We start from the raw sequence: 72,089 nt of genomic DNA, 5'->3' as shown, positions 1-72,089 counted from the left end.
TCACATGTGATTGACATGCATAATCACATATGAATTTTTTTTTTTTAAATTCGAAAAAAATAAATTTCGGAAAAAAATTCGAAAAAAAAAAATTTTCAAAAAAAAAAAATTATAAAAAAAAAATTTTCGATTTTTTTTTTTTTAATCACATGTGATTTTTCGCGCCACATGTCGCGTTCTCATTGGTCCCTTTGTTTTCAAGCAAATTTATGGATGCAAGTGATTACAACTCCAATCAACTAAGCTCAAAAACAAACCAAGTTTGACTGCTGGTGGCTGAAAACAGTGAAGCCTTTAATCTTCCTTGCCAAGTTTTTAATTCTCGTTTTATATTTCAAGACAAGATAGGTTGGAAAGTTGTAAGATTTTTACTAAAACTTGTACTTTTTTTTGCAGAGAATTTGATTGAAAATTGTGGTTTTTGAAAATTAAGCTTGTATTAAACTAGTAATTTTGAGGTCAGGAAATTAAGTTTTTGGATCTCAAATTAAGGTTTTGAAGACGAAGAAAACAAAAATGAAGAAGAAGAAACACTTGAAATTACATATTTACTCTCACGTGCACATTATGTGAGGGTACTTGACAGAAATTATAATGTCAGTTAGCGAATTGGATCCCTCGTGAAACAACTGCATACCATAGTAACCTTATAACAAAAAAAAAAAAAGTTTGAACTTCGGCTATAGTTTTGAACATACCATAGTACCCCATGTAATTTTATCTTATTAATATTGTAGTGGATATGTTACAACAACCTTATAAATTAAGCTTCTAAATTCTAAATTAATTAAATTAAATATAAGTATAAAATAATAATTGTAACATCCTAATACTAATATTAACATTAGTGAACATTGAATTGATAAATGAGCCTGTTTCAAGTATACGGAGTCTTATAATCAATAATCAATAAATATATAAGTTATGGTATAAATCTGTAAGCCTAGAAGAAGTCAAAGCATTTAAAATACATAAGTCAAAACTTACGTATATATGATAAGCGTATTATTTTATTTTATTTTGAAATGCAAGATAGGATTAATCAACCAAGAAGATACATGAGAGTTTATACAGACGGCCATACAGGAGCGAACAAGCCATCTACAACAGACATGAAATACAAACATATACAAATGGTGAGTTTGCGAGATGGCAAACAAAATAAACACGAAAACAGTACACGACCTATGATAGACAAAGATAAACTTTAGGATTGCTTATCCACGTTAGCCACTCGAGTTTCTTCCCTTTGATTCGTTGAAATATCCACTCAAATGACTTGATTTGGATTTCATTAAGCGCCATCGGAGCGTTCAAAGATTTCCCTCGGAAAACTTTGTTGTTCCGATTTTTTCAAATAAAGTAAACACAAACCCAATGTATAGCCTGCCATATTTTCCTACTAAGTGGAGACGTATTACCCGAAGCGATACCTGAGATGACTTCATTGATGCTAAAGTTTGTGAAATTGCCGAAACCCCACCACCCGAATACCCGATTCCAAACCTCAAGAGCATGCGGACAAAAGATGATAGTATGATCAACCGTTTCGATGTCCTCATCACACAAGGGGCACCTAACGGAGTGCAAGTCAATACCCCTTTTATCAAGCTCCTCCCTAACCGGAACCCTCTTTTTTCGAACCCTCCAAGCAAGAACCTCCAATTTTTTCGGCACGAGGTTGTTTCTTAGCGTGCCAACCGAAGAGAAGTGACACCCCAGTAGATGTTCATCAATAATAGTAGAGAGTTGCTTAACCGAAAACCTCCCGTTAGAAGCAAGAGACCGCCGCCATTCATCGTTCTTGTTGATGTCGAACCTGTACCCAGCTATCAAGTCTTCAAGAGCAGTTAATTCAGACCTTGTGCGTCCTGTAGGAACCCTTTGCCACATAAAATTTGAAGAAGCCGAACCCGTAGTGCTGTTAACGTTTACCCGATCCATAACCCGAGCCTCTTTCTCACTTTCAAGCATGAAAAGTCTTGGAAATAGCTGCTGAAAGTTGCTGTCTCCCAACCATTTCTCTGACCAAAACGCTGTAGAAGAACCATTCCGAACAGTTTTGCACATAGAACCTGAAAAAGGCATGCCCAAGCCATCGAGGCAACTTCCTGCTAAAATAATATTAACCCAAGTGCCCGCAAAATGAGAACAAGAAATATCACCCCCCGAACCGAGCCCCCCGTTTGACCCGTAGATGCTACGAATAATTTTAACCCAAAGAGAGTTGGTTTCGGTTTTGAACCTCCACCACCATTTACCCAATAAAGCCAAGTTTTTACTTTTTAAAGACCCAAAATTTAACCCCCCATGCCCGTAAGGTGAGATCACACATTCCCATTTAACCCAAGGGATTTTGCATCCCGAATCCGACCCGCCCCAAAAAAACACACGCCTCACACTCTCAAGAAGTTTAAGAACACAATGAGGTGCACGAAAAAGCGAGAAGTAGTACAAAGGTAGACTATTGAGGACCGATTTAATAAGGGTTACCCGTCCCCCAAATGACAACGTTCTCATTTTCCAATTCGACAACCTCGATTTAATTTTATCAATCACAACCTCCCAATCCTTTAGTTTTTTCATCTTGGATCCGATTGGGATCCCAAGATAAGTAAAAGGGAATTTCCCGATCTTGCAACCCAAATTGTTAACAACCGACCCAAGTTCATCATCTTTAACTCCAATACCATAGATAAAACTCTTTTGGAAATTCACTTTCAAGCCGGATGCGAGTTCAAAACATTTAAGGAGATTATGAAGATTAATCATGTTTTCTTTACTCCAATCCCCGATAAAAATCGTGTCATCCGCGTATTGTAAATGCGACACCACCACCTTGTCATTACCAATTTCAACCCCTTTGAAGCACCCCCTTTCCAATGCCGCCTTAGTCAAAATATAAGCCCCTTGGCCGTCAAAATAAAAAGAAAAGGGGAAAGGGGGTCCCCTTGGCGGATACCTCTTCCAAGAGAAAATTCCTTAGTCGGTGACCCGTTGACCAAGACCGAGATAGAAGCCGATTTAAGGCATGCAAGAATCCAATCCCTCCATTTATCCCGGAACCCCATGCTTTTCATAACTTCCCACAAAAAATCCCAATTGAGACTATCGAATGCGTTCTCGAAGTCAATCTTAAACACAACACCTTTATGTTTTTTAGCTTTCATATAATCAATAGATTCGTTAACAATTAGAGCACCATCCAATATGAACCTACCTTTAAGGAACGCACTTTGCTCATGTCCAACAAGGGACGGGACAACCTTCCTAAGCCTATTCGATAAAAGTTTAGCAATTATCTTGTAAAAGCTCCCAATAAGGCTAATCGGCCAAAAATCACCAAGATTCAAAGCAACGCTTTTCTTCGGGACAAGCTTGACAAACGAAGAATTGCACCCTTTAGAGAATTGCGCCTTTTCCCAAAACCTCATTATGGCATCGATAAGTTCCGATTTGATGAGGTCCCAATACTTTTTGAAAAAATTCAAGTTAAAACCGTCTGGACCCGGAGCTTTTGAGCCACCGCAATCAAGAATGGCCTCGTGTAACGACCCGGATTTTTTCGATCATTTTATACCTATGAGATTAATATTTACATAAATTAAACCTTACCAACATGATAAGTAATCTAAATTGTTGAGATTTATGTTTTTAAAAAGAGTTTTACACAACGTTTGACCGTCCAATTTGACCGATGATATCACGAACTATATAACAAACGATAATTATACGTTTGTGTATATATATGTATTTATATATATTTAACATGATCTAAGAATGGTTTAACATCTTATTGTGTACTAATAACAATAAGTTATAAGTATACTTTGAGACTACTAACTTAAGTTTTCAAAATGATAACTATACGTAACGTTATTTGACATATATACCTTTAACCTATAATACTTATACAAGTATCGTATAAATATGTATTTAATCACTTTTAAAGGGCTTATATACATAAAACAATATAAGTATATTTACAAAAGATAGCTATATTTGAATTCTCGTTCCGTTTCCTCAAAATTTCTACATGTATACCTAGAGTATATGTACTCGTATCATACCCAGCTCCTATACGTATTTACTATTAGTATATACACATCACAATCACTTTATTAGCAGCCATGAGTCAGCCAATTTTGGATCTTAGCATGCATGATTAATCAATTTGGCATATTACAAGACTTTTGCACAATATTACAAATTTATACATCTTTTCACCACCATTTATACTCCATTCCAATTTCATTTTTACTACACATTTTCTCTAACCAAAAACACACTCTTAGGAACCTTAAGTGTTCTTCACAATCTCAGCAAATAACCATGAAGATCTAGCTTCAAAAACAAGCCTTAATCATCATAATAAATTCCTTACAAGAAAACTTCAATAATCCTTCCAAAAATACAAGTTTACTTCCAACCTTTTGATCCAACTCCACCACTCTTTTGGTTCTAAGATTTTTCTCATCTTTTACAGTAACTTTTTCCAAGTAACTTGAGGTAGTAACCTTGTTCATAATCTTATTCGATTCATATTTATATAGTTATCTTATTTTGTGTTGTAAAATTTTAACAACAAGAACATAGTTTGAATGATTTCAAACTTGTTTGCAAACTAAATAGATCCTTCTAACTTAACTTTTAAAACACTTCAAGACCTGTAATATATCATAATGATATGCTAACTTAACAAGATATAACTTGGTTTTACAAAGAACATCTTAAAAACTGAATCTACGTCGTCGGAGTGCAACCGGGGGCTGTTTTGGGTTGGATAATTAAAAACATCTTAAGCTTTGAATTGGAAGTTCATGTTCTGGAAAAATGATATTTCTTATAAATATGTTAACACATAAAAATTTCATGGTTTAACTCAAAGTGTAAGTATTTTTAGAAAAATGATCATTAAATGTTGTTTTTATGATGGAAAATGATCACTTTCATAAGTTTCACCAAAGTTTGACCTATAACCTGTGATTTCGAACACAACCTAAGGTATTTTCAGTTCATATTCTTAAAATTTGACTCGATCCAAGGAAGTGGCAAGTTGAACCAACAAAAACGGAGTTGTAATGAAGAAACTACGACTAAAACAAGATCGGGTATCCGAAGCTAGTTTAGCTACGAAAATATTTGGAGAAAAATTAAATTAATCATATATTTCTAATTAATATCATATTTCATATATATTTACTTATGATTTGATTTTATATATTTCAAGACCACCCGTAAACAACACGAGAAGATTAATCATAAGACCTCATGATTGTACGCAACACATCATTTGACAACACGGTACTTTATGTACGCAACACGTCACTTGACAACATGGTACCATGGGTCGAGATTAATTCTGATCAATACGAATACGATGGGGTCTTTATTTATTTTATTTAAGCAACTAATTGTGGACCACTAACATCGGACTGCTAACTACGGACTAAGAAAATATTAAAAGTATATATATATATATATATATATATATATATATATATATATATATATATATATATATATATATATAACGATTACTTAAAAAGAAAATATGTTGATATATTATATATATGGTTAGGTTCGTGATATCTATCGGAGACCAAGTCGTGATAAATACCTTCAAGGCAAAAGTGAGTATATAGTCCCACTTTTAAACTCTAAATATTTCGGGATGAGAATACATGCATTTTATGATTTACGTTATGGACACAAGTGATTAAAAATATATATTCTACGTTGAGTTGTACCACTGGCATACTTCCCTGTAACTTGGTAACTATTATTTACATGAGGTATTGTAAACGCGAATCCTGTTGATAGATCTATCGGGCCTGACAACCCCAACCGGACTGGACGACCAGTATTCAACGGTTGCACAGTACTTCGTTTCGGTAACTACACTTGGTACGGTGTAGTAAGATTTCATAATAAAGGGAATATGCGACGTTGATTAAATGTTAAGTATGGTTATCAAGTGCTCAACAACTTAGAATATTTTTATTAAAACGTTTATATATGAAATCTTGTGGTCTATATTTATAACGCTGCCGACATTAAACCTATATCTCACCAACTTTATGTTGACGTTTTAAGCATGTTTATTCTCATGTGATAACTAAAAGCTTCCGCTGCAACATGTTGAATTTAAGCAAGATCTTGAGTATGCATATTTGTGTCAAAAATAAAACTGCATATCGGAGGATTTGTAATGTAAAATATGTTGGAAGTCGTATTGTTATTATCACATGTAAAGTTTGTAAGTCTAAGATTATCGCTAAATGATAATCATTATTAAGTTGTTTAAACCTTGTATTTGTAATAAAAGCTATGGTTTGTATTGTAAAAACGAATGCAGTTTTTGAAAAATGTCGCATATAGAGGTCAATACCTCGCGATGAAATCATATGTTATTATAATCGTCCTTATGGTTAAGGTCGGGTTATGACATGTGGTATCAGAGCGTTGGTCTTAGAGAACCAGAAAATTTGCATTAGTGTGTCTTATCGAGTTTGTTAGGATGCATTAGTGAGTCTGGACTTTGACCGTGTTTGATTTAGAAAACTATTGCTTATCTCTGTTGGTTAAAAAAATTAATATGTAAATATTATGTGATACTAACATGCTAGTTGTTATGTGATAGATGTCTAGCTTAGAACTTGTTATCACATTCAGCGACTCCGAACCAGAATCTTCAGATGGTGTTCCAGTCATTAACCTATCCGATGATGAAAACGACACCTTTGGGGAAGACTCACAAGTTCCGGATGAATCAATTGAAGAGGAACCGGAAAGTGATCCCGAGGAGGAAGAAATACAGGAAATTACGAAAGACAAGTTCGAACGAGGAAAGATACTTCCACACCTATTCCTGCTATTCCTATTAGTTCTATCCCGACATCCAGTTCTTCGGTTCCTCAGCCAAAACGCAGGGAGACAACCAAGATAACCTTTAAGCGATTTCTTTGAACACAAACGCTTTGGGTTAAATGATGCGCTGTTGTTTTAAACCATGAGATCATATAATGTTTTGTATAATATTACTAGTGTGGTTTGCTTAATGTTTGATGTAAGATAAGCATATGTAAAATAGTGAAGTGTGAAATGCAATAATTTTCCATGGTTGAGTATTATTTGGGTGATAGTAATTGGTTTTCGTACTAAGCTATTAAGTATGAACTTTAACGGGTAGGTACTACCCTAGGTATAATTATAAAACGCTAATAAGAAGAAAAAGCTTTTATAATAATAACTGGTTCATATTATTAATAAGCTACGATGTACTGTAAATACATACTACATCTATAATATTCCATGTGAATAATTATTTTTTCCCATTTTTATTGAAGATTATGGCGCGATTGAACCGAATGACGGAACAAGAAATCCAGGAACTCATCAATCAGCGAGTGAATGACAGAATGTTATGGGTCGAGGCTACAAGAGGTGCTGCAGTTAACCCAAATCCTCTTGTGGGATGCACTTACAAAACTTTTCAAGGTTGCAAGCCCTCATCATTCAGTGGAACAGAAGGACCGGTCGGTTTAACCCGGTGGATCGAAAAGATTGAGTCTGTGTTTAAAATCAGTGGTTGTATTGAGAAGGACATGACCAAGTATGCATCGTGCACCTTACAAGATAGTGCACTCACGTGGTGGAAAAATTATGTGAAGGCCGTAGGAGGAGATGTAGCTTATGATACTCCCTGGAAAGAATTCAAAACAACGCTAATCAACGAGTATTGTCCAAGGAACGAGGTTAGGAAGTTGGAAGCTGAATTACGAAGCCTGAAAGTTGTTGGTACTGAACTCACCAACTACAATCAGTGATTCATGGAATTAGCTTTGCTATGTCCCGAATTATTACCAACCGAAGAACGGAAGATTGAACTGTACAAAGACGGTTTGCCTAAAAAGGTCAAGGCAAATGTTACAACATCTAAACCCAAGACTATTCATGAAGCTATCACCATGGCGAATGAGTTGATGGACCAGATTATACTAGATAAGAACACCGATGTCAAGACATCGGGAAACAAAAGAAAGTGGGAAGGTAATCATCAACAATCCAACAAGAAACCACGCAAGGTGCGGGTAGCGGTTCGAACTCAGGTTACAAGGGACGAAATCCTTTATGTAACAGATGCCACAAACATCACTCTGGTTATTATAATGTGGTGTGCAACAATTGTAATCGAAAAGGTCATCTTGCTAAAGATTGTAGGGTTCCCGCTACAAATATAAACGGTACCAAGACTCCTGCCACCAATGCAAATAGAACTGCCTTGGCCACTGTTACTTGTTATGGGTGTGGGAAACAGGGTCATTATAAGAGTCAGTGCCCGAATCCAGAGAAGAATAACGGATCTGCACGTGGAAGAGCATTTGTTATTAATGCTAGAGAGGCGTGCGAAGACCCAGAGCTTGTTACGGGTACGTTTACCATTAATAACTTATCCGCATCTATTATATTTGATACTGGTGCCGATAGAAGTTACGTGTGTAGAGACTTTCACGCTAAATTGAATTGTTCATCATTACCTCTAGATGCTAAGTACATGATTGAGTTAGCTAATGGTAAACTAATTAAAGCCGATAAAATTTGCCGTGATTGTAAAATAAATTTAGCCGGAGAAACATTTAAGATTGATTTGATACCCGTAGAATTAGGAAGTTTTGATGTAATAGTCGACATGGACTGGATGTCCAAAATAGGAGCTGAAGTTGTGTGCGCCAAGAAGGCAATTCGCATTCCTCGTAAGGATAAAACGCCAGTAATGATTTATGGAGAGAAGGGTAACTCAAAGCTAAAACTCATTAGTTGTTTGAAAGCTCAAAAGTGCTTGAAGAAAGGGTGCTATGCTATCTTAGCATATGTTAATAAAGTCGAAATGAAGGAAAAAGTGAAGAGCATCAACGACGTGCCTGTGGCAAGAGACTTTCCTGAAGTATTTCCGGAAGAGTTACCAGGATTACCTCCATTTAGATCTATAGAATTTCAAATAGATCTAGTACCGGGAGCTGCACCAGTGGCTCGTGCTCCATATAGACTTGCACCATCTGAGATGAAAGAGTTACAAAGCCAGTTACAAGAATTACTGGACCGTGGTTTCATTCGACCGAGAACTTCACCGTGGGGAGCTCCGATTTTATTCGTCAAGAAGAAAGACGGATCTTTCCGAATGTATATAGATTATCGTGAATTAAATAAGTTAACTATCAAGAATCGGTATCCACTATCGAGAATTGATGACTTATTTGATCAATTGCAAGGATCATGTGTTTACTCGAAAATCGACCTAAGATCGGGCTATCATCAACTACGCGTCAAAGAAGAAGATATTCCGAAAACTGCTTTTCGGACACGCTACGGTCATTATGAATTTTTGGTCATGACGTTTGGATTAACGAATGCGCCAGCTGTATTCATGGACCTCATGAATCGAGTTTGTAGTCCGTATTTAGATAAGTTTGTTATCGTTTTCATTGATGATATTCTTATCTATTCCAATAGTGAGCAAGAGCATGAACAACATTTAAGATTGGTATTAGAATTGTTAAGAAAGAACAATTATACGCCAAATTTTCTAAGTGTGCGTTTTGGTTGAAAGAAGTGCAATTTCTTGGCCATGTTGTTAGTAGCAAAGGAATTCAGGTTGACCCAGCTAAAATTGAGGCCATTGAAAAATGGGAGACTCCTAAGATACCAACGCAGATACGCCAATTTTTGGGTTTAGCTGGTTATTATAGAAGTTTTATTCAAGATTTTTCCCGAATAGCTAAACCATTAACAGCGTTAACACAAAAAGGGAAGAAGTACGAATGGACTTCTGAGCAGGAGAGTGCATTTCAATTACTGAAGAAGAAGTTGACTACAGCACCTATTTTATCGTTACCTGAAGGGAACGATGATTTTGAGATATATTGTGACGCTTCGCGACAAGGTTTTGGTTGCGTCCTTATGCAATGGAAGAAAGTTATAGCATACGCATCCCGACAATTGAAGATTCATGAGCGGAATTATACGACGTATGATTTAGAATTGGGAGCAGTAGTGTTTGCATTGAAGATATGGAGACACTACTTATATGGGGTTAAATGCACTGTGTTTACCGATCATAAAAGCCTTCAACATATCTTCGATCAGAAACAGCTGAACATGAGGCAACGTAGGTGGGTCGAGCTGATAAACGACTATGATTGTGAGATTCGCTATCATCCCGGGAAAGCGAATGTAGTGGCCGCTGCTCTAAGCAGAAAGGAACGGGAACCAATTCGAGTACGAGCAATGAACATAAAAATTCGCATGAATCTCAACTCACAAATCAAAGAGGCTCAACGAGAAGCTCTTACTAAAGAAAACATAGGAAATGAAATAATGAAGAAGTATGAGGAGCAACTCGTTATGCGGGAAGACGAAATTCGATATTTTGTAAACCGTATTTGGGTACCGAAGTTGGATGGATTAAGGAATTTGATATTGAATGAGGCACATAAGACAAGATACTCGATACATCCTGGAGTTGAAAAGATGTATCAAGATCTTAAGACTCATTATTGGTGGCCTAATTTGAAGACAGACGTTGCAACATATGTTGGGGAATGTTTAACTTGTTCCAAAGTCAAAGCAGAACACCAGAAGCCGTCAGGGTTACTTCAACAACCAGAAATCCCAGAATGGAAATGAGACGGTATTACCATAGATTTCATCACAAAGTTACCTAAGACTGCCTGGGGTTATGACACCATTTGGGTAATAGTTGATCATCTCACTAAATCTGCACATTTCTTGCCTATAAAGGAAACGGATAGAATGGAGAAACTATTACGATTATACATAAAGGAAATTGTTTCAAGGTATGGAATACCTATTTCCATTATATCCGATCGTGATAGTAGATTTACATTAAAGTTTTGGCAATCACTACAGGAGGCCCTGGGAACTCGTTTGGATATGAGCACCGCATATCATCCACAAACTGACGGGCAGAGTGAAAGAACAATTCAGACTCTTGAAGACATGCTCAGGGCATGTGTGATCGATTTTGGAAACGGATGGGATAAATATCTACCATTAGCAGAATTCTCATATAATAACAGTTATCATACGAGCATTAAAGCTGCACCATTCGAAGCACTGTATGGAAGGAAGTGTAGATCCCCTATCTGTTGGAATGAAGTAGGAGATCGACAATTAACTGGTCCCGAGATCATACACGAAATGACTGAGAAGATAGTACAAATCAAGGAGAGATTGAAAACAGCCCGTAGTCGCCAAAAGAGCTACGCCGATGTCCGAAGGAAACCATTAGAGTTTCAGATCGGTGACATGGTTATGTTAAAGGTGTCACCTTGGAAAGGTGTAATACGTTTCAGTAAAAGGGGTAAACTGAACCCAAGGTATGTAGGCCCGTTCAAGATCATCGAACGCATTGGACCGGTAGCTTATCGACTCGAGTTACCGCAACAACTCGCCGGAGTACATAATACATTTCACGTATCAAACCTTAAGAAATGTCTTGCAAAGGAAGATCTCACCATTCCTCTTGAAGAAATCCAAGTCGATGAGAAACTACAATTCATAGAAGAACCAGTCGAAATCATGGACCGTGAAGTTAAACAACTCAAGCAGAGCAACATACCGATCGTTAAGGTTCGTTGGAATGCTCGAAGGGGTCCCGAGTTTACTTGGAAACGAGAGGATTAGATGAAACGAAAGTACCCACATTTGTTTCCCGAGAACGCAAAATAGGTACAATTTTAAAATTTCGGGACGAAATTTATTTAACGGGTAGGTGCTGTAACGACCCGGATTTTTCCGATCATTTTATACCTATGAGATTAATATTTACATAAATTAAACCTTACCAACATGATAAGTAATCTAAATTGTTGAGATTTATGTTTTTAAAAAGAGTTTTACACAACGTTTGACCGTCCAATTTGACCGATGATATCACGAACTATATAACAAACGATAATTATACGTTTGTGTATATATATGCATTTATATATATTTAACATGATCTAAGAATGTTTTAACATCTTATTGTGTACTAATAACAATAAGTTATAAGTATACTTTGAGACTACTAACTTAAGTTTTCAAAATGATAACTATACGTAACGTTATTTGACATATATACCTTTAACCTATAATACTTATACAAGTATCGTATAAATATGTATTTAATCACTTTTAAAGGGCTTATATACATAAAACAATATAAGTATATTTACAAAAGATAGCTATATTTGAATTCTCGTTCCGTTTCCTCAAAATTTCTACATGTATACCTAGAGTATATGTACTCGTATCATACCCAGCTCCTATACGTATTTACTATTAGTATATACACATCACAATCACTTTATTAGCAGCCATGAGTCAGCCAATTTTGGATCTTAGCATGCATGATTAATCAATTTGGCATATTACAAGACTTTTGCACAATATTACAAATTTATACATCTTTTCACCACCATTTATACTCCATTCCAATTTCATTTTTACTACACATTTTCTCTAACCAAAAACACACTCTTAGGAACCTTAAGTGTTCTTCACAATCTCAGCAAATAACCATGAAGATCTAGCTTCAAAAACAAGCCTTAATCATCATAATAAATTCCTTAAAAGAAAACTTCAATAATCCTTCCAAAAATACAAGTTTACTTCCAACCTTTTGATCCAACTCCACCACTCTTTTGGTTCTAAGATTTTTCTCATCTTTTACAGTAACTTTGTCTAAGTAACTTGAGGTAGTAACCTTGTTCATAACCTTATTCGATTCATATTTATATAGTTATCTTATTTTGTGTTGTAAAATTTTAACAACAAGAACATAGTTTGAATGATTTCAAACTTGTTTGCAAACTAAATAGATCCTTCTAACTTAACTTTTAAAACACTTCAAGACCTGTAATATATCATAATTATATGCTAACTTAACAAGATATAACTTGGTTTTACAAAGAACATCTTAAAAACTGAATCTACGTCGTCGGAGTGCAACCGGAGGCTGTTTTGGGTTGGATAATTAAAAACCATCTTAAGCTTTGAATTGGAAGTTCATGTTCTGGAAAAATGATATTTCTTATGAATATGTTAACACATAAAAATTTCATGGTTTAACTCAAAGTGTAAGTATTTTTAGAAAAATGATCATTAAATGTTGTTTTTATGATGGAAAATGATCACTTTCATAAGTTTCACCAAAGTTTGACCTATAACCTGTGATTTCGAATACAACCTAATGTATTTTCAGTTCATATTCTTAAAATTTGACTCGATCCAAGGAAGTGGCAAGTTGAACCAACAAAAACGGAGTTGTAATGAAGAAAATACAACTAAAACAAGATCGGGTATCCGAAGCTAGTTTAGCTACGAAAATATTTGGAGAAAAATTAAATTAATCATATATTTCTAATTAATATGATATTTCATATATATTTACTTATGATTTAATTTTATATATTTCAGGACCACCCGTAAACAACACGAGAAGATTAATCATAAGACCTCATGATTGTACGCAACACGTCACTTGACAACATGGTACCATGGGTCGAGATTAATTCTGATCAATACGAATACGATGGGGTCTTTATTTATTTTATTTAAGCAACTAATTGTGGACCACTAACATCGGACTGCTAACTACGGACTAAGAAAATATTAAAAGTATATATATATATATATATATATATATATATATATATATATATATATATATATATATATATATAACGATTACTTAAAAAGAAAATATGTTGATATATTATATATATGGTTAGGTTCGTGATATCTATCGGAGACCAAGTCGTGATAAATACCTTCAAGGCAAAAGTGAGTATATAGTCCCACTTTTAAACTCTAAATATTTCGGGATGAGAATACATGCATTTTATGATTTACGTTATGGACACAAGTGATTAAAAATATATATTCTACGTTGAGTTGTACCACTGGCATACTTCCCTGTAACTTGGTAACTATTATTTACATGAGGTATTGTAAACGCGAATCCTGTTGATAGATCTATCGGGCCTGACAACCCCAACCGGACTGGACGACCAGTATTCAACGGTTGCACAGTACTTCATTTCGGTAACTACACTTGGTACGGTGTAGTAAGATTTCATAATAAAGGGAATATGCGACGTTGATTAAATGTTAAGTATGGTTATCAAGTGCTCAACAACTTAGAATATTTTTATTAAAACGTTTATATATGAAATCTTGTGGTCTATATTTATAACGCTGCCGGCATTAAACCTATATCTCACCAACTTTATGTTGACGTTTTAAGCATGTTTATTCTCAGGTGATAACTAAAAGCTTCCGCTGCAACATGTTGAATTTAAGCAAGATCTTGAGTATGCATATTTGTGTCAAAAATAAAACTGCATATCGGAGGATTTGTAATGTAAAATATGTTGGAAGTCGTATTGTTATTATCACATGTAAAGTTTGTAAGTCTAAGATTATCGCTAAACGATAATCATTATTAAGTTGTTTAAACCTTGTATTTGTAATAAAAGCTATGGTTTGTATTGTAAAAACGAATGCAATTTTTGAAAAATGTCGCATATAGAGGTCAATACCTCGCGATGAAATCATATGTTATTGTAATCGTCCTTATGGTTAAGGTCGGGTTATGACACCTCGTGAATTTCATGTTCGGTAAAAGGTAGCTCAAGAGTACACGCATCAGTAGTCGAGAGGCAGGGATAGATTAGGTCCTCTAGGCTTGGTCTGTCAGCACATGGTTCTTCAAAAATACGCCTAAAATGATTATAAACCTCAAGCTTAACATCCGTCGGATTTTCATTCCAAATACCCCCAATGTGCAGCCCCCGAATATTACTTTTGTTGTTTTTTTTCCTAATGATGGAATGAAAAAATTTGGTGTTCTCGTCCCCTTCAAGTGCCCACCTAACCCTCGCTTTCTGTTTTAGCATTTTAGTTTTCGTAGCTTCCTTTTGTAGCCATAAACGGCGTGACTCGTACCACATGTTTCTCTCACAGTCATCTAGAGTGCCTAGCTCCGCTTTCAATTCAAGGTTAAAAGCAGTGCATTTCAAAACATCGATCTCACCATCAATTTGCCCGAACTTCTTATTGCTCCAAACTTTTAACGCTTCTTTGACCTTTTTGAGTTTGTTCCTAAAAACACAATCTCTCCTTCGATGTAATGGCACAGCCTCCTTCCAAGCATTTATTACTATCGAGTCAATATCCTCATCATCTAACCACACATCAAAGAATTTAAATGGTTTCGGCCCATAGTTTTTTTCGTCATCACTTAGCATTATCGGGCAGTGATCAGAATCTTTTCTATCAAGTGCAACAGGCGAAATATTGCCCCATATTTCCAATAAAGCTCCCGAAACAATGAATCTATCCAATTTACTGAACTTTAACCCGTCATCGCTTACGCGAGTGAATAGCCTACCCCCTAAAGGCACATCAACCAAATTATTATTCGTAATAAAGTCGTTGAAACGTTTTGCCCTAGTCCCATTGAATTCACAGTTCAATCTTTCATCTATCGATCTCACCTCGTTAAAATCACCACAAAACAAACACGCCTCTTCACATTTGGCACTAGCAAAGCATGATAATCTATCCCACAGCAAAAGTTTCTTATTATCCTCATGAGGGCCATAAATATTCAGAATATTTAAAATCGACCCATCTTGCTTCCATTTACCACGCACCCCTATCACACAATCGAAAGTAATCACCTCTAGAGCCTCAAACCTATTGGAATCCCACAACAACAGTTGACCACCCGATAACCCAACTTTTTCTTTTTGTACAAACCCGCAATCAGAGTTACCCCATAACGAAAAAACCCAACGATCAGTAACACAGTTCAATTTAGTTTCCTGAATAGCAAAAAAACATGGCTTCTCTTTGAAGACTAAACTTTTAACCCACCCGAATTTTGATTTACCATTCGCGAGCCTAAACCCCCTAATATTTAAAGAAATCGCCTTCATTAAGAACAAATAAAAACGAGAATTAGATTGGGAGCTTACTAATTGGTAGGATGTTTATCCTTCCACTTGATTCCGATTTTCTCCCCGTAAGCCCGTACATCAGCAGATTGATAAGGATTACATGAATTTTCCTCAGAATGACATGAGCTCGACGAATTGCACGAAGAGCACTTAGATCTAAGTGGTCTGGTATCGTGTCCTCCTTTTCTGGCCACACTCTTGATACTCATCATTCTTGACGACGCTTTCCACCTACGAATACCAGCCCAGCAACACTGTTTTCTTTGTTGAGAGCGATCAGATGAACCAGCCTTCTGATTTTGGCTTGCCTTATGGTTGGACTTCGGTTTTGTCTTTAATTTCTTTTTTGGAACATAGTTTCTCACGCCAGAAGGGATATCAGAAGAAGGGATGGGATCACAAAGGGGATGTGTTGGGCTCCCCTCTTCATGGCCCGAATTAGTGGCAACTTCAGTTGGGCCCAACGGAATATCACACTTTAAGTTCACATCATATTTAGCTGGGCTCATAGTTGGGCCCAAATTAACCGAACAGGCTGGATTACAGTTGGGGTATGACCCACCATTCCTACCCATGTCCGTATCAATATCGTTATCTGGGGATTTGTGAAAAAACTCGTCGTGATTGGAATTAGGGTTCTCGAGTCCCACAAACGAATTCTCGTGCACATTGCAATTATTATACTTGTCTTGGGAATAAACATCTTCACCAGACACTTTACACCCCAACCTTTCATCTTCAACCTTCTCTTGACTATTGGACTGGTCACCGTTGATATCCCCAAGACCATCGGATTTAATCTTATCGCCGGAATCTGCAACCTTACTCCCTTCGCTACCTCATAAGCAAGCAATTTTAAATATAGAAAAATTTGATGTTGCTAAGTTCATGTCACACACCCCATTTTTTCTCTCTCACACTTGATGTATTGCATTTTCTCTCCCACACCCCCATTTTTAACGACAATATTAACTTAGAATGTATACATCCAAAATATAAATCTTAAATATAGAAAAATTTGATGTTGCTAAGTTCATGTCGAGAGTGATACAAGACAAAACTTAAATATAGAAAATTTTAATGCTGCTCCGTCCGTATTGTGAGTAATAGCATTTATTAGACATCGATATTGACCACGGTGTGTGGTAAACTTTCATCTCCGTGTTCCGCTTCCAAGTTTGATAAGTTGTCTTTCGTATTAAATAACATCTCGACCTGCTTTTTGAATGGTTCCCAAGTCGAATAAATCTTTTGTACAAAACCAAATTTAAATGCAACCGTGACTACAAAAAGTACAAGTATGATTGGACATATAATCCAATCAAACTTTTGAGAGGAGGAGCAACATGAGCACTAGAGAAAGAGGTGCCAGAATACCAAGGTTGCAAAAGTCGCGAGTCGGGGACGCATCGGTCGATACCTAAAAAGGACTCGTCGGCCGAGTCAGGGGACGCGTCGTGGACGCATCGGTCGTTGACCAACGTTGACTTTATTAATAATTTCTTAAATATATATTTATAAATATATAAAATAGTTGATTATGTATCATAAATTTCTTAAATAGGAACTTGAATTTAAAAACAATCAAACTTAAAACTCAATTAATGATACCGAGTACATAATCAGTAAGGATACAGAGAAACGAGCGGCTCAAAAAATGAAAACAAATCCTAATTTTAAAATATATTAGATCTTGACGAAAATTTGATTGACTTTGACCGTTTTTGACCAATTTTGACCGTCTTTGACAGACTTTGATCGAACTTTTAGCTTTGACCGTCTTTTGAGTCGTTTTTAGAAAAAACGGGACGAAAAACCCAAAAAAACGACGCATCGGCCAAGTCGGCCGACTTTTACAACACTGCAGAATACTGAAAAAGTGTAAAAGACTTTTAACGATCATATTGAATAGTTCCTTGATCGGGGTATTTGAGTTATTGCTCTCATAAAAGGATAATAAAATAGAAGTCGCAAATGCAACAACGGTCACATGTGCTAAGAAAACATGAGTTTCGAAAGGTGATTTTTTATCTTGAAATTTGAGTTAGAGAGACTTATCAGTGCACTACATATCCCCATAATCTTTACTAAGTCCACCACCCCTTGCCCTGTTCCTCGTTGATTGACAATCGCTAAAGCGTACTTTGTTTCACATATCCTCGTTGTTATATAGTTGCAGGTTTTACTCAAAACACGCGTCTATTGATTCTTTTGCCGTATTGGTCACACTACCATTCATAAACTATATATCTCTAAGGCAATGTATCACATAAAAGAACAATACCAATAGTTTAAGTATAAAAGTGACTATTTAAAAACTTAGTTACGTTTATATTTAGTTACAATTAGAATTAGAATTAGAATTAGAATTAGAATGACTATAAATATAAATGGTTAATTAGTTACCATAGAATGATATTTAGTTACCTAAAAACGGTTAGTTAATTACCATTATAACTATAATGATTGCTTATAATTAAACAATAGGTACAATGATGTCAAGTCTAATACCATTTGTACTTGGAAATTATTTTAAGGTAATATGTCAACCGTCTTAAGTTAATTATATATCTTTTGAAGGTAATTAATCAATAGTACAAACCGTGTTAGACCTGATATTATTGTATTTATTAATAATTTATAAACGGTTGTCATTTTTTCATTTTAAGGTAACTACTAAACCGTTTGAGGTAATTAAAAATTGTTCGATGATAATTAATTAACAAATTTTTTTATTTTTTTTGAAAGGCCAACAAAATATATATAACCAACCACGAAACAAATACAAGGGATGGGGATCAACCCCAAAAGTTAAAGAAAACCAATACAGACTTGGGTTGCGAGGTGAACAACCCCATAAGTACAAAAGTAAAATCGATCCTATACTAATTTTAAATACACGCTAGGATCGTTCAACCATGTCAACCAATCGAGTTTTGTTCCTTTCAACCTATTGGATATCCATTCGAATGATTTAACCTTTATTTCATTTAACGCCAACGGAATATTCCATTTTTTCCTTTTAAACACCATGTTGTTGCGATTCGCCCAAATGAGATAGGCGCTAACCCATTTGACCGCTTGCCATATTTTCTTCCCTAGAGTTGTTGTAGAGCTTGGACCATTACCACGAAGAATCTCATTCAAACTAAGGTTGGACATGTTGCCCAACCCCCACCAAGAGAACACACGATCCCAAATAGCCAACGTGTCTTTGCAAAAAATTAACGAATGTTCCACGGATTCGACATCATCATCACAAATCGGACAACGAACACTATGAAAGTCTATACCCTTCTTATCAAGTTCAATCATAACGGGCAAACGTTTTTGAAGGCATCTCCACACAAAAATTTCAATTTTACGAGGAATAAGATTGTTGCGTAAGGTAACAAGTGGAGAAGAAATACCCGAGTATAATTGTTCTTGGATAATAGAGGATAGGACCTTAACAGTGAATTTTCCGTTTGCACATAATGACCACGAGTAATTATCACGAACATCTGTATGCATATCAGTAGCAGCAGCATTCAGACCTTCACGAACACTTGTATGGATAAAATCACGAACCTGAGCACCATTTTGGACAGTATCAGCAGCGACTTCCATGCGAGAATGAACATAAACAGTAGCGTGATCAGCAGCATTGATTGGATTGCGAGCAACAGGAGCATTATTGAATTTGTAACGAAAATTGGACAGCAGATTGGTGAGGTTGTTCAGCTCACCGAGAACCCTTCCACATGGATTTTGTGACCATTCCCATTGAAACTCTTGAGTATCATCATTAGCCTGCCAATCCGGTTTTTGATGAGCACATCCTTGTATTTTCGAGCCTATAAAGTCTTGAGAATTGAATGCAGAGTTTGTTCCCTCCGATCCAATTATCATTCCAAAACGAAGTTGAGGACCCGTCATTGATTTCTTTGACAAAAGAAGAACGGAAACCAATGGTCAAGTCTTGGATATCAACACCTGCCAACAAAATATTACGCCAAAGGCTCAGTTTTAAAGACCGAATTGCTTCGGCCTCCAAATCCAAACCTCCACATCGACCGTAAATACTACAAATAATTTTAGACCAAAGAGAATTGGTTTCGTTATAAAACCTCCACCACCATTTCCCGAGCAAAGCAAGATTTTTTGTTTTAAGCAACCCAATATTTAACACCCCCCCCCAAGTCGTAAGAAGCCACGACATTCTCCCATTTAACCCATGAAATTTTTGACCCTAAATCCGACCCGCCCCAAAAGAATTTCCTTCTCACGCACTCAAGTAATTTCAACACACAAGTGGGGGCACGAAACAACGATAAAAAAAATACAACGGTAGGCTATTCAAGATCGATTTAATGAGGACAATTCTTCCTCCAAACGACAACGTTCGCATCTTCCAATTTGAGAGTCTAGATTTGATTTTATCAATAACCGGATTCCAACTTGATAATTTATTCATTTTTGCCCTGATTGGCAACCCGAGATAAGTGAATGGGAAAGCACCAAATTGACAATTCAACCTTTGTGCAACATACTTTAACTCCTCATCACCAACCCCTAACCCATAAAGGTAACTTTTATGGAAGTTAACCTTAAGACCGGAAGCAAGTTCGATACATTTTAACAAATTTTGCAAACTATACGCATTTTCACGACTCCATTCCCCAATAAAGATGGTGTCATCCGCATATTGGAGATGAGAGACATTAACCTTTTCGTTACCAATTTTGACACCTTTTAAAAGTTCCTTCTCGATAGCGGCTTTAGTTAATATGTTCAACCCTTCGGCGGCAAGGATAAATAAGAACGGTGAAAGGGGGTCCCCTTGACGAATGCTACGACCTAATGAGAACTCTTTAGTCGGGGACCCATTGACAAGAATCGAGATCGAGGCGGATTTCAAACATGAAAAAATCCATTGCCTCCACTTAGCACCAAAACCCATACTTTTCATGACATCCAAAAGAAAATTCCAATTTAAACAATCAAACGCCTTTTCGAAATCAACCTTAAAAAGAATACTCTTTTGCTTCTTTGCCTTTAAATAATCAATACACTCGTTGATAATTAACGCACCATCAAGAATGAAACGGCCTTTTAAAAAAGCGCTTTGCTCTGACCCGATGAGGTTAGGGATAACCCTCCTCAACCTATTAGATAAAATCTTAGCAACAATTTTATAAAAGCTACCAATCAAGCTTATTGGTCGAAAGTCTCCAAGACTAATTGGATCCACTTTTTTCGGGATTAAGGTGATGAAAGAGGCGTTACACCCCCGCGAGAACTCACCTTTATCCCAAAACCAAACGATTGCATCAACAAGATTTTTTTTAATTGTGTCCCAAAACGTCTTGAAGAAGCGCATGTTAAAAACGTCCGGCCCGGGCGCTTTCGAACTACCACATTCAAAAACCGCCTCTTTAATCTCCCGTTCATCAAAGCACCATTCTAGAGCAGAGGCTTCATTAGTGGAGAGTATTGGGTAGCAAAGATCTTCCATGCTCGGCCTAGTAGTATCCGGTTCTTCAAATCTATCCTTAAAGTGTTTGAAAACCTCATCTTTAATCTCCTATGGTGAATCATTCGAAACCTCATTAATAGATAAACCTCGGATATTGCTTTTATTGTTTTTTCTTCGAATAATGGAGTGAAAAAATTTCGTATTTTCGTCCCCTTCTAATATCCACTTGACCCTCGACTTTTGTTTAAGCATATTCGTTTTGGCATTCTCTTTGCTTAATAACTGTTTTCTAGCATCTTGCCAAACAACTCTCTCGTCATCAGTAATGGCATTACAATCTGCTTTTACTTCTAAATATGAAACCGTGGCCTTGAGAGCCTCGATTTTAGAATCCAGCGAGTCAAACTTTCGGCTCCAAACTTTCAGCGATTCTTTAACATTTTTTAACTTTCTCATGAAGACAACATCCTTTCTGCTAGTGTGAATGTCAGCTGAACTCGACCATGCATCAATGACCAATTTATCAAACCTATCCTCCTTGTACCATGCGTCAAATCATTTAAAAGGTTTAGGTCCAAAATTTCTTTCTTCATCCCTGATCATAATTGGACAGTGGTCCGAATGATTTCTTTCTAATGCAATCGCCGTCAAATCCTTCCATAAATTACAAAAATTCTCGATAACAAGAAATATATCAATTTTGCTAAACTTCAAACCATCGTCGCTCACCCTAGTGAAGTTCCTACCACCCAACGGGATTTCAATCAATCTATTATCATCTATAAATTCGTTGGACCTTCTAGCCCTATATTCCAAAAAATCACAGTTTAATCTATCCGTTGGTACCCTAACCTCGTTGAAATCCCCACAAAGAATACAACCATCAATACATTGATTTACAAAATTTGAAAGATCATTCCACAATTTAACTTTCCCAACATCATCATGAGGACCATGTATGTTTAGCACACTGAATTCAGACCCATAATCTTTCCAAATACCATGAACACCTATCACCCGATCAAACCCAAATCAACAATTGACCTCCTGCCATCCCGACCTTTTCTTTCTGAATGAAATTACAGTTTGTAGCACCCCATACAGATTGTACCCAATTTAAATTGACCAGGTTTAATCGTGTCTCTTGAAAAGCAATAATCGATGGTTTTTCAAATGCAATTAAACGCCTTACCTACCCCAATTTATCCACAGGACCCCCAATACCAAAACCCCTAATGTTCAGTGAAATAATCTTCATTTTGAAACATAAAAACAAGCGACAAAAGGAGAGTAGCTTACTGTGGGAGATTTCTCTCCTTCCACTTCAGTCCCAATTTGCATCCATATTCACGGACACTTGTTGGATTGACCGAATATGAAGAGCTACCAGACGTAGATTTCCCCCATTGAACGAAACAAGTATATCAGCTTTCCTAACACACGATGAGCACTTGGATTTCAATGGTTCATCCTGTTTAACCTTCCTTGCCATATTCTTGAGATTTAACATTCTAGAAGAAGACCTCCACTTCCTAACACTAGACCAACATCACTTTCTTCCAATTTGATTTCCCCCTTCAGAGGATACGCCTTTTCTTTTTTATTTGTTCCCTTTCTTTATCGATAATTTGCCTTTGTCACTGACCTGTGTATGTTTAATTCTTGGGTTACGTTTGACCTGCGGACTGTTATTGGGCACCTTAGCTTGAACACTTGGACTTCTGGAATTAATTTGCTCCGTCGCTCCATTTATTGGGCCTGTAGTAGCCGGATCATACACCCTATCATTTGCCGGGCTGGGTGCAACTCTATTCAATGGGCTTGATGGCCCACCAATATTATTTGGGCCTGGTGTCTCAAAAACAATATTTGGCCCCTTACATTCACAGCCATTATTACTTTCACGTTCAGCATCTATCTCAACCCTAGTAGAAACCCTAGGGGGAGTTTCCAATGGGCCCACATTGCATAGGGAGTCGGGACTTGTCTCATCGATTTCTTGGACGTGTGCATTATCCCCTACCTTTTCATCATTACCCTTGGAAGTGCAATAACCATTTACATGGTTGGCACAATCCCCAAGATTGATTTTAGGGAAAAGATTACGAATACCAAAACACCCAGATTCTCCATCTTCCATCTTATCATTATTCCGGTCACCATTCCGATCCCCATTACCGGAATTACACCTTCCGGCAAACACGTTTTCGTTTAGAACATCATTATCATCCTCAAAATCTGATTCGAAGTTGCTGATGTCATCTTCATCATCTGAATCCATAAACGTGTCTTCAATAAACTCGTCATCTTCATCATCGTTATTAGTTTTGGAACCTTCATGTTTAATAACATCTTCAGCTTTCCGTTGGGTCATTTTATCTTAAAATATTATCATTGTTTTTGAATGTAATCTTGTCACAGAGATATCTATTTTGAATTTTCGAAATGAAAAGAGATACCACTCTTTTGCGTTCTTGAGCAACATATAATCAAGTACGGAGTACATTCTATAACATACATTGATATTGATATTCTATTTATTTTCTGTTGGTTAATAGGGTTTGAATGCTGGATAAACCTTTGAATCGTGTAGTCACTTTCGCGATAAAGTATTTCGACCCTATACATGATTGCCTTAGGGTTACACGAAATCTTTATTCGGGATAAGACAAAGGCACAGCTCCAATATAGGCAATTAAAATTGGAAGTCAAGAATAAAGAGTTTTATGTATGTTGTGAATGTTCATGTTTACATTATCTTGAAAATGAGACAAATCTTCTCTATTTATAGAGTATGAATGGTTACTGTAATGACCCGGAATTTTCCGACCAAATTATACTTATGAGATTAATATTTACATAAATTAAACCATACCAACATGATAAGCAATCCAAATTGTTGAGACTTGTGTTTTTGAAAAGAGTTTTACACAACGTTTGACCGTCCAATATGACCGATGATATCACGAACTATATAACATACGATAATTATACGTTTGTGTATATATATGTATTTATATATATTTAACATGATTTAAGGATGGTTTAACATCTCATTGTGTACTAATGACAATGACTTATAAGTATATTTTGAAACTACTCACTTAAGTTTTCAAAACGATAACTATACGTAACATTCTTTGATATATATACTTATAATCTATAATGCTTATACATGTATCGTATATATAATGTATTTAATCACTTTTTAAGGACTTAAATACATAAAACAATATAAGTATATTCACAAAAGATATCTATATTTGAATTCTCGTTCCGTTCCTCAAGATTTCTATACGTATATCTAGGGTATATATACCCGTATCATACCCAGCTTCTATATGTATTTACTATTGGTATATACACATCAAATCAACATCCTAATCAACATTATTACTGCCCTAGATATGAGGTAACTAGGATTTGTCAAGTAGTATGAATTATTAGTAAGAAAACAAAATTAGGAATCCTTTTCTTTCTTTATAAACTAAAAATGTTTTTATAAATGAACACCATTTCTTCACTCCATTTTCTCATATCTACACCCTCATTTATCTCTCAAAATACTCCTAACTTCATACTTGATCATCTCCAAGTATTTTCCCCATCATTTAGCTTCAATTACAAGCCTTAAACACCATAAGAAACTCTTTCAAGAACATATCAAAATAACCACCCATTTGAAGAAGTTTACTTCCAACCTTTTGATCTAACTCCACCACTCTTTGATTCCAAGATTATTTCTTATCTTTTGCAGTAACTTTGTCTAAGTAACTTGAGGTAGTAACCTTGTTCATAATCTTATTCAATTCATATTCATATAGCTATCTTATTTTGTGGTATAAAATTTTAACAACAAGAACATAGTTTGAATGATTTCAAACTTATTCGCAAACTAAATAGATCCTTCTAACTTGACTTTTAAAACACTTCAAGACCTGTAATATATCATAATGATATGCTAACCTAACAAGATATAACTTGGTTTTACAAAGAACATCTTAAAAACTGAATCTACGTCGTCAGAGTGCAACCGGTGGCTGTTTTGGGTTGGATAATTAAAAACCATCTTGAACTTTGAATTGGAAGTTCATGTTCTTTAAAAATGATATTTCTTATGAATATGTTAACACATAAAAATTTCATGGTTTAACTCAAAGTGTAAGTATTTTTAGAAAAATGATCATTAAATGTTGTTTTTATGATGGAAAATGATCACTTTCATAAGTTTCACCAAAGTTTGACCTATAACCTATGATTTCGAATACAAACTAAGGTATTTTCAGTTCATATTATTAAAATTTGACTCAATCCAAGGAAGTGGCAAGTTGAACCAACAAAAACGGAGTTGTAATGAAGAAATTACGACTAAAACAAGATTGGGTATCCGAAGCTAGTTTAGCTACGAAAATATTTGGAGAAAAAGTAAATTAATCATATCTTTTCTAATTAATATGATATTTTATATATAATTACTTATGATTTGATTTTATATATTTCAGGACCACCCGTAAACAACACGAGAAGATTAATCATAAGACCTCATGATCGTACGCAACATGTCATTTGACAACACGGTACTTTATGTACGCAACACGTCATTTGACAACATGGTACCATGGGTCGAGATTAATTCTGATCAATACGAATACGATGGGGTCTTTATTTATTTTATTTAAGCAACTAATTGTGGACCACTAACATCGGACTGCTAACTACGGACTAAGAAAATATTAAAAGTATTAAAAGTATATATATATGTAACGATTACTTAAAAAGAAAATATGTTGATATATTATATATATGGTTAGGTTCGTGATATCTATCGGAGACCAAGTCGAATTAAATACCTTCAAGGCAAAAGTGAGTTTCATTTGCTCCCTTTTTAATTGCTTTTGCAATATATATTTTTGGGCTGAGAATACATGCGCTGCTTTTATAAATGTTTACGAAATAGACACAAGTACTTAAAAATATATTCTACGTTGAGTTGTACCACTGGCATACTTCCCTGAAGCTTGGTAACTACTATTTACATGGGTATTGTAAACGCGAATCCTGTTGATAGATCTATCGGGCCTGACAACCCCAACCGGACTGGACGACCAGTATTTAACGGTTACACAGTACTTCGTTTTGGTGACTACACTTGGTACGGTGTAGTGAGATTTCATAATAAAGGGAATATGCGACGTTGATTAAATGTTAAGTATGGTTACCAAGTGCTCAACCACTTAGAATGCTTTACATACACTTGCGAGTGTATTATGTTTATGATTATGAAATCTTGTGGTCTATTAACATATTGAAATGATTGTTAAGATAAACCTATGAACTCACCAACCTTTTGGTTGACACTTTAAAGCATGTTTATTCTCAGGTACGAATTAAGTCTTCCACTGTGCATTTGCTCAATATAAGGACATTACTTGGAGCCAATCATCGCAATGGGACCAAATGTTGATGACTTCGTCCAGGTGGATTAGGACGGGTCCTTTCAGTTGGTATCAGAGCGGTGGTCGTAGCGAACCAGGTCTTACATTAGTGTGTCTAACTAGTAGTTGTTAGGATGTATTAATGAGTCTGGACTTCGACCGTGTCTACATGTCAAAAGTTTTGCTTATCATTTCTAGTCGAAAATCATCTGCTTATCATCCTTAGGAAATTATCTGCTTATCATTCATAAGTCTAGACACGTTTTACTGCATTTACTGCATTGATAGTGTATAGACGAATTTTTATCTTAGCATATCTGTTATTGCGAACTTTGACTGATATCTTTTCAAAGATTCTCCGTAATTTACGGGATTTTGGTATTATATATACATATGTAAATTATGTATTGAAGAGTACCAAATCTAACTCCTATAATCTATTCCATACCAAAAATTCATTTTCCCCATTATACAAGATGGATTCCGCAACTAGTTCGAATTCTTCAGATTCTGACAGTTATGCCGATATGAATTTCCATTCGGGCTCCGAAAGTAGCGTCACCGGAATGGATCAACCAATTTCCCATCATCTATTCTGGATAAATTGGGGATGGGTTCATAATATACTAAATCACTGGAGACAAGAAGAAGGTGATCCATTCCATCCACCAAATTGCCCTCTTGGCGATGAACCTGAAGCACTTACCGGCGAACCTATTCGAAACACCATTTTCTCTCTCATTTCTAGAGTATCTCGTCACGATTATATACTATCCCATATTACAAATCTTGTTCATTCGCTCGCTCCAACCACCAATCATCCCGGTGTACTAGCAGAAGTTAACGAACTTCGCGCTCGCGTGACGACTTTGGAGAACATGGTGCGAAGGTTGCAAACACCGGCAGTAGCACCAGCAGCATAATCAGCACCACCATCAATAACATCAACAATACCATCATCACCACTAACAAACAACATCCGCATCACACGTCTCAACATCATAATCTGTCCCACAAACATCAACATCATACGCACCATTGATACCAAGGAGTACCAACAATAATGAACGATGAAGTATTGATCCATAACTTCATTGATATTCTGCGAAGAATATGTGGTTTCAAAAAGTTTTAGAGATTTCTTATTCTACCTCAAACCGAAAAGCAAATGAGATTAATATCATATTAACTCATTAAATTCATGATTTCATCTGAAGAAAATATATATGTATATATGTTTTCATAAAGATTGTAATTAAAAGTTCTTTTGTACAAAATATTAATGGTGAATTTTTTTTTTAACGGGTAGGTAATACCCGAGGAATAATTAGATTTCATCTTAATAAGTTACATTGTACATTCGTCGAAACTGATTCAACAGTCATTTACTATCCTACTTAGAACCACCGATATACGTATCCGTTCACCGCAGAATAACCATTTTCATTCAATTTCATATTTGGATTTTGACTTCCCAGAATCCAACAAGTGGCATATGAAGAAAACATATGACAAAATAAAATCTGTTAGAAACAAACAAATTAACTATGAAAAATTTTGTTAAGAATCCACGCTAACTGTTCCAGCTAACTGTTCCAGCTAACTGTTCCAGCTAACTGTTCCTAGCTAACTGATTACATTTTATTTATCACAGTTTATTTATCGTAATTTAATTATCGCACTTTTATTTATCGTCATTTAAATTCTGTAATTATTTTACGCACTTTAAATATCGGGACACGTATACAATGTTTTGACATATCATATCGATGCATTTATATATATTATTTGGAATCACCATAGACACTCTATATGCAGTAATGATCGAGTTCTCTATACAGGGTTGAGGTTGATTCTACAATAATATATATAGTTTGAGTTGTGATCGAGTCTGAGACGTATACGGGTCACGACACGTATTAATTAATTCGTATATTATATATTAAACTATATATGAATTATTGGACTGTTACTGTGGACTATCGACTGTGGACTAATGACATTGGACAATTAAAATGAATTAAAATATTGATTATAACATATGAAACTAAACATTTCTTCAAGATTGCCACTTGATTTCATCTTAAACCTCATTGTATCTCGACGATTACAATCAGCGTTCAAATCTATCATGATTCTTAAAAACACCTCAATCGAGAGGATAAACCAACCGCACTTCATCTACGGAAGAAAAAATTGATGCATATAGTTATGCACCTGAAAAACCCTCGGAAACTGAGTAAACGTTTGACACGTATCTGTTCTAGTTCCTTTGACATTGTTATTACCAAAGATCGTTTTGCAATCCCTTTCCAAAGTAGCTAATTTTGTCACAGCTCCAGCAAATCAACTCCGACTTTTCATCTGAAACAACTTTATTATAACCGCGATATATATGCGTACTCTTTATTGTTACTGGGGAACCTTTTATATTCCACAATATTACCATCAGCGATTAATCATTCTAAAAAAAAACACAATTCTCCTGAAACTACCTCGGTTTGATAACCGATGACCCAGATCAGTTAACTTTGAAAATGCTGACGAAGCAGCATGTTGTAGATGATCTTAATGGCCAAAAGTTTGATGATAAAGAAAGGAGTGTTAGGAACGCTCGATAGAAAATTTAGTACCGAAAAGCGGATTATGCGAAACTATGAAGAAAGCCGTGGACAAATCACAAAGAATAAGTTTGCCTTCAAAGAATCCAAATGATTCTGTGCCTGCTGAAATCGTTAGCAAACATCTTATTTCTCATTCTAAACCTTCACAGACAAATCTTCTTCATCATCCATTGATATTAGAAATTCTAAGATATTCTCGTATGTTCTATTATAAATATCCTCCATATTTCTGGAGATATTTTCACAACTATTCTTTATCTGAGATCATTTATCTCTCCGTAATATCTGCAACATAAAAGAAACTGTGTTAGTTTCTAAATTTTAAAACCTTCGAGTTTAAAATATGAATGTTTTGAAGTAGTGTTGGGAACTGAAGCATGGATTAGTATAATATAATGACACTTGATCAACATCATTATATTACTGTAAGTCATGCTGAGTTTCTAATGAAGCATGATGATTCACAGTACCGTCATCATGTGCCATTTACACGACTCTTACATTCTATCTAATCTCTAAACATATCAAGAGAATATTTTTCTGGATGACTCGGTCATCTCCAGGGTATTCTGGTAATTTAGCAAATCAAAATCATTCTATTACCATTTTCTTCTTAGAGCATTAGCTATGTTCATTCTGAATTTCATATCTACGAATTCCGGACCATTACTCGCTTGACTCGAAGTCGGGAAGAGAAAACGAAAGCATGAAGCTCAGAAAAATAATGAAGAATATAAACTCCGATAATAACCCCGAAATTACAAACCGTGTATATCGATGCAGATAGCAATATAGAGACACGGGAGAATTAGAAACACTATAAACACAAGAGTATAGTAGAAGTAAATAGATTCTTCTGGTAGTAGATGAAAAAGAAGAATGACAGATATAAAAGTTAGGAGTATATCAAGAATCAGGATTGGATGGAGCATATTGATGAATGCTAAAAAGTAAGAATCAAGGGAGAAAGAATAGAAGGTGTAGGTCGTGCAAAATAAGGAAACGAAGGGGTGAATTTATAGTGAAATATCCGACAGAGCAATCGAAACAGATTATTGCACATAATCAAAGAAGATCCTGATTTCCTTAATCACCAAAGAACCAAATCTTATTACGTAAGATTCTCTTTAAATCCCTTAAATCCCGGAAATCAATCATAACTACGTCATCGGTTAAGACGAATATATTTTACTCATCTCACTCTTTTACGATAGTCTCATTTATATTCTTCGCATAATCGAATCGTTTTATCTACATTACTCAATGATGATAAAACTCCATTATCACCTTATATTTGTCATGAAAACCTTCTTATTGTTATCCATAACAACCTCTATCAAATTTCGGGGACGAAATTTCTTTAACGGGTAGGTACTGTAATGACCCAGAATTTTCCGACCAAATTATACTTATAAGATTAATATTTACATAAATTAAACCATACCAACATGATAAGCAATCCAAATTGTTGAGACTTGTGTTTTTGAAAAGAGTTTTACACAACGTTTGACCGTCCAATATGACCGATGATATCACGAACTATATAACATACGATAATTATACGTTTGTGTATATATATGTATTTATATATATTTAAAATGATTTAAGGATGGTTTAACATCTCATTGTGTACTAATGACAATGAGTTATAAGTATATTTTGAAACTACTCACTTAAGTTTTCAAAACGATAACTATACGTAACATTCTTTGATATATATACTTATAATCTATAATGCTTATACATGTATCGTATATATAATGTATTTAATCACTTTTTAAGGACTTAAATACATAAAACAATATAAGTATATTCACAAAAGATATCTATATTTGAATTCTCGTTCCGTTCCTCAAGATTTCTATACGCATATCTAGGGTATATGTACCCGTATCATACCCAGCTTCTATATGTATTTACTATTGGTATATACACATCAAATCAACATCCTAATCAACATTATTACTGCCCTAGATATGAGGTAACTAGGATTTATCAAGTAGTATGAATTATTAGTAAGAAAACAAAATTAGGAATCCTTTTCTTTCTTTATAAACTAAAAACGTTTTTATAAATGAACACCATTTCTTCACTCCATTTTCTCATATCTACACCCTCATTTATCTCTCAAAATACTCCTAACTTCATACTTGATCATCTCCAAGTATTTTCCCCATCATTTAGCTTCAATTACAAGCCTTAAACACCATAAGAAAACTCTTTCAAGAACATATCAAAATAACCACCCATTTGAAGAAGTTTACTTCCAACCTTTTGATCTAACTCCACCACTCTTTGATTCCAAGATTATTTCTTATCTTTTGCAGTAACTTTGTCCAAGTAACTTGAGGTATTAACCTTGTTCATAATCTTATTCAATTCATATTCATATAGCTATCTTATTTTGTGGTATAAAATTTTAACAACAAGAACATAGTTTGAATGATTTCAAACTTATTCGCAAACTAAATAGATCCTTCTAACTTGACTTTTAAAACACTTCAAGACCTGTAATATATCATAATGATATGCTAACCTAACAAGATATAACTTGGTTTTACAAAGAACATCTTAAAAACTGAATCTACGTCGTCAGAGTGCAACCGGGGGCTGTTTTGGGTTGGATAATTAAAAACCATCTTGAACTTTGAATTGGAAGTTCATGTTCTGGAAAAATGATATTTCTTATGAATATGTTAACACATAAAAATTTCATGGTTTAACTCAAAGTGTAAGTATTTTTAGAAAAATGATCATTAAATGTTGTTTTTATGATGGAAAATGATCACTTTCATAAGTTTCACCAAAGTTTGACCTATAACCTATGATTTCGAATACAAACTAAGGTATTTTCAGTTCATATTATTAAAATTTGACTCGATCCAAGGAAGTGGCAAGTTGAACCAACAAAAACGGAGTTGTAATGAAGAAATTACGACTAAAACAAGATTGGGTATCCGAAGCTAGTTTAGCTACGAAAATATTTGGAGAAAAAGTAAATTAATCATATCTTTTCTAATTAATATGATATTTTATATATAATTACTTATGATTTGATTTTATATATTTCAGGACCACCCGTAAACAACACGAGAAGATTAATCATAAGACCTCATGATCGTACGCAACACGTCATTTGACAACACGGTACTTTATGTACGCAACACGTCATTTGACAACATGGTACCATGGGTCGAGATTAATTCTGATCAATACGAATACGATGAGGTCTTTATTTATTTTATTTAAGCAACTAATTGTGGACCACTAACATCGGACTGCTAACTACGGACTAAGAAAATATTAAAAGTATTAAAAGTATATATATATGTAACGATTACTTAAAAAGAAAATATGTTGATATATTATATATATGGTTAGGTTCGTGATATCTATCGGAGACCAAGTCGAATTAAATACCTTCAAGGCAAAAGTGAGTTTCATTTGCTCCCTTTTTAATTGCTTTTGCAATATATATTTTTGGGCTGAGAATACATGCGCTGCTTTTATAAATGTTTACGAAATAGACACAAGTACTTAAAAATATATTCTACGTTGAGTTGTACCACTGGCATACTTCCCTGTAGCTTGGTAACTACTATTTACATGGGTATTGTAAACGCGAATCCTGTTGATAGATCTATCGGGCCTGACAACCCCAACCGGACTGGACGACCGGTATTTAACAGTTGCACAATACTTCGTTTTGGTGACTACACTTGGTACGGTGTAGTGAGATTTCATAATAAAGGGAATATGCGACGTTGATTAAATGTTAAGTATGGTTACCAAGTGCTCAACCACTTAGAATGCTTTACATACACTTGCGAGTGTATTATGTTTATGATTATGAAATCTTGTGGTCTATTAACATATTGAAATGATTGTTAAGATAAACCTATGAACTCACCAACTTTTTGGTTGACACTTTAAAGCATGTTTATTCTCAGGTACGAATTAAGTCTTCCGCTGTGCATTTGCTCAATATAAGGACATTACTTGGAGCCGATCATCGCAATGGGACCAAATGTTGATGACTTCGTCCAGGTGGATTAGGACGGGTCCTTTCAGTTACTATGAAAAGACTCATCTTTTATTGCTTTAAACATACATATATTTCGACGCAATATAATTTATATTTCATCAGCTTTTACCGAAACGAAGACATTCAAATGCATAATTCACGAGAAAAATGGTAAAAGTAAACGCAAGCTTAAAGTAAGAAGAAATTCGATAAAACGATGAATTTAAACCAAATATATATCAAAGATAACGTTACTCGAATGCAAGTCCAAGATGATCGAAGAGAAAGAATTCAAATGAAAAGTTCCAAGTCGATATACGTCAACAAGGCATCAACAAAGAACAAACGAAAAAATAAAAATAAGAAAACTGTCATTTACTCCTACGCGGATCGCGTGAATTCCTACGCGAAACGCGTAGTATTTTTGCCCTACGCGGATCGTGTGGGTGTCTACGCAAAATGCGTAATCTCCTGTCCAGATTCAGATCTGAATTACAAATGGGACGGTCGCTTTTGGATATAATATGTAATGATCCGGAAATTTCCGACCAAATTTAAACCCTAATCTCTATATGTTTCCGACACGATAAGCAAAAACCCTAATATTGAGTCTAGAAAGTTTGAAATCTATATTTGGATAATCAGTTACCCTTTTGACCAAGCCTGACGATTCACGAACTGTTATTTGTGAATAGATAAATATATATATATAAGTGAATATAAATAATTATGCACAAGAATATCAATAAATTATTATATGCAATATACAATTTGTTATAAATAAATAAGTAATATTAAAATATAAGATTTTATTATAAATATAGTTGTTATAATGATGTTATTGTTACTTTCAATATTGATGTAAATATTGGTATTATTAATATTATTATAGATACAAATTTGATATACGTAGATTATTATAGTATCATTACTAACATTATTATTATCATTAATAATATTAGTATTATATTATAATTAGTATTATTATTATTATGGTTAATATTACCAATACAAATTTTATGGTTACTACTATCATTATCATTAATAATAATATTATTACTAATACATTATTGTGAATTTTATTATTATTATTATTTACAATATAATATAGTTATATTTATAAAGATTTATATATTAATATAGTTATAATAATAAAAATTAGTTATAATTTATAAATATTGATATATGAATACAGATATATATATAAATACATATACATATATAAGATACAGAGATATGTATATATAATTACATATATGATTAATTATATATATAAATACTGTATATACTTAAGTAAATACATATATATATATACGTATTCTGCTTGAGTCTTTGTCAAACTGTGATTAAGTGATTCCACAATTCAATTTTTCGTACGAATCTTGAAATCAGACACCAATATAAAACAAAATCTGGTTAAAGTCTTAATCACCTTTTAAAATTTTTTTTTATTTAATTCTTTGTATCTAATTTGATCGAATTACAAACAGGAAGTCTGAATTGTTTATAAGGCATCTAAGTGTCGACTGATACCCACACAACACTCAAATATTTGTTTCCAATATCACTTACAAATTTACAGAACCATTAAGAATAAAAATCAAACCAAAACTTGAAGGGTACCCGTCGCCTACCCCTGTTCTTGTATCATTTCTCAAAAACTTTGAATTCTTACCTTATTTCGAAATCTATTAATGCAGTCCTGTTCCCAATCTTCTATATAAACTTTCTGGAAATTTTCGTATCCCAAATTTTAGTATTAATCAAGAATTTTTGAGTTAAAGTTTTGTTTTAATAAAAGTCAACCATCGTTCTTCAGTAAAATTCGAAAATGTTTTAAGGTTATAGGTTCAATTAATGGTATGTAAAGTTTCGGGAAACGATTTAGGATCTTTTTCATGTTGGGTGTATAATCTAACAGTGTCTAAATCCTAAAAATGCGATTTGGGTCCTTGAAGCTCATATCGAGCTGCTGCTGCTACTTTCTTTATTTTTTTTTTATCGTTTTAATAAATTTAAACATTCAAACTGGGGTATTTCCGTTTAATTATGAATCTAAAACAAATACTTTGTATTAATTTTACGATCAAATGATTTTCGGTCAAATTGATATAAAGAAGAAGGAAGTAAAGGGAAAACAGATAGGTACGGTTTAAGTAAATATGGCCTGGGATTTAATCAGAGTAACAGACTAGATCAGATGGTTTGTGTGCGTGTTGGTGTAACTAATGGTCACGGGTTCGAGTCCCATACGGGAGAATTCTTTTTACAAAAGGGTTAAAAGGGTATATTTTATTACTCTTATTTCAATTATCATTATTATTATTATTATGATTATTATTAGGAATATAAATATTATTATTATCATTATTTTCAATTAAAATTTTCATATTATCATTATAAACATTATTAGATAAATTATTATTGTTATCATTATTATCATAATTGGTATTATTATTAATCATTACTAGAATTAGGTATTATTAACAAAATGATGGTTTTCATTATAAAAATAAAATAATTTATTAAAGATTAACATTATCATTTTATTATTAGTAATAATAAAGTTATTATTATTATTACGAGTAAATCTTTAATTTTCAAAACTATCATTTTAACATTTTAACGAATAACTATATATAACATATAAACAAAGATATACTATAAGCATACGTTTTAAATGGAGTTTAGTATAAATTTATAAAACCATCAATATATAAATAATATATATTAATAAATAAAATTATGTGATTTCCATCACATGTTTTAATAAATATATAAATGATATAGGTTCGTGAATCGAAGGCTAACCTTGCACATGTTAAAAGATGTTATATGTATTTTTACTACAAAATACAGTATGGTGAGTATATAGTTCCCTTTTTAAACTTTAAATATTTTTGGGCTGAGAATACATGCGCTGTTTTTATAAATGTTTTACGTTATGGGCACAAGTAACTGAAAATTTATTCTACGTTGAGTTGTACCACTGGCATACTTCCCTGTAGCTTGGTAACTAATATTTACAGCGGTATTGTAAACGCGAATCCTGTTGATAGATCTATCGGGCCTGACAACCCCAACCGGACTGGACGACCAGTATTCAACGGTTGCACAGTACTTCGTTTCGTGACTACACTTGGTACAGTGTAGTAAGATTTCATAATAAAGGGAATATGCGACGTGATTAAGTGTTAAGTATGGTTACCAAGTGCTCAACCACTTAGAATATTTTTATTATAATGTTTACATGAAATCTTGTGGTCCATAGTTATAACGCTGCTAGCATTAAACCTATATATCTCACCAACTTTATGTTGACGTTTTAAAACATGTTATTCTCAGGTACGAATTAAGTCTTCCGCTGTGCATTTGCTCAATTTAAGGACATTACTTGGAGTCGACCATCGCAATGGGACCAAATGTTGAAGATATCGTCCGGATGGATTAGGACGGGTCTTTACAGGTGGTATCAGAGCGTTGGTCTTAGCGAACCAGGCCTTGCATTAGTGTGTCTAACTGGTAGTTGTTAGGATGCATTAGTGAGTCTGGACTTTGACTGTGCCTGCATGTCAAAAGTTTTGCTTATCATTTCTAGTCGTAAATTATTTGCTTATTATCCTTAGGGAATTGCCTGCTTATCATTCATAAGTCTAGACACGTCTTACTGCATTTAGTGCATCGATAGTGTATAGACAAAATTCATATCTTAGCATATCTGTTACTTTGGACTTTAGTTGACATCTTTTCAAAGATTCTCCGTAATTTACGGGATTTTGGTATTATATATACATATGTAAAGTATGTATAGAAGAATATCAAATCTAACTTCTATAATCTATTTCATACCAAAAATTCATTTTTCCGATTATACAAGATGGATTCCGCATCTAGTTCGAATTCCTCAGATTATGACAGCTATGCCGATATGGATTTTCATTCAAGCTCCGAAGGCAGCATCACCGGAATGGATCAACCAATCTCCCATCATCTATTCTGGATGAATTGGGGGTGGGTTCGTAATATACTAAGTCACTGGAGACATGAAGAGGGTGATCCCTTCCATCCACCAAATTGCCCTCTTGGCGATGAACCTGAAGCACTTACCGGCGAACCTGTTCGAGAAACCATTTTCTCTCTCATTTCTAGAGTATCTCGTCACGATTATATACTATCCCATATTTCAGATCTTGTTCATTCGCTCACTCCAACCACCAATCATTCCGGTGTACTAGCAGAAGTTAACGAACTTCGCGCACGCGTGACGGCTTTGGAGAATATGGTGCGAAGGTTACAAACACCAGCAGCAGCACCAGCAGCATAATCCGTACCACCATCATCAACACCGACAGTACCCATATCACCCTCAACCACAACCGCGTCGTAAACCTCAACATCACAATTTGTACCTCGGATATCAACATCACACACCTCAATATCCCTATCTGTACTTCGAGTATGATCTTCGTTTTACATATCATTCTATATCGATTATCTTCGCTTTATTTATCGTTCTATCTCATTTATCTTCGTTCGACATGGTAACTATGTAATCTTTAATGTTTTAGAGATCATGTAATCAAGTATTAACGATAAAAAAAAAAAAAAAAAAAAAATTTAATATCTTATTGACTCATTAGATCCATGATTACATCTGAAGAAAATATATATATACAAGTATATTTTTATAAAGATTGTAATTAAAAATTCTTTCGTACAAACTGTTAATGATGAAAATATTTTAACGGGTAGGTAGTACCCGAGGAATATTTAGATCTCACATTAATAAGTTACAGTGTATATTCTTCGAATCTGATTCAACGGTTATTTGCTATCTCACCTACAATCACCGATATACGTATCTGTTCACCCCAGATTTACCATTTCCATTTCAATTTCAAATTTGGATTTTTATCTATCAGAATCCAACAAGTGGCATAAAGAAGAAACATTGGACAAATTAAAAATTGTTAGTAACACACGAATTAACTAATTGAAATCTGTTAAGGATTTCACGCTAATTGTTCCTAGTTAACTGTTCCCAGCTAACTGTTAATTTCGTATTACATTTTATCGCAATTTAGTTTATTGTCATTTAAGTTCTGTTATTTATTTTACGCACTTTAAATAACGGGACACGTATACAAGGTTTCGACCTATCATATCGACCCATCTATATATATATTTCGGAACAACCATAGACACTCTATATGTGAATGTTGGAGTTGGCTATACAGGGTTGAGGTTGATTCCAAAATATATATATACTTTGAGTTGTGATCGACACTGAGACTGGTACACGGGTCACAATACGTATTAGTTAATTCAAATATTATATATTTAATTTATATATGAATATATTGGATCATTGTACAATCGGACTATTGGACTGCTAACTTTGGACAATTAAAATGAATTAAAATATTGATTATAACATATGAAACTAAACTCATCTTCAAGTTTGCCACTTGATTTCATCCTAAACCTCATTTGTATCTCGACGTTTACAATCCGCGTACAAACCTATCAGGATTCTTGAAAATACCTCAATCGAGAAGTTGAACCGACCGCACTTCATCTACAGAAGAAAAGATCTATACACATGAAAAACTCTTGAACCAAAAGTCATAGTTCAACACGTACCGCGACGAATTCTTTAGCATTTATTAGCAAAAACAACCTTACGATTCCTTTTCAAAGTAGCCAATTTTATCACAGCTTCAGCAGAACAACTTCGACCTTTCATTCGTAAAAAAAAAAAAAAAAAAAGTCTTATTATAACTTTGATATATACGATTGGTTTTCCTCATCGTTACCGGGGAACCTTTCATACTCCGCCATTTTATCATCAGCATTTAACCATCTAAAAACACAATTCGCCCAAAAACACCTCGGATTGATAATCGACGATTCAGATATGACTGCATTAAATACAGAGGAAACAGTAAAATTTTAGATGGCCTTAATGGCCAAAAGTTTTATGATAAAGAAGGGAATGTTAGGAACGCTCGATAGAAAATTTAGTGCTGAAAAAAAAAAAAAAAAAAAAAAAAAAAAAATGGATTGAGCTAACCGTGAAGGAAACAAAGAACAAATACAAGGAATGAACCTGCCTTCAAATAATGCAAATGATTCAGTGTCTGTTGAAACCGTCAGTATGAACCCTACTCCTTATTCTAAACTTTTTCAGATGATATTATTCATCATCATCTTATCTTTGATATTATAAGATATTTTCATATTTTACGCTATACATATTCTCCATATTTCTAAATATATTTTCACAACTGTTCCTATCTGCAATCATTTATCTCGCCGTAATATCTGCGTTACAACATAAAAGAAACTGTGTTAGTTTCTAAATTCTGAAATCTTCAAGTTTAAAATATGAATGTTTTGAAGCAGTGTTGGGAACTGATGCGTGAATTAGTATAATATAATGAAACTTGATCAACTTCATTATATTACAGTAAGTCATGTTGCATTTCTAATGGAATGTGATGATTCACAGTACCATCATCATGTGCCATGTTACACGGCTCTTACAATCTATCCAATCTCTAAACATATCAAGAAAATATTCTCTTGATGATTTGGTCTTTTCCAGGATATTCTGGTAATTTGACAAATCAAACTCGTGCTATTATCATTTCTTTCTAAGAGCATTAGCTATGTTCATTCCAAATCTCATACCTACGAATTCCGGACCATTGCTCGCTTGACTCAAGGACGGGAAGAAGAAACGAATGGACAAAGCCCCAAAATAGAAATTGGGGAATAGATCGCAGCAAAAAGGAGAAAGTATTAATTATGGATAACAATGATTATAGAAAACAGAAACAAGAGCATCGAAGTATAAGGGGAGATATCAAACATAACAACCACCCAGGATTTACAAACCGTGTATATCAATGCTGATAGCAATATAGAGACACGGGAGAACTAGAAACACTATCAACGCAAGAGTATAGTAGAAGTAAATAGACTCTTCTAGTGGTAGATGAAAAAGAAGGATGACAGATGTAAAAATTAAGAGTATATCAAGGATTAGAATGGGATGAAGCATACTAGCAAATGTCTTAAAGTGGGAATTAAGGAGAAAGAGTAGAAGATATGGGATATGGAAATTAGGAAACAAAGGGGGTAGTTTTATAGTAAAATATCCGACAAAGAAATCAAAACCGATTTGCCACATTAACTCAAAGAAGATCATGATCGCCGAAGAACCAAATCTTATTACGTAAGATTTTCTTTAGATCCCTTAAATTCCGGAAATTAATCCTAACCACATCATCGGTTAAAACGATTCCCTATTTACTCATTTCACTCATTTGTGATAACTTCACTCGTACGCTTCATATAATCAAATCGTTTTATCTACATTACTCAATGATGATAAAACTCCATTATGACCTCATATTCATTATGAAAACATCCTCATTACTATTTATAATGATCTCTATCAAATTTCGAGGACGAAATTTCTTTAACGGGTAGGTACTGTAATGACCCGGAAATTTCCGACCAAATTTAAACCCTAATCTCTATATGTTTCCGACACGATAAGCAAAAACCCTAATATTGAGTCTAGAAAGTTTGAAATCTATATTTGGATAATCAGTTACCCTTTTGACCAAGCCTGACGATTCACGAACTGTTATTTGTGAATAGATAAATATATATATATAAGTGAATATAAATAATTATGCACAAGAATATCAATAAATTATTATATGCAATATACAATTTGTTATAAATAAATAAGTAATATTAAAATATAAGATTTTATTATAAATATAGTTGTTATAATGATGTTATTGTTACTTTCAATATTGATGTAAATATTGGTATTATTAATATTATTATAGATACAAATTTGATATACGTAGATTATTATAGTATCATTACTAACATTATTATTATCATTAATAATATTAGTATTATATTATAATTAGTATTATTATTATTATGGTTAATATTACCAATACAAATTTTATGGTTACTACTATCATTATCATTAATAATAATATTATTACTAATACATTATTGTGAATTTTATTATTATTATTATTTACAATATAATATAGTTATATTTATAAAGATTTATATATTAATATAGTTATAATAATAAAAATTAGTTATAATTTATAAATATTGATATATGAATACAGATATATATATAAATACATATACATATATAAGATACAGAGATATGTATATATAATTACATATATGATTAATTATATATATAAATACTGTATATACTTAAGTAAATACATATATATATATACGTATTCTGTTTGAGTCTTTGTCAAACTGTGATTAAGTGATTCCACAATTCAATTTTTCGTACGAATCTTGAAATCAGACACCAATATAAAACAAAATCTGGTTAAAGTCTTAATCACCTTTTAAAAATTTTTTTTTATTTAATTCTTTGTATCTAATTTGATCGAATTACAAACAGGAAGTCTGAATTGTTTATAAGGCATCTAAGTGTCGACTGATACCCACACAACACTCAAATATTTGTTTCCAATATCACTTACAAATTTACAGAACCATTAAGAATAAAAATCAAACCAAAACTTGAAGGGTACCCGTCGCCTACCCCTGTTCTTGTATCATTTCTCAAAAACTTTGAATTCTTACCTTATTTCGAAATCTATTAATGCAGTCCTGTTCCCAATCTTCTATATAAACTTTCTGGAAATTTTCGTATCCCAAATTTTAGTATTAATCAAGAATTTTTGAGTTAAAGTTTTGTTTTAATAAAAGTCAACCATCGTTCTTCAGTAAAATTCGAAAATGTTTTAAGGTTATAGGTTCAATTAATGGTATGTAAAGTTTCGGGAAACGATTTAGGATCTTTTTCATGTTGGGTGTATAATCTAACAGTGTCTAAATCCTAAAAATGCGATTTGGGTCCTTGAAGCTCATATCGAGCTGCTGCTGCTACTTTCTTTATTTTTTTTTTTATCGTTTTAATAAATTTAAACATTCAAACTGGGGTATTTCCGTTTAATTATGAATCTAAAACAAATACTTTGTATTAATTTTACGATCAAATGATTTTCGGTCAAATTGATATAAAGAAGAAGGAAGTAAAGGGAAAACAGATAGGTACGGTTTAAGTAAATATGGCCTGGGATTTAATCAGAGTAACAGACTAGATCAGATGGTTTGTGTGCGTGTTGGTGTAACTAATGGTCACGGGTTCGAGTCCCATACGGGAGAATTCTTTTTACAAAAGGGTTAAAAGGGTATATTTTATTACTCTTATTTCAATTATCATTATTATTATTATTATGATTATTATTAGGAATATAAATATTATTATTATCATTATTTTCAATTAAAATTTTCATATTATCATTATAAACATTATTAGATAAATTATTATTGTTATCATTATTATCATAATTGGTATTATTATTAATCATTACTAGAATTAGGTATTATTAACAAAATGATGGTTTTCATTATAAAAATAAAATAATTTATTAAAGATTAACATTATCATTTTATTATTAGTAATAATAAAGTTATTATTATTATTACGAGTAAATCTTTAATTTTCAAAACTATCATTTTAACATTTTAACGAATAACTATATATAACATATAAACAAAGATATACTATAAGCATACGTTTTAAATGGAGTTTAGTATAAATTTATAAAACCATCAATATATAAATAATATATATTAATAAATAAAATTATGTGATTTCCATCACATGTTTTAATAAATATATAAATGATATAGGTTCGTGAATCGAAGGCTAACCTTGCACATGTTAAAAGATGTTATATGTATTTTTACTACAAAATACAGTATGGTGAGTATATAGTTCCCTTTTTAAACTTTAAATATTTTTGGGCTGAGAATACATGCGCTGTTTTTATAAATGTTTTACGTTATGGGCACAAGTAACTGAAAATTTATTCTACGTTGAGTTGTACCACTGGCATACTTCCCTGTAGCTTGGTAACTAATATTTACAGCGGTATTGTAAACGCGAATCCTGTTGATAGATCTATCGGGCCTGACAACCCCAACCGGACTGGACGACCAGTATTCAACGGTTGCACAGTACTTCGTTTCGTGACTACACTTGGTACAGTGTAGTAAGATTTCATAATAAAGGGAATATGCGACGTGATTAAGTGTTAAGTATGGTTACCAAGTGCTCAACCACTTAGAATATTTTTATTATAATGTTTACATGAAATCTTGTGGTCCATAGTTATAACGCTGCTAGCATTAAACCTATATATCTCACCAACTTTATGTTGACGTTTTAAAACATGTTATTCTCAGGTACGAATTAAGTCTTCCGCTGTGCATTTGCTCAATTTAAGGACATTACTTGGAGTCGACCATCGCAATGGGACCAAATGTTGAAGATATCGTCCGGATGGATTAGGACGGGTCTTTACATAATATCACTACTTTTCAGCTTTACAGATGTGTGCACTCATGTTACCTACTACTTCAACTCTTATAATACGGAGTACTAGACACAGTAGGAAGAGGGAAAGACACAATTCACATATACAATTTAACACAGTACACAAATTTAAGTCAGTACACATCAATATTATTTTCTAGTATCTTTTGTACTCTGTATTAATTTCAGTTTCAAGGTTCAATTTTTAGGATAGTTTCAGTTTTAAGGGTGTATTTTTTGTGATTAAGGGTATTATTGTACGCGCTAAAGGGGTGTTATTATTGTAATTTTCTACCGTTTAAAGTAAATGAGAGTGAAGATTTTCGTAAGTATATTCCATTAAAATTATCGTTATCAATTTTTATCATTATTATTATGTTTGTACATTTATATTTTCATGTTTACCTTAGTATAATGAGTAGTTAATTTCCTTAGTATTTGCTTAGATGTAGAGCCCCTGGTGAAATGGATTGTTATCATTTGTAAGAATTAAAATGTAACTTTAGTATTTTTAACATTGAGCCTAATTAAAAGAACCATTATTATGTATTTGGATATTTAACCCCTGTCACTTAATTTGTTAGATTAAAATAACGAAAGTTATTTTTATTTATATAAATTAAGCTTCAACATTAAAAGTGATCTAGACGAACTTATGACTAATTTACTAACACTAAATTAGAAGTAAGGTTCGGTGGTTTGGGTAATATCACTAGTCATATAACAGTGAAATTGTAAAAAGGGAAACCGTTATGATTTGGGTTTTGACGAAAGTCAAAACTGGGTTGGGTCTCAATTTAAATACTTAAAGACTAATAACTATCTAAATAGAACCCGATGAAAATTAGATTTAATTTAGTTAGTCATAACTTTATATTTTCGAAAGAAAAATATAAGGTTTATTACTAAAACATTTTAAATAGGGCTTAAACTCAAAAACAATCCTTGGATCTAGAGGTGACACATTTAAGTAAACACCCCCATTTATACATATTGTAAAATAATTATTATTATTATTATTTACGTATTATTATTATACACTAAAATTAAAAATATTTATCAAAATACTCAAATCTGTACCAGCACTGTTTGTCACATCGATTATATTATACGCGGATCGTGTATACATCACACGATACGCGTACGTTTTAAAACATACGCGGAACGCGTACATAATTACGCGAAACGCGTAAGTATAAATACGAGTACTGTAGCAATTAGGTTAAAATCTAGGGTTTTAAATATTTTATTATTATATTTAAGTTATTAATTTATAATTAGTATTAATTATTATAATTTATAATTAGTAATTAGTTTATAATTAGTTAATTATTATAATTTATATTAATTTATATTAATTTAATTAAAACATGTTATTTTGTTAATTTAAATAAATTTATATTATAATTGCTCAAAACAATATTCTAATCAATTAGTTTTATTAAAAGTTATTATTTTATTAATTATCATTTAGTAATAAACTTATTTAGATCACAATTATTATAATTTCAATTAATTCACTTTTATGTTAATAATTATAAATAATGTATTCGTATAAATTAATAAGTAATATAATTAAGTTAAGATTAAGTTATATTTTATTATTATTATGTAGTATTATAAATTCCTAATCCAAAACCCCCTTTAAATAAGTTTAACTTCAAAGACTATTAAAACCCATTAAACACTGTCTCCCTGTGGAACGAACCAGATTTACCAACAAACTAAACTACACGGATAGGACTAGTTGCCTATATATGTTTGAAACCAACCTAAATTTATTAAAATACCATATATACAATAAATCAATTCGTGTAACAAAACAACTCAAATCCGTTCATAAATAAAGGTACTGTTTCACCACATCAACTTTTTGGCGCCGCTGCCGGGGAACGGTTTTTGTTTAAAAGATTTTAATAGACTTTAGGTTTTTCGATCCTTTTTATAGGAATTCAAAACTAGAAAAGCTTTTGGTGTTATGATTTCATAATAGAAATTAATGCATGAATTTACGTTCCTCCAACACTGAATTAACTCCTCCATATCCTGAACCCGAAAGAGAATTTCACGAACGTTTAACAGCTCAAGAAGTAGATTCTCTCGCCAAGGATTTAGAATCACTTTCATTGGATTCTAACTCTGAACCAGATATTCAACCAATCATAGATCCAGTTATTAAGGAAGAAGAAGAGATGACTGTTACAGATCAAACGATGGAAGCATTAATGAAGGCGACAAGAACAGGTCAAGGCCACGCAATTATCCAACCTACGATGACTGACGGCTTTGAAATAAAAGGTCAATTCCTTCACATGGTGACTAATACATGCCAATTCGGTGGAGCTCCAAATGAGGATGCTAACGAGCATCTTCGTAAGTTTGTAAGCATTTGCAAACTATTCAAAATTAAGGATGTCTCCGAAGAAGTCGCATGTTTGAAAATCTTTCCATGGTCCCTAAAGGACGATGCAAGAGATTGGCTAGACTCATTACCAGAAGGTTATATCGAAGACTGGAATGATATGATGGACAAATTCTTGTCAGAGTTCTTCCCTGCTTCAAAAGCAGCAAAATTGCAAAGTGATATAAATCACTTCAAGCAAAAGTTTAACGAGACCCTTTATGAAGCTTGGACCCGATTCAACAAAATGCTTAGGGTATGTCCTCAATACGGGTTGAATACATTCCAAAAAGTCCAAATATTCTATAAAGGAGTCAATGTGGCTACTAGAAAAGATATAGATGTTGCAGCTGGAGGTTCGATAATGAAGAAAACACCAGAAGACGCTCACACAATCATTGCCGATATAGCAGCACATTTCCATAACTGGCATCAAGAGATAGAATTTTCTAGATCATCAACCGTTGCTAATATAGAAAGCAATGATGAAATTGCTTCTTTAAAAGTTCAAATGGCAAATCAAGCAAGACAAATTGAGAAAGTAACCAAGGAAATGCATGCTATCAGGGTAGGATGTGAAATGTGCCAAGGCCCCCATCTTACTAGAGATTGTGATAAAACAACGATGGAAGAGCAAACAAATTTCCTAGGTTACTTGCGAAAAGGTGAAATGAATTTCAACGATTTTCCAGCGATAGAATCAAATAACCGAAAATATCCTCCAATTAACAACTATCAAATAGGAGGACCTTCAGGTTTAAATAATAATAACTATCAAGGAGGAAATCCGGTTTACCAAAATAACCGAAATTTCCAAAATCAAAATCAAAGAAATCCACCACCAGGTTACAATAACCTAAACAACCGAAATCAACCTCAACGAATTTATCAAAATAATTTCCAACACAATCAACCACAACAACAAGCACTTATGCAACCACAACCCGAAAAGAAATCCGGTTTAGAAGATCTCTTAAGAGATTTTATGGTTAAGCACGAGCAAACTACGGAAATTCAAACTCAACAAATTCGAAATCAACAAGCTACGATTCAGAATTTAGAAAGAGATGTTGGAAGGATCTCACAGTTACTATCAGAGAGGCCACCAGGTGCTCTCCCCTCAAATACTCAAGTGAATTGATAATGCTAAAAACGAACATATATTTCATAGCATTATCCCTCAAGAAAGACAAGCTTTTAGTTGCAATTGTTCTATTTACAAGTGATATTCGTTTAAATAATAAAAGGTGAAGACAAAAGACAGATTCGACGAATTGAAGACGCAAACAACCAAAAAGCTCAAAATTACAAAGTACAATCAAAGTGGTTCCAATTATTGATAAGAAACGTCTCAAAATTACAAGAGTACAAGACGTAAAACGCAAAGTACAAGATATTAAATTGTACGCAAGGACGTTCGAAAATCCGGAACCGGGACCAAAGTCAACTCTCAACGCTCGATGCAACGGACTAAAAATTACAAGTCTACTATGCACTAGAATAAAATATAATATTTAAATAATTATATAAATTATTTATATATTATATATTATAATAAAAACCGTCGGCAAAGCTAGGATCCAAAGTGTGTGAGCTGGAATTCAGTGCTCCGCACTCGCGGTACTTTTGTGAAGGGAAATACAGCACTCGCGGTACTCTACAGTACGAAGTGGGCCTATAAAAGGCAACGAATTCTGCACCAAAAACACATCTTTTTCCTTCTTCTTACTGAACGTATAATATATATATATATTATAATTTTAATTTTAATTTTAATTTTAATTCTAATAATAAGGGTATGTTAGCGAATGTTGTAAGGGTGTAAGTCGAAATTCTGTCCGTGTAACGCTACGCTATTTTTAATCATTGTAAGTTATGTTCAACCTTTTTAATTTAGTGTCTCGTAGCTAAGTTATTATTATGCTTATTTAAGCCGAAGTAATCATGATGTTGGGCTAAAAATATTAAAATTGGGTAATTGGGCTTTGTACCATAATTGGGGTTTGGACAAAAGAACGACACTTGTGTAAATTAGACTATGGGCTATTAATGGGCTTTATATTTGTTTAACTAAATGATAGTTTGTTAATTTTAATATAAAGGTATACAATTGGACATACCTATAAATAACCACATACACTCGATCGGACACGATGGGCGGGATATTTATATGTACGAATAATCGTTCATTTAACCGGACACGGGAATGGATTAATAGTCTATAGAATTATTAAAACAGGGGTGAAATTATGTACAAGGACACTTGGCATAATTTTAACGACCCGTCAAAGTACACTTGACGACCATCGTTATCTTGGTCCCACAGTTTGATCGAAACTCTATATGAATTTAATAAAATAACCTTGCATTCTTTATTTGAAAATGATTTCCTATAAAGGAAATCTACCAAAATGTATAAGTTTAGAAAAACCATACATTATTACTTAACCAAAAGTTGACCAAAACAAAGTTAACATCATCCACTATTAAATGTATCAAAAGAGAATGCAAGTTATTGTTTAACAAAAGCTGCCATCATAAATATGCAGACTCTCTAAGCACAGCGGAAGCAATCAATCATTAACCTGAGAATAAAACATGCGAGTAACTGCCAATAAAAATGTTGAGTGAATTATAGGTTAATGATAATGCTAAAAACGAACATATATTTCATAGCATTATTCCCCAAGAAAGACAAGCTTTTAGTTGCAATTGTTCTATTTACAAGTGATATTCGTTTAAATATTAAAAGGTGAAGACAAAAGACAGATTCGACGAATTGAAGACGCAAACGACCAAAAAGCTCAAAAGTACAAAATACAATCAAAGAGGTTCCAATTATTGATAAGAAACGTCTCGAAATTACAAGAGTACAAGATTCAATACGCAAAGTACAAGATATTAAATTGTATGCAAGGACGTTCGAAAATCCGGAACCGGGACCAGAGTCAACTCTCAACGCTCAACGCAACGGACTAAAAATTACAAGTCAACTATGCACATGAATATAATATAATATATAAATAATTCTTAAAAATTATATATATAGTATATTATTATTTAAAATCGTCGGCAAACAAAGAGCCAAGGCTGAATGAGCTGTAAAAACGAACTCCGTGACTTGCGGAGTTCGAAGGTTAAAAGTACCGCGACTCGCGGAGACCCCCTGAACTCAATTCCCTATAAAAGCAAATGAATTCTGATCATTTTATATCCAATATATCAATCTCTCTATATATATACGTTATATTTATATTTATAATTTATATTTTAATTTTAATTTTAATTTTAATCCTAATAATAAGGGTATGTTAGCAAATGTTGTAAGGGTGTAAGTCGAAATTCTGTCCGTGTAACGCTACGCTATTTTTAATCATTGTAAGTTATGTTCAACCTTTTTAATTTAATGTCTCGTAGCTAAGTTATTATTATGCTTATTTAATCCGAAGTAATCATGATGTTGGGTTAATTACTAAAATTGGGTAATTGGGCTTTGTACCATAATTGGGGTTTGGACAAAAGAACGACACTTGTGGAAATTAGACTATGGGATATTAATGGGCTTTATATTTGTTTAACTAAATGATAGTTTGTTAATGTTAATATAAAGATTTATAATTGGACGTACCCATAAATTACCATATACACTCAATCGGACACGATGGGCGGGGTATTTATATGTACGAATAATCGTTCATTTAACCGGACACGGGAATGGATTAATAGCCACTAGAATTATTAAAACAGGGGTGAAATTATGTACAAGGACACTTGGCATAATTGTTAACAAAGTATTAAAACCTTGGGTTACACTCAGTCGACATCCTGATGTAATTATTAAACAAAGTATTAAAATCTTGTTATAGTTTAAGTCCCCAATTAGTTGGAATATTTGACTTCGGGTATAAGGATAATTTGACGAGGATACTCGCACTTTATATTTATGACTGATGGACTGTTATGGACAAAAACCAGACGGACATATTAAATAATCCAGGACAAAGGACAATTAACCCATGGGCATAAAACTAAAATCAACACGTCAAACATCATGATTACGGAAGTTTAAATAAGCATAATTCTTTTATTTCATATTTAATTTTCTTTATTTTATATTTAATTGCACTTCTAATTATCGCATTTTTATTGTTATTGTATTTAATTGCACTTTTAATTATCGTACTTTTTAATTATCGCAAGTTTATTTTATCGCACTTTTATTATTCGCAATTTCATTATCGTTATTTACTTTACGCTTTAAATTAAGTCTTGTATTTATTTATTATTTTACATTTGGTTTTAACTACGACTAAAGTTTTAAAATCGACAAACCGGTCATTAAACGGTAAAAATCCCCCTTTATAATAATAATATTACTTATATATATATTTGTATTTTTATAAAAGTAAACTAATATAGCGTTAAGCTTTGTTTAAAGATTTTTCCTGTGGAACGAACCGGACTTACTAAAAACTACACTACTGTACGATTAGGTACACTGCCTATAAGTGTTGTAGCAAGGTTTAAGTATATCTATTCTATAAATAAATAAATATCTTGTGTAAAATTGTATCGTATTTAATAGTATTTTCTGCTAAAATTTAATAGTATCTTATACCCCTTAGCTTTAACATCAAGTATATTTTTGGCACCGCTGCCGGGAAGAAGACTATCAAACTTAAAAGCCGGAAGCTCAACGCTAAATAAATAAAATAAAAAAAAGATTTTTATTTTTTACTTTTATTAAAATTCACTTTTGTAAAAATACGTTTTTAATTATTCAAAAATATAAAAAGAAAACAAAAATTTATATATTTTTTTAAGATTTTGTTAAATATTTAAGTTTTATGAAGTTTCTTTATCTTTATTTTATAAAAATATAAGTTTTATTTAAATATTTTTATTTAAACATAAAATATAAAACAGAATATAAAAAAAAACGCGTCGAATTTTAATCAACCTGTCATCTGAAAATTGGAACCCCGCGACTCGCGGAGTTTGCTGCTTGGAATACCGCGACTCGCGGAGACACTCTGACACGCCGACAGAAACCCTAATCAGCATTAAATACGGGGTAATTATTATTTATTTATTATTATTAACCCTAATTACTTATTTATTATTATAATTAGTTTTAAGTTTTTAAATTAAATTGTATTTTAGTTAAATTAGTTTAATTAAAATATAAAATTAATAATATAAAAATAACATTTTTATAAAAATTGTAATTTTTACAACTTTTTGTATATTTTTATATTTTGTCCCTTTTTAATTGTTTTAGCGTAATATTTGTATTTTTCGCTCGTATTTAGTTTTAAGATATAGTTTTTGCCATAGTTATTTTTTTTTACTTCTAGATTTTTAGGCTTTGCCGTAAAATCCCTTATGTGCCTTTTCTTTAGACTAAGATTTAGGTACTTTAGAATTTTGCGACGCCTTTTTAAGTTTTAGTTTCTTTTTAAGTTATTGCCATTTGGGATATAGTTTTTCTTGTAAGCTTTAATATTTTTAGACACCTTTTACCTATGTATCAATTATCATTCCAATTAGTAATCTCAATTTGCGATTATAATTTTAAGTTAGTGATAGTAATAAGGTTGGGTTAGTCTAGTGTTTTTAAGTTCTATAAGTCACTCTTTTTCTTTCTTATTTTTATTTTTCGATTTTTTCCGACGCACTCTTTTTCTTTCTTATTTCTCGCTATTCTAGTTTTTAGGACATAGATTTTTATTCTACTTCTTATCTAAATTTCTTAAAATTACGAAAATTTATTTTAAGTGGTTAAATTGATAGACATCAAAATTTTCTGGTTCGTAGTAATAGTTGGATTTGTACGTGGACCGGGTTATTGGAGCCAAACAGTCCTCAATTATATTGAGACCAAATGAATCCTGCCCCTCTGCTGCATCTTTTGGCTATTCGAAACGTGAGCAAAATCAGAAAAGTCTATTGATTGGATTACTTATATAATTTTTCTTTCCTTTTTAAAAACTAATAGGATATTCAGTGAATGCACCGAGCAAGACGTACACCACCTTTTGTACGTTCACCACCTGTAACTAGATCAAGACATTTAGCAAATATTACCGCCGTTGATTTTTCTTTAGAATCTTCATCCAGTCGACCAAGTACTCCAATTCAAATTTCCGATAATCCATTTTTTGAACCCGACCTCACAATTGAGAATCCGGAGAATATTCAGGGACGATTCATAGATCCTGAACCACTAAACTTTCCTCCGGAACCACCAATCATTCAAACAGAGATTGCTGAGGAACGAACCATTAAATCAGAATCCTCTAGTGATTCGGATTCAACAAATTCAATTATGGAGAATCTGGAACCTTTAAGTATGGAAGACCGAATGAGAGCTAAACGCACTGGCCAAGGTCACGCAATTACTCATCCAGACATTAATGCGCCAGATTATGAAATCAAAGGACAAATTCTACACATGGTGACTAATCAATGCCAATTTAGTGGTGCGCCAAAGGAAGATCCAAATGAACATCTTCGTACCTTTAATAAGATCTGCACACTATTTAAAATCTGAGAAGTAGAAGATGAACAAATATATCTCATGTTATTTCCCTGGACTTTAAAGGGAGAAGCCAAAGATTGGTTGGAATCGTTACCTGAAGGGGCGATTGATACATGGGACGTTTTAGTTGAAAAATTTCTTAAACAATTCTTTCCTGCATCTAAAGCCGTACGACTTCAAGGAGAAATTGTTACGTTTACACAGAAACCGAATGAAACTTTATATGAGGCGTGGACAAGATTTGAAAAGTTATTAAGAGGATGTCCGCAACATGGTTTAGACACCTGTCAAATAGTACAAATATTCTACCAAGGATGCGACATCACTACAAGGAAAGACATAGATATAGCAGTTGGTGGTTCCATTATGAAGAAAACCGAAACTGATGCTTATAAAATTATTGATAACACTGCTTCCCACTCACATGAGTGGCACCAAGAAAAAGATATCGTTAGATCATCTAAAGCAGCTAGAGCCGATTCTAGCCATGACTTAGATTCCATTTCCGCAAAGATAGATGCTGTCGAGAGACGAATGGTAAAGATGACTAAAGATATACACTCAATACGAATTAGTTGTGAGCAGTGTGGAGGACCACATTTGACAAAAGATTGTCTCAGTATTGAATTAACAATGGAACAAAGAGAGAATATTTCATACATAAACCAAAGGCCTGGAAATAATTATCAGAATAATTATCAACCGCCAAGACCGATTTACAATCAAAACCAGAACTATAACCGAAATATTCCATACAACAACCAACAAGGTCCTAGCAATCAACAAGTATCCAATAATACTTACAACCAGCAAAGACCTAATTTTCAAAACAAACCACCACAACAAACCGATGATAAAAAGCCGAATTTAGAAGATATGATGACGAAGCTAGTTGAAACTCAAACGCAGTTTTTCACATCTCAAAAAAAAACAAATGAACAAAATGCTCAAGCATTTAGAAATCAATAAGCTTCTATTCAAAATCTGGAACAAGAAGTAAGTAACCTAGCAAGATTAATAGGTGAAAGAAAACCGGGAAGTCTACCTAGTGATACAAATGCTAACTCCCGGAATGAAACAGCTAAAGCCATTACCACAAGAAGTGGTACAACACTTAAACCACCTGAAATACCTGTAACTTCTGATGAAGCTATTCCTACTCCACAAGAACCACAACCTGAACACGATAAGGAAAAAGAACCGGTAGTTGAAAAGATTAATGAAGATAACACAGTTAAGGCTAAACCTTATGTTAAACCATACCAACCACCATTTCCTTACCCGAGTAAAATGAAGAAAGAGAAACTTGAAGTCGAGCAATCCAAATTCTTGGATATGTTTAAACAGATAAATGTAAATCTTCCCTTCATTGATGTGATTTCAGGAATTCCTAGATATGCTAAATTCTTGAAAGATCTAATCTCAAATAGAAAGAAAATGGAAGAACTCTCAGCTGTTACTATGAATGCTAATTGTTCAGCAGTGCTGTTGAATAAGATACCGGAAAAACTATCTGATCCAGGAAGTTTCACAATTCCATATTTTCTGGGTAGTCTTAGTTCAATAGAAGCATTAGCAGACTTAGGTGCTAGTATAAATTTAATGCCGTATTCACTATACGCTAAACTAGACCTTGGAGAATTGAAACCAACAAGAATAAGCATACAACTAGCCGATAGATCAATAAAATATCCTAGAGGGATAATGGAGAACATGCTAGTTAAAGTTGGTACTTTAGTATTTCCAGTAGATTTTGTTGTTCTGGACATGGAAGAAGATTCTCAAGTTCCTCTCATATTAGGAAGACCATTCTTAAACACGGCTAAAGCAATGATAGATGTGTTTGGTAAGAAACTGACCCTAAGTATAGAGGACGAGAGTGTTACCTTTTCAGTTGATAGAGCAATGCAACAACCACAATCTGCAGATGATACATGTTATTATATTCAAACTATAGATGCACATGCAGAATTGTTAGAAGAATTTCCAGAATTACAAGGAACAGGAGAATGTTCTTTAGGAGAAGGAACAGAACAAATTGATGAAGCTGAAATGTTAGCTACACTTATAGCTAATGGATATGAACCAACAACAGAAGAAAATCAAAAGCTAAAAGAAGAAGACAGATATCGATATAAATCATCGATAGAAGAACCTCTGAAATTAGAGTTAAAGCCACTTCCAAACCATTTGGAATACGCTTATTTACATGGTGAATCTGAATTACCTGTAATAATATCGTATTCTCTTACTGAAAATGAGAAATCACAACTCATTTCTGTGTTGAAAGCTCATAAACCAGCCATTGCATGGAAGATTCATGATATTAAAGGAATAAGTCCTTCGTATTGCACACATAAAATCCTTATGAAAGAAGGTCATAAAACGTATGTACAACGCCAACGAAGACTAAATCCTAATATGCAAGATGTAGTTAAAAAAGAAATTATTAAACTGCTAGACGCAGGTCTAATTTATCCAATTTCTGATAGTCCATGGGTAAGCCCAGTTCAATGCGTACCTAAGAAGGGTGGCATGATTGTCATTACAAATGAAAAAAATGAGCTTATTCCTACTAGGACTGTAACAGGATGGCGTGTATGTATTGATTATAGAAAATTAAATGACGCCACCAGAAAAGATCACTTTCCCTTACCTTTCATTGATCAAATGTTGGAAAGATTAGCCGGAAATAGTTACTATTGTTTTCTAGATGGATTTTCCGGATATTTTCAAATTCCAATAGCACCCGAAGATCAAGAAAAAACCACATTCACGTGCCCTTATGGTACTTTTGCTTACAAACGCATGCCATTTGGACTTTGCAATGCCCCTGCAACCTTTCAAAGGTGTATGATGGCGATTTTTCACTACATGATAGAAGAATGCATGGAAGTTTTCATGGATGACTTTTCAGTCTTCGGTGATACATTTGAATCATGTCTAGTTAATCTGGAACGAATGCTTATTAGATGCGAACAATCAAATCTAGTACTTAATTGGGAGAAATGCCATTTCATGGTTAAAGAAGGCATCGTTCTTGGACATAAAATTTCAAAAGAAGGAATTGAAGTGGATAGAGCTAAAGTAGATATAATTGTTAAACTTCTACATCCCACCAATATTAGAGGAGTTAGGAGTTTTCTAGGGCATGCCGGTTTTTACAGACGTTTCATAAAAGATTTTTCTAAAATTGCCACTCCTATGAATAAACTCCTAGAAAAGGATGCTCCATTCATCTTTTCAGATGAATGTATTAAATCTTTTAATATTCTTAAAGAGAAACTCACTAATGCGCCGATCATGATAACACCAAATTGGAATCTACCATTTGAACTAATGTGCGATGCAAGTGATTTTACAATGGGAGCCGTTTTAGGACAAAGGATTGAAAAACGATTTCAACCTATATATTATGCTAGTAAGACGTTACAAGGAGCACAAACAAATTACACAACTACTGAAAAAGAACTCCTTGCTATTGTCTTTGCTTTTGACAAATTTCGTTCATATCTCGTTCTAGCAAAAACGGTGGTCTATACTGACCATTCTGCTCTTAGATACCTATTTTCGAAACAAGATGCTAAACCAAGATTAATCCATTGGATATTACTCTTACAAGAGTTTGATATTGAAATCCGAGATAAAAGAGGAGAAGAAAATCTCGCCGCTGATCATCTTTCTCGTCTTGAAAATCCCAAATTAGAAGTTCTAAATGAATCGGCCATACAAGACAACTTTCCTGATGAATATCTATTGAAGATAGATTATAATGAAATTCCATGGTTTGCTGACTATGCAAACTATTTAGTATGTGGATTCCTTGAAAAAGGATTATCGTACCAAAAACGAAAGAAATTCTTCAGTGATATAAAACACTATTTCTGGGAAGATCCACATTTGTTTAAAAGTTGTCCCGATGGAATAATACGCCGATGTGTATTCGGAGATGAAGCTAGTAAAATTTTAAACCATTGTCACACAGGACCAACAGGAGGGCATTATGGGCCTCAACTAACAGCAAGAAAAGTTTATGAAGCTGGATTCTATTGGCCTACAATTTACAAAGACGCACACCTTCTTTGCAAATCCTGTGATGCTTGTCAAAGGGCCGGAAAAATAAGTCAACGTGATGAAATGCCACAAAATGTCATCCAAGTATGTGAAGTATTTGACATTTGGGGTATTGACTTTATGGGTCCATTTCCAAAATCTCATAATAATCTTTACATTCTCGTTGCCATTGATTATGTATCTAAATGGGCGGAAGCACAAGCTCTCCCAACTAACGATGCACGAGTTGTAGTCAACTTTTTAAAACATCTTTTTGCAAGGTTTGGAACACCGAAAGCTTTAATAAGTGATCGGGGTACTCATTTCTGTAATAATCAACTTGAGAAAGTTATCAAAAGATATGGAGTAACTCATAAAATCTCCACCGCATATCATCCACAAACAAGTGGACAAGTTGAAAATACCAACCGAGCTTTAAAACGTATTCTAGAGAAAACCGTAGGATCAAATCCGAAGGAATGGTCCATTAAATTGGAGGATGCACTCTGGGCTTTTAGAACAGCCTACAAAACTCCAATTGGAACCACACCTTTTAGACTTGTTTATGGAAAAGCATGTCATCTTTCAGTAGAAATTGAACACAAAGCATTTTGGGCTTTGAAGACATGTAATCTTGATATGCATGAAGCTGGACGTCTACGATTAAGTCAACTAAACGAATTAGAAGAATTAAGACATGAAGCATACGAAAATTCGTTAATCTATAAGGAAAGAACGAAGAAATGGCATGATAAAAGAATCAGAAGTTTAAAAGAATTTAAAGAAGGAGACAGAGTTCTTCTTTTCAATTCACGATTCAAGCTATTTTCTGAAAAATTGAAATCAAGATGGTCTGGACCATTCATAGTCAAAAGAGTTTTCCCATACGGAACGATAGAATTAATAAATTCAAATGGGATTGAATTTAAAGTTAATGGTCACAGAGTTAAACACTACATAGATAGTCCGATGGAATTCGACAATGAAGTTAATCACAATTTCAATACCACAGCTAACTAAGTGTGGGGAGAATCAAGTCTTTAAAGGATAATATGTATTCCTGTTAGAGTTAGATTTTCTGTTTTCGTGTAGTTCTCGAAAATGGAACCCGAATGGTCTTTTCCTAGCAGACCCTAAAGAACTAGTCTTCTCTCCCCATTCTGAATTTTTATTTTTTTTAGGTTTTTACGAAATGAAGACTGCCTGTGAACTAAATCATGGTCTAATGCTACACGCTTTGATCACTAAACGTAATAATGACACACTTCCGAGTGAAATAGTATCAGTAATCAGAGAAAGATTGGACGGAGTAAGAAAAGAATCCAGATGCGAAGATAATAAGTTACAATTTGGTAAAGGAAAATCAAAATCCGCAGCGAAAAGAAGAGCACGACACCTAGAAAGATGTCACAAATGCGGAAAATGGTCACATGGAGGTAAATGTTCAAATAATCAAACCTATTCAAACACCGAATTTGTTACTTTATGCAGAGACGGACCGTTCATATGTTTAGAAGAAAAAACACTGAATGCTCGAGGTTACGCCTATGTAGCCATGGAAAACCAATTAAACTGACTATCTTATGAATGGGATAGATCATATAACTAAGAATACTATCTCACAGGTAAGTCTGTACAGTTTTTTGTTTTTATTTTTATTTTTAACCTTTTGATAATAAACGCTAATTTGTTCGCTATAAAGTATTAAATTGGTATTGAATAAAATTAGGTTTGGCGACCGTAATTATTGATATCATTCAAAAATTTATTACATCACTGCGAAATTTAACGTTTATTCTTAAGGTATAAATATCTTTAATCAATCAACCCAAAATATTTCAAAAATTCGTCATAAGTTAAATTAGGTCTTGGAACCAAAATTACTTTACCGAAAAGAGGGGCGCATATTTTTGATAATATTTGATTGATTAAAGTGGGATAAAAGCCAAAAAGATTTTTAATTTTATTTTTACCATGTTTTTAAAATTAATATATAAATCTTAAATTAATATTGTAAACTTTGTAAAATCAATATATTTAAAATTGTAAATATTTGAAAAAATTAATATAAGTTTGGTATGAATTTATAATATGAATTTGTAAATTAAGTTTGGTGTGAATTTTTAATTTTTAAAATATGAATTTTATTTTTATGCATTTTAAATTTTAAGTTTGGTGTGAATTTTTAATATTAATTTTAAATTTTATATTTAAGTTGTGTGAATTTAAAAACAAAAATTTACTTTATTTCGCTAAGTTAAAAATATGATTTTTAAAATTCGTCGTAAGTTGAAGACTAGGTCATTGAACCGAAATTTCTTTACTCAAGGGAGGGACGAGAACTTTTATTATCATTATTTTTAATCTTATTGAATTAAAGTATGCCAAAAACATTAAAAAAACCCAAAAATCTTAGCTTTTAAAACAATCGCTACAAAAAGACAAATTTTAAAATTTTGTCGAGGGACGGACTAGGACATCGATCCGAAACGACCTCGTCCTAAAACAAAGGAAAACAAAATTTTAAATTTATTTTATTTGTTTTACAAGTTAAGGATTGTTTAAAAAAAAAAAAAAAAGGGCCGCGACTCGCGGAGTTTGAAGAGTCAAACACCGCAAGTCGCGGAGCTTGCAAAATCCAGAAAAAAATAAAAGCTGAACGAACAGATCAGTCCACAATCCACACCCACAAAATACTGCGAAATACACACACAAACACATCTCAAATTCGTAATTTTGGGCCGTTTTTCATCAAATCTTTTACTAAAATCATGTTGAGAAGGATGCTATCAAGGAATTACTCAAGAAAAACGGTAAATTTCTACACCTAAACACCATTTAATCCGAAAATTAGTGTTCTTGAGCAATTTTATACCCAATTCGATTTTGATGCTTTTTAGTGTAATTATGCTTAAATTACTTATGTATTATGCTTGTATAACCTAGATTGATGCTATTTAACATGATTAGAAGCCTTAAACTTCAAATTTTGAGTAATCTAGGGTTTGTGTTCTTGAGCAAATTTGGGGCTTTTTGATATAAACAGGTTATGGCCGATTTTTGTCATGAATTGTTGCTAAATTAAGTAGTGTAACATGTTTAGGTAGTTAAATGATCCAAACTTTGAGCCTAAACATGATTTTGAGAATTAAAGTGGACTTTTTCAAGTCTAAAATTCATGAACTTGATTTTTGAGAGATAATGCCATTTGAAACTTGTTTAATTGCTAGTAATGATTATTTTGACATGTTATTTGAGTTGAATGCTTATGAACTTGGCGAACATTTTCGTATATGCTTATTTGAAAAATTGTAGATTTGATGAAAATATGAAAATGAGCTTAAGTTTGATATAAATTAAACATGTCATTGTAATTATTTTGATTGATGATTTTGCTGACACTAATGCATATTTGGATGCACAAAAATTGTGTTTGATATATTTTGCAGACTGAAAGGGGTGAATCTTCATCCTAAGCTCGCAATGCTCCTGCTAAGAATGCGGAACAACAGGAGGTGGATAATTACTACAAACAAGATATACCTCATCCAGTCATGACATTTTCTGATATGCACTTGGAAGATTTGCACCCGAACCTGAGATTTGACAGACTTTGGATAGATTATCCAAAATACCAAAGGGGTTTGCATACTCTTCATTCTAAAGCTGTTGAAATACCTAGGGTCATAGAATGGGGACCATTAGAAGCTGTAGAATTGGCCGGGCCAATTAGGGAATTACTTGCACAGAGGTATGGTAATTCTACTTTTAACGATTGGGTACGGTTATTCAACATGCGTAGACCTGTATATAAAGTATGGTGTGAAGAATTGTTGTGTAGTATAGAATTAAATGATAGGGTAGCTAGTTTAACTGATCGATCTTTTATTAGATTTTTGTTAGGAGGTTCGATGCACCACATGTCTTTACTAGACATGGCTCAGGCTTTACGTATATATACGCCTGAGGAGCTAGCATCTGCCGATTGTAGAGGGTTGATACTAAATGGTAGAAAGATAGACGAAAATTTTGATACGCATGGTGTATGGAGTCAAATGACTAGCCATCACCGATTTAAAGGGGGAAATTACTCTTATTTGGATATAGATAGAGCTGAATTAAGAGTAATTCATAGGTTTTTAGCCAATTCGATTACACAACGAGGTAAGAACAAGGAAAAGGTAAATGAACAGGATTTGTTTTACCACATGTGTATTCGAGACCCACAAAGCGCTGTAAGTATACCTTATTGTGTGGGTTATTATTTATCAGCTATGGTTAGGGGGATGAGACCGCATAGCATAATAGGAGGTGGTATATTTATTACTTTGATTGCTGAATATCTCAGTATGGATATAAGTCGGGGGGGATTATTAGTCGAAGAACCAGAACCCCGCGATACAATAGGTTTAAATGTATACCATGGTGCGAAAGTTTTAAAGAGGCGAAATAACGTCGCAGTACGATATAATGGTAGACATCCACAGGTTGAGAGATACCAACAGCAAGGTAATGTAGGAGGGGGAAATGAAATGGCAGAAATGCAAAGGTTTATAGCTTCACAAGAGTATGAAAATGCTAGACATAGAGCATTTGAAGATTTGCAAGTTCATCAAAACCAAATCATAGCTTATTGCCAACATATAGGTAGAAACTATATTCCTACTCCATCGCCCATATTCCCTCCCTGGTCTATAGAGATCCAACCACCGTATCCTACGTATAACCCAGCCGAAGCATTTTATAGCACATATGGTTATGCATGGAACCCCTTCTGGTATCAGTATCATCCCTAGTCTACTTAGTTTTATTTATTTTATAATTTGTAATGTTGATACATTTAATACTTATGTTAATATTGTAATAGTTTTTATAATTTTCTAACTTTTATTATTAGATTTTAATAATTTTTGAATGTGGGGTAATATACCAAACTTCAAAAATATATATATATATATGTTTGCAGTTTATCTTATGTACACAACAGGGTAAAACAACGCATTTTTAAAGACTGACATTAAGTTCAGCAAAAGCAACTAATTTTGACGACAAGATGCAAAATATATGTGAAATAACAACAAGACGGAATGAACAAATGATATGCACCATTTATCATTCAGCAAACAAACACAAATATGTTTGGAAACTTTGGTAAAATTTAATCATTTTCACACAAATCACCCTCAATAAATTAAATTGTTACTGATTTCTTGCAAATGAGGGCATTGCAAGATCTTAAGTGTGGGAAGGGGTTAAATTCTTTCGGATTTTAAAAATTTTTACTTTATACACTTAGTTACCATTAGAAATACTAGTAAAGTAGTAGTTGTATTAGAATCTAGTGCTCTCTGATAATAAAGAACAGCCCTAGTCTTATATACTGACTACCCAATTCTAGTAAAATTTTTAAAAATTTTTAACTAAATGAACTCAAAATCATGTTTATACATATTTATGAACGATAAAACTAGGTGTTAACACCGAAATTATTGTTACCTCGGAAAGGACATAAATTGAGAAACAAACCAAAATGTTAAAATTCATTTAAAATGGAATAGAGGACAATAAAAAGGAAAATAAAAGCCAAGTGTGGGAAAATTCTCCAAGTTATTCAAAACATATGTCACATATTTTTGTACAAATAACTGAAAATACTTTTGCTTTGGACTAAACTAAAAAGTTTTACCTGATTTACTGTAAGAAAGATGGATCTACACGATGAATCAATTCCATCATTAAAAGGAAGTAAAGTCTTCCAAAAAAGAAACGCGCTTCTTGATTTAGGTCAAGAAGTTGTCGTCCAGACCAGCTGTAGGTTGACGAAAAATCTAGAAAAGTCATCACTAAAATTAGCAGGAAATCCACGGACCTCAGCATTAAATAGGGTCGCCAAGTGGTCAGATTTATCCTAACCATGAGAAGGATTTATCTCGTACAATGGGGGGAACCGTGCAAATTAGCTGGATAAGACTAATGAATCAGATCCCCAGAAAGGATAATCTCCTTAAAAGATCAAAAATCAGCTTTTAAGCCTGATATTACTCAATCCTTGAGATTGACCTTAAAGATTGAGAATTACAAACTCATGGAATTCAATGATATCTAAACTCGAGCCTGAACGAGAAAATATTTTGATCAAAATTACAAACCGATTTGTTTTCTAAAAATCCATTTTCAATGCGTTCATTACCATTGAACGTAAAATCCTAGGAATTCACCTGGAATTCATTAGGTCACCTGAACCAAATCGGGTGTCAACCGTAAGAACGGTGGTTGCATAGCATGGTCAAAGACAGGACCTTGTGCCAGACCGACAAATTAAAAGGGTGAGCTTTACTATTGCTCCTACAAAGGATAGTAATTGCGCTCGACACGTTATAGACCATAATTAAAAGCATGTCAGGGGACATTGCCTTAACAGTTGCTTGTTCAACACTTTCCTTTACAACCGGACGGTAGTTTACCGAAAGGTAATATACGGGACAAGTAAACTGGACGTGTTGCTTTCCTAATACAAGGTTAGCAAGTGGGTGACACAAAACCATAAGTTTTGAGCTAAAATTTTCAAATATGAAACTCACCAAACCCACAAAAATAATTTGCAAACACCGGTGAAGGGTTATTCCGGAAAACTTATCTAGGGTAAAAACTAGATTTAATTTTCAAAAGATCAAATGTTTTCCTAAAGATCCAATTTCCTTAATGGATCTAAATTTTTATAGTCATGTGGGACTGTAAGCCATATCGTTACTACCATTGTTTATACCGCCGTATAGAAATCACTGATGTACAAAGTGTGAAGAATAAAGAAGTGATTCTAGTATTTCAAGACTATATTGCTTGAGGACAAGCAACGCTCAAGTGTGGGAATATTTGATAATGCTAAAAACGAACATATATTTCATAGCATTATTCCCGAAGAAAGACAAGCTTTTAGTTGCAATTGTTCTATTTACAAGTGGTATTCGTTTAAATATTAAAAGGTGAAGACAAAATGTCATAACCCGACCTTAACCATAAGGACGAATACAATAACATATGATTTCATCGCGAGGTATTGACCTCTATATGCGACATTTTTCAAAAACTGCATTCGTTTTTACAATACAAACCATAGCTTTTATTACAAATACAAGGTTTAAACAACTTAATAATGATTATCGTTTAGCGATAATCTTAGACTTACAAACTTTACATGTGATAATAACAATACGATCTCCAACATATTTTACATTACAAATCCTCCGATATGCAGTTTTATTTTTGACACAAATATGCATACTCAAGATCTTGCTTAAATTCAACATGTTGCATTTAAGCAAGATCTTGAGTATGCATATTTGTGTCAAAAATAAAACTGCATATCGGAGGATTTGTAATGTAAAATATGTTGGAGATCGTATTGTTATTATCACATATAAAGTTTGTAAGTCTAAGATTATCGCTAAACGATAATCATTATTAAGTTGTTTAAACCTTGTATTTGTAATAAAAGCTATGGTTTGTATTGTAAAAACGAATGCAGTTTTTGAAAAATGTCGCATATAGAGGTCAATACCTCGCGATGAAATCATATGTTATTGTATTCGTCCTTATGGTTAAGGTCGGGTTATGACATGTGGTATCAGAGCGTTGGTCTTAGAGAACCATATAATTTGCATTAGTATGTCTTATCGAGTTTGTTAGGATGCATTAGTGAGTCTGGACTTTGACCGTGTTTGATTTCGAAAACTATTGCTTATCCTTGTTGGTTAAAAATTAATATGTAAATATTATGTGGTATTAACGTGCTAGTTGTTATGTGATAGATGTCTGGCTTAGAACTTATTATCATATTCAGCGACTCCGAACCAGACTCTTCAGATGGTGTTCCAGTCATTAATCTATCCGACGATGAAAATGACACCTTTGGGGAAGACTCACAAGTTCCGGATGAATCAATTGAAGAGGAACCGGAAAGTGATCCTGAGGAGGAAGAAATACAGGAAATTACGAAAGACAAGTTCGAACGAGGAAAGAAACGAAAGGCTACTGAAATGGAAAATCTAAATCCCGAGTCTAGAGAGAATGTTGTGGCACCAACTCCACCAGATACTTCCACACCTATTCCCGCTATTCCTATTAGTTCTATCCCGACATCCAGTTCTTCGGTTCCTCAGCCAAAACGGAGGGAGACAACCAGGATAACCTTTAAGCGATTTCTTTGAACACAAACGCTTTGGGTTAAATGATGCGCTGTTGTTTTAAACCCTGAGATTATATAATGTTTTGTATAATATTACTAGTGTGGTTTGCTTAATGTTTGATGTAAGATAAGCATATGTAAAATAGTGAAGTGTGAAATGCAATAATTTTCCATGGTTAAGTATTATTTGGGTGGTAGTAATTGATTTTCGTACTAAGCTATTAAGTATGAACTTTAACGGGTAGGTACTACCCTAGATATAATTATAAAACGCTAATAAGAAGAAAAGGCTTTTATAATAATAACTGGTTCATATTATTAATAAGCTACGATGTACTGTAAATACATACTACATCTATAATATTCCATGTGAATAATTATTTTTTCATTCTTATTGAAGATTATGGCGCGATTGAACCGAATGACGGAACAAGAAATCCAGGAACTCATCAATCAGCGAGTGAATGACAGAATGTTATGGGTCGAGGCTGCAATAGGTTCTGCAGTTAACCCAAATCCTCGTGTGGGGTGCACTTACAAAACTTTTCAAGGTTGCAAGCCCTCATCATTCAGTGGAACAGAAGGACCGGTCGGTTTAACCTGGTGGATCGAAAAGATTGAGTCTGTGTTTAAAATCAGTGGTTGTATTGAGAAGGACATGACCAAGTATGCATCGTGCACCCTACAAGATAGTGCACTCACGTGGTGGAAAAACTATGTGAAGGCCGTAGGAGGAGATGTAGCTTATGATACTCCTTGGGAAGAATTCAAAACAATGCTAATCAACGAATATTGTCCAAGGAACGAGGTTAGGAAGTTGGAAGCTGAATTACGAAGCCTGAAAGCTGTTGGTACTAACTCACCAACTACAATCAGCGATTCATGGAATTAGCTTTGCTATGTCCCGAATTGGTACCAACCGAAGAACGGAAGATTGAACTGTACAAAGACGGTTTGCCTAAAAAGGTCAAGGCAAATGTTACAGCATCCAAACCCAAGACTATTCATGAAGCTATCACCATGGCGAACGAATTGATGGACCAGATTATTCTGGATAAGAACACCGATGTCAAGACATCGGGAAACAAAAGAAAGTGGGAAGGTAATCATCAACAATCCAACAAGAAACAAGAAACCACGCAAGGTGCGGGTAGCGGTTCAAACTCAGGTTACAAAGGACGAAATCCTTTATGTAACATATGCCACAAACATCATTCTGGTTATTGTAATGTGGTGTGCAACAATTGTAATCGAAAAGGTCATCTTGCTGAAGATTGTAGGGTTCCTGCTACAAATACAAACGGTACCAAGACTCCTGCCACCAATGCAAATAGAACTGCCTTGGCCACTGTTACTTGTTATGGGTGTGGGAAACAGGGTCATTATAAGAGCCAGTGTCCGAATCCAGAGAAGAATAATGGATCTGCACGTGGAAGAGCATTTGTTATTAATGCTAGAGAGGCGTGTGAAGACCCGGAGCTTGTTACGGGTACGTTTACCATTAATAACTTATCCGCATCTATTATATTTGATACTGGTGCCGATAGAAGTTACGTGAGTAGAGACTTTTACGCTAAATTGAATTGTTCATCATTACCTCTAGATGCTAAGTACATGATTGAGTTAGCTAATGGTAAACTAATTAAAGCCGATAAAATTTGCCGTGATTGTAAAATAAATTTAGCCGGAGAAACATTTAAGATTGATTTGTTACCCGTAGAATTAGGAAGTTTTGATGTAATAGTCGGCATGGACTGGATGTCCAAAATAGGAGCTGAAGTTGTGTGCGCCAAGAAGGTAATTCGCATTCCTCGTAAGGATAAAACGCCAGTAATGATTTATGGAGAGAAGGGTAACTCAAAGCTAAAACTCATTAGTTGTTTGAAAGCTCAAAAGTGCTTGAAGAAAGGGTGCTATGCTATCTTAGCATATGTTAATAAAGTCGAAACGAAGGAAAAAGTGAAGAGCATCAACGACGTGCCTGTGGCAAGAGATTTTCCTGAAGTATTTCCGGAAGAGTTACTAGGATTACCTCCATTTAGATCTGTAGAATTTCAAATAGATCTAGTACCGGGAGCTGCACCAGTGGCTCGTGCTCCATATAGACTTGCACCATCTGAGATGAAAGAGTTACAAAGCCAGTTACAAGAATTACTGGACCGTGGTTTCGTTCGACTGAGCACTTCACCGTGGGGAGCTCCGATTTTATTCGTCAAGAAGAAAGACGGATCTTTCCGAATGTGTATAGATTATCGTGAATTAAATAAGTTAACTATCAAGAATCGGTATCCACTACCGAGAATTGATGACTTATTTGATCAATTGCAAAGATCATGTGTTTACTCGAAAATCGACCTAAGGTCGGGCTATCATCAACTACGCGTCAAAGAAGAAGATATTCTGAAAACTGCTTTTCGGACACGCTACGGTCATTATGAATTTTTGGTCATGCCGTTTGGATTAACGAATGCGCCAGCTGTATTCATGGACCTCATGAATCGAGTTTGTAGTCCGTATTTAGATAAGTTTGTTATCGTTTTCATTGACGATATTCTTATCTATTCCAAGAGTGAGCATGAGCATGAGCAGCATTTAAGATTGGTATTAGAATTGTTAAGAAAAGAACAATTATACGCCAAATTTTCTAAGTGTGCGTTTTGGTTGAAAGAAGTGCAATTTCTTGGCCATGTTGTTAGTAGCAAAGGAATTCTGGTTGATCCAGCTAAAATTGAGGCCATTGAAAAATGGGAGACTCCTAAGACACCAACGCAGATACGCCAATTTTTGGGTTTAGCTGGTTATTATAGAAGGTTTATTCAAGATTTTTCCCGAATAGCTAAACCATTAACAGCGTTAACACAAAAAGGGAAGAAGTACGAATGGACTTCTGAGCAGGAGAGTGCATTTCAATTACTGAAGAAGAAGTTGACTATAACACCTATTTTATCGTTACCTGAAGGGAACGATGATTTTGAGATATATTGTGATGCTTCGCGACAAGGTTTTGGTTGCGTCCTTATGCAATGGAAGAAAGTTATAGCATACGCATCCCGACAATTGAAGATTCATGAGTGGAATTATACGACGCATGATTTAGAACTGGGAGCAGTAGTGTTTGCATTGAAGATATGGAGACACTACTTATATGGGGTTAAATGCACTGTGTTTACCGATCATAAAAACCTTCAACATATCTTCGATCAGAAACAGCTGAACATGAGGCAACGTAGGTGGGTCGAGCTGATAAACGACTATGATTGTGAGATTCGCTATCATCCTGGGAAAGCGAATGTAGTGGCCGACGCTCTAAGCAGAAAGGAACGGGAACCAATTCGAGTACGAGCAATGAACATAAAAATTCGCATGAATCTCAACTCACAAATCAAAGAGGCTCAACGAGAAGCTCTTACTAAAGAAAACATAGGAAATGAAATAATGAAGAAGTATGGGAAACAACTCGTTATACGGGAAGATGGAATTCGATATTTTGCAAACCGTATTTGGGTACCAAAGTTGGGTGGATTAAGGAAGTTGATATTGAATGAGGCACATAAGACAAGATACTCGATACATCCTGGAGTTGGAAAGATGTATCAAGATCTTAAGACGCATTATTGGTGGCCTAATTTGAAGACAGACGTTGCAACATATGTTGGGGAATGTTTAACTTGTTCCAAAGTCAAAGCAGAACACCAGAAGCCGTCAGGATTACTTCAACAACCAGAAATCCCAGAATGGAAATGGGACGGTATTACCATGGATTTCATCACAAAGTTACCTAAGACTGCCTGGGGTTATGACACCATTTGGGTAATAGTTGATCGTCTCACCAAATCTGCACATTTCTTGCCTATAAAGGAAACGGATAGAATGGAGAAACTATTACGATTATACATAAAGGAAATTGTTTCAAGGCATGGAATACCTATTTCCATTATATCCGATCGTGATAGTAGATTTACATCAAAGTTTTGGCAATCACTACAGGAGGCCCTGGGAACTCGTTTGGATATGAGCACCGCATATCATCCACAAACTGACGGGTAGAGTGAAAGAACAATTCAGACTCTTGAAGACATGCTCAGGGCATGTGTGATCGATTTTGGAAACGGATGGGATAAATATCTACCATTAGCAGAATTCTCGTATAATAATAGTTATCATGCGAGCATTAAAGCTGCACCATTCGAAGCACTGTATGGAAGGAAGTGTAGATCCCCTATCTGTTGGAATGAAGTAGGAGATCGACAATTAACTGGTCCCGAGATCATACACGAAACCACTGAGAAGATAGTACAAATCAAGGAGAGATTGAAAACAGCCCGTAGTCGCCTAAAGAGCTACGCCGATGTCCGAAGGAAACCATTAGAGTTTCAGATCGGTGACATGGTTATGTTAAAGGTGTCACCTTGGAAAGGTGTAATACGTTTTGGAAAAAGAGGTAAACTGAACCCAAGGTATGTAGGCCCGTTCAAGATCATCGAACGCATTGGACCGGTAGCTTATCGACTCGAATTACCATAACAACTCGCCGGAGTACATAATACATTTCACGTTTCAAACCTTAAGAAGTGTCTTGCAAAGGAAGACCTCACCATTCCTCTTGAAGAAATCCAAGTCGACGAGAAACTACAATTCATAGAAGAACCAGTCGAAATCATGGACCGTGAAGTTAAACAACTCAAGCAGAGCAACATACCAATCGTTAAGGTTCGTTGGAATGCTCGAAGGGGTCCCGAGTTTACTTGGGAACGAGAGGATCAGATGAAACAAAAGTACCCACATTTGTTTCCCGAGAACACAAAATAGGTACAATTTTAAAATTTCGGGACGAAATTTATTTAACGGGTAGGTACTGTAACGACCCGGAATTTTCCGATCGTTCTATACTTATGAGATTAATATTTACATAAATTAAACCTTACCAACATGATAAGCAATCCAAACTGTTGAGACTTATATTTTTGAAAAGAGTTTTACACAATGTTTGACCGTCCAATTTGACCGATGATATCACGAACTATATAACACACGATAATTATACGATTATGTATATGTACATATCTATACATATTTAACATGATTTAAGGATGGTTTAACATTTCATTATGAACTAACAACAATGAGTTATAAGTATACTTTGAGACCACTAACTTAAGTTTTCAAAACGATAACTATATGTAACGTTCTTTGACATATATACTTACAATCTATAATGTGTTGTGATTTATGTCACCAATATGATTTAAGTGTAATGGGATTAATTTGTAACCAAAATAATCTTGATAAATATCGAACAAGTTTGGGGAAGTGTGGAGTGCACACTTGTTTGAACGTATCTTGATTATAACGGGGGTTCGGGGGCAGCGCCCCCGATAAGCGGGGTCCAAGGGGTGGCAACCCCTGGCAGGGTCCAAGGGGCAGAGCCCCTGGCTGGGGTCAGGGAATCTTATTTGTAATGTCTTAAAATTCAACACAATAATTTTTTTGGGCTAACATTACTTTATTAAAAATGTCTTAAAATTTTATTTTTGGCCTGGTTGGACCCAAAATAAAAGCCCGATTTTGAGCTCCTTTTACCGTATCATACCCATCATCCATACGTATTTACTATTGGTAAATACACATCAAATCAATATCCTTATCAGCTTTAGATCTGCCCTAGATAAGAGGGAATCTTATTTGTAAGCTAGCATACATTATTACTCAAAAATTCAACACAATAATTTGTCCTTGTTCCCTCAACAACCAGACTGTCCTATAAGTATCACCATCACCTTGGTTTTTCATTTCATTCTTACAACCATCTTTCTCTAACCCAAAAAAAAAAACACACTCTTAGGAACTCTAAGTGTTCTTCACAATCTCAGCAAATACTCATGAAGAACTAGCTTCATGAACAACCTATAATCATCATAAGAAAGTTTGATCAAGATTATTTTCTATCTTTTCCAGTAGCTTTATCCAAGTAACTTGAGGTAGTAACCTTATTCATAATCTTATTTGATTCATATTTATATAGCTATCTTATTTTGTGTTATAAAATTTTTAACAACAAGAACAAAGTTTGAATGATTTCAAACCTGTTCGCAAACTAAATAGATCCTTCTAATTTGATTTTTAAAACACTTGAAAACCTGTAATATATCATATTATGACAAAATCGGATTAATCATATCTTGGCTAATTAACATAATATTTAATATATATTTACTTATGATTTTATTTTATATATTCCAGGACCACCCGTAAACAACACGAGAAGATTAATCATAAGACCTCATGATTGTACGCAACACGTCATCTGACAACACGGTACTTTATGTACGCAACACGTCATTTGACAACATGGTACCATGGGTCGAGATTAATTCTGATCAATACGAATACGATGGGGTCTTTATTTATTTTATTGAGCAACTAATTGTGGACCATTAACAACAGACTGCTAACTACGGACTAAGAAAATATTAAAAGTGTTATAAGTATATATATATATATATATATATATATATATGTAACGATTACTTGAAAAGAAAATATGTTGATATATTATATATATGGTTAGGTTCGTGATATCTATCGGAGACCAAGTCGAGTTAAATACCTTCAAGGAAAAGGTGAGTATATAGTCCCACATTTAAACTCTAAATATTTCGGGATGAGAATACATGCATTTTATGATTTACGTTATGGACACAAGTGATTAAAAATATATATTCTACGTTGAGTTGTACCACTGGCATACTTCCCTGTAACTTGGTAACTATTATTTACATGAGGTATTGTAAACGCGAATCCTGTTGATAGATCTATCGGGCTTGACAACCCCAACTGGACTGGACGTCCAGTATTCAATGGTTGCACAGTACTTCGTTTCGGTAACT

This window comes from Rutidosis leptorrhynchoides, chromosome 6, assembly GCF_046630445.1.
Source record: "Rutidosis leptorrhynchoides isolate AG116_Rl617_1_P2 chromosome 6, CSIRO_AGI_Rlap_v1, whole genome shotgun sequence".
NCBI classification, from domain to species: Eukaryota; Viridiplantae; Streptophyta; class Magnoliopsida; order Asterales; family Asteraceae; genus Rutidosis; species Rutidosis leptorrhynchoides.
This window is presented reverse-complemented; position numbering follows the sequence as displayed.